The sequence below is a fragment of the Lygodium microphyllum genome, chromosome 10 (genome assembly GCF_053477565.2).
Source record: "Lygodium microphyllum isolate KBCC chromosome 10, Lygodium_microphyllum_v1.1.10, whole genome shotgun sequence".
Taxonomy (NCBI): domain Eukaryota; kingdom Viridiplantae; phylum Streptophyta; class Polypodiopsida; order Schizaeales; family Lygodiaceae; genus Lygodium; species Lygodium microphyllum.
The window spans coordinates 60,692,946-60,765,034 of NC_141144.1; the positions used below are offsets into that span (position 1 = coordinate 60,692,946).

At 40.9% G+C, this 72,089-nt stretch overlaps 1 protein-coding gene across 4 annotated transcripts; it reads right to left on the reverse strand.

Moving 5' to 3' along the window:
* Window positions 1-12,063: 12,063 nt before the first annotated feature.
* LOC148030062 (3'-5' exonuclease domain-containing protein / K homology domain-containing protein / KH domain-containing protein) lies at window positions 12,064-45,102 on the reverse strand. 4 transcript variants are annotated; one of them, XR_015692125.1, is made up of 10 exons: window positions 44,510-44,675; window positions 30,244-30,443; window positions 28,407-28,538; window positions 28,262-28,312; window positions 19,230-19,326; window positions 14,286-14,332; window positions 13,915-14,131; window positions 12,845-12,971; window positions 12,607-12,680; window positions 12,064-12,510 (listed from the first exon to the last, which is right to left on the reverse strand). XR_015692125.1 is itself a non-coding variant. In XM_087686340.1 (10 exons), exons 1-10 carry the CDS (start codon window positions 44,906-44,908, stop codon window positions 12,442-12,444), a joined length of 1,002 nt encoding a protein of 333 aa, XP_087542466.1. In that variant the 5' UTR covers window positions 44,909-45,102; the 3' UTR covers window positions 12,064-12,441. The 4 variants fall into 4 exon arrangements, 3 of the variants coding, with proteins under 3 accessions (XP_087542466.1, XP_087542467.1, XP_087542465.1); XM_087686340.1 differs by lacking the exon at window positions 44,510-44,675 and adding an exon at window positions 44,890-45,102 and having other exon boundaries at window positions 12,607-12,649; XM_087686341.1 differs by lacking the exon at window positions 44,510-44,675 and adding an exon at window positions 44,890-45,100 and having other exon boundaries at window positions 12,607-12,649; window positions 30,244-30,431.
* Between the last annotated feature and the right edge of the window lie 26,987 nt (window positions 45,103-72,089).

A 72,089-nucleotide genomic window follows, 5' to 3' on the forward strand; every position in this document is an offset into this window, starting at 1 on the left:
CACAGGCATATCCTTGGGCCGAGGGCTGTGGCTAGTGTCATGTCCCCCCTCTTGGATATTTGGAAGCCTCGATGGAGATAGAGATTGGGAGTGAGCAGCCGCCATTGACAACCGCTGTTGTGCTTCTTGTGTCCGTTTGGAAAAAGAGGATGTAGGAGATCTAGGACTCTTGGGTGGACTTGGCACTGTGGGGGCTAAATGATTTGCTCGTGGCTGTTAGATGATTTTGCTATTTGCTCTGTTGAGCATTTACCCTTGCCATGAGCAATGTTGTGCCTATGATGCCTGCTATCCTCTTGGGGAATCAAAGGCTCCTTGGGCACTAGTGACTTTTGCATATCCTCAACGGTTACACCTGATATCTGCTTGTCAAGCACGCTAGGCTGAGGATCTACCCTCCAATTGGTCCCGTTGGGTTTCTTGATTTTGACCATGAGGGGCTCGGTCACTCCACTGTTTTTGACTTGAGCCTTGGCTTTTCGTTTAGTTCTCCTCCTACGCTTCTTTGCTCTTGATACGATCTGGCCTTCAGTCAACAAAGGAGGTTTAACAGGGGGTTTTGGTACCCAAATCCATTGGTTACCTGCATAATATCCTTGAGTACGTAGCAACGCTTTGGATATCCATCGCGGTATTGCATTGACTCTCCATTGATGCCTGCGTCTATAAGGCTTGGGCTTCTTTTGGGGTCTTCTACGATATTTGTAAGTCCAAAGCCCATCCTTGGCATTGTCTCTTGACCTTCTTTTTTCAGGCCTGGTCTCACTCACTGGTTCTCATTGTTCGACCTGTGCTTGTATCAGTTTTTCCAACAAGTCCTTGCTCTCGTTAGTAGGCTTGACTATTACGTCAGCACCTTCCCTGCCTTTCCCTTGAGGTTTGATGAGGTCACCCTTGCTAAAGGTTGTGACTATCCTCACACCCGGTAGTGTCAGGTGTATCCTCTGTGCTACATAGTCGGCCTCACACTTATTCACCCTTTTGAAGGGTCTTCCTAGGAGGGTTTCCTTCCCGTAACTAGCACTATTTGGAGAAACATGAAATAGGACATGCAAGCTTTCAGTTTCAATTGTCGCAAGGATTTTGCACTTTCCTATGAGTGCTTGTGGGTGTCCCCCGTAAGGGCTAAGAGTCACACTAGTCGATGTGAGCTCTGGTTGTCCTAGTAGGGTCCATGATTCATAGGACAAGATGTTAAAATCTGCTCCTTCATCAATCAGAGCATCAATAATATGCTCTCTTTTCGCGGTGAGTTTGACCCTAAGATAAGCAGGTGGTACTATGTCTTCATCTTCCGGGTCCTGGCTTGTAAATTTAAGCCTTCTGATAGATGCCCTTGAGTCCCCACTTGCATGACCAAACGTGGATTCTCCACCAATGTCTTGCGTTGTCTGTGTACTGTTGCTCAAGGTACATCTCTCGTCAAGAGTGTCATGTCTAGTCATCTTGGCATTTGTAGCTTGCCGATGTTGCCTTCCGCTCTGACTAGACATGGTCTGAACATAATGTCTTTGTGTTCTTGTGGTGTGGCCTTTTTGCCCTGGATGGCTAGATTGGCCCATTGAGGTTCTAGGGTCTCTGTTTCTCTCTATTCGGGTATGGGCTTTTGGTTGCTCTTTTACAAGTGAGGATCCATGCTCGTGTAGAGCCATTGCTACACTAGGGTCCAATTTGGAGGACCTGTCACAGTGCGCATTTTCCCTCCAACCTACTTGGGGGAGGTGCAGAGGGGGTAGAGCCCCCTCTGCGGGGGTCCGGGGGGGCAGTCCCCCCGGGCTCGCAGGGCCATTACGGTAAACACCATGCGCAATTTGGAGGACCATTTATAGCCAAATTTTGAACTACTTGCTCTAAGTTTCAGCCCAGTGATCGATCTATGATATGGTTTCGGCTCTTATGGTTTCTCGGTTAATTTCACTGTCTTCAGGTTAAAATTTGAGAAAATCTAAATTCGGCCCAACGGGTCCGAATTACAGGGGCCGAATGCCCGATTCGGACCGTCCGAGGGCCGAGTAGGAAGGGCCAAATGTGACTGGTTCGAATGTCAAATTCGGCCAGTCCGAATCTGGATGTCTGAGGGCCGAGTTGGCTGGGCCGAGTGGGTCGCTCGGACGGGCCGAATGAGTTTTTGGGCCGAGTCAGCCGGGCCGAGTGGGTCGCTCGGACGGGCCGAGTCAAGTGGTCCGAGTGGTAGTGGGCCAAGGGCCGATTCTGGGACTCGGCCCAGAATCGCCGTCACTCGGACACGCCGAGCATGGTGCAGTTTTGGCAGACTTGATGAATAATGCTTTGTTTTTAATGATTTTGGTCTTGAGGGGTCACACAAACTTCCAGAATGCAAGAATAGACATGAATGAAGGATTTTATACCCCTGGAATAGCAAATAACCTCCAAAGTACAAATCGGCACAAGCAAATTAAACCCTCTTTTCCTGTTTTGATAGCAGAAACCCTAATGCTGATTTTCTTTATTTTTCTTTGTTTTCTCCTACTCTAATGCATCCAAATCACAAAGTAAATACCTACACCACTCCATCTCACAACATAAATCTCAAACAAAACAAAAAACCTACTTGCCAAGGAGATCAAATACCATCTTCAACCCCCTCACTTCCTACCTATCTCAAGCACCAGTTCGGGGAAACCCTTACTTTGATGCTCGATTCAAAGTGCACAAGCGCTCAAGGCTTGAATCCGTTGGTCTCGGCAACGGAACCAAAATGTGGGAGCCTTCGCTCAACCGCCAAGACCCACGGACCGCTTATTGTTTCAACAGTTCCAAGCCGAGCACTAATGACTACCTCTCACATAACCGACGTGCCATCCATATCTACGGGTATAGTGAGCTTACCTCCGTGCCGTTCGAGTTACCTCCTCTCCCGCGCACTCCGGTAGCTCCACGATCCAAGTGCAAGCTTCAAGCAAGCTCCATCCTCAAGCTCCAAGCTCCAAGCTCTAAGAACAGAGGAGAAGATGGAGAGCTTCTCCTCCTCGGTCCCTCACCCTCACACACTCACTCCCTCACACTCTCACACTCCCTCTCTCAAGCACAAGCTCAAGCAAGTAAGAACAAGAAGAAGAAGAAGAGGAGAGCTACTTTTGGCCACACACAAGAATGAGCTTCTCATTCACTTTTCAACTTTATATACAAAACCCTAAATCCCTTTTGGGCGGCCATCCCCTTTTCCCTTTTTTTACATGGCCGGCCATAGCCGAGGCCCTTTTTCCCATTGTCCTTCTTCTTCCTAGCTTCCTTTCCACCGCCCATCTACATTTACAAATTGCATGGATGAGAACCTGGCGCTCCTTGAATTAAACCATGATGCGCTTGCGCTCTTTTACAAAATTTTTGACTTGCGCTTTTCCTTGTGCGCCTTTCTCACTTATTTAGGACTCTTCTCCTTGTGCGTCTTTGTCTTCCGTTTCTCTTTGTCTTTGTCTTCTGCTTTAGCTTTTTCGGATTTTCCACCTTCGTTCGTTTGAGGATTAACATACACCAACACAACTTGGTGACATGCAAGCTTCGAAGTTGGTTCAAAGGTTTGGAGGTCCATTGAAAGGTTGGTGGCCTATACTATCATATAGTGATTTGGGGCCAGTATGGAGGACTAAGAGCATGCTCAACATCCTCCTAACTAGTCTCTTGGAGGCTACTAGCACGTCCTCTTCTATGATCTATTCAACTTCATTGAAGCTTATCTTGACAACTTCCGGGCCTTGCGTATGACACTATTGAAATAAGCGTGGAAACATGGCAATATTGCTTTTGCAAAAGTGGCACCTAGGGCAAATGGACCTATTTTATTCTACATATGGAAGAATTGGGCCGACGGGGGGGCGGGGCGGGGCGCACACCAATGGATGGACATATCTGTTGGTTGGTGCATCTCTTAGTAATTCACATTAGTAGGATAGTGATTTAAGCATTCATGTATGATAGAGTTAGTTTTCATGTAAATTTAATTTGTTTTCTATTCTATTCCATTTTGCAATATGCTAGCTAGAAGCCCACCAACAATCTCCATGGGTTTTCAACCAACCTATGGAATCTCGAGGTGCTCAACCTGTTAGGGCCCTTTTTGATAATGAGTGGGCAAGCCTAATGCTACTCCAAGATGGCATCGATGAAGGCATGTATTTCTTTTATCACAATGGACTGTTCATTAAATTTTATCACAATCGCATCATCCTATGTATATTGCTTTGTTTTCCATTAAGTTGCAATGTAACAATACAGGTATAGATTCTCTATGAATGACACACCCATTCAAGTATTCCCTACATCAACTAGTCACAAGGAGCCCCCCTCTCTCTCTCTCTCTCTCTCTCCTCTCTCTCTCTCTCTCTCTCTCTCTCTCTCTCTCTCTCATCTTAGGTGCTCCACACATAGATTCTCTCGGTGCTTTGCAACAGTTAGGGCAATTTGGTCTTTAGGCATATTTAAGAACATGTTCCCACCAAGCCTTGGGTGTTGAACCTGGTTCAACAATCCAAAAAGCATTGCGCAATGATTTTGACAAGCTCCTCAAATTATAAATTCAAAATGTTTAAAATAATGAAAAGGTTTATGAGATTGGTTGGTTTGCATGAAATGGTTGATGAAAATTTCAAACTTGGTAAAGCATGAAAAGGTTGTTGAGTTGCTTAGTGACAATTAAGTGTCGAAAAAGTGAAATTTTTTATATTTAATATAGTGATTTGATTAGTAACACTTTGGGCTAGCCCTCTCCCATTGCCCATTGTGGTTTGCAAACCCAAAAGCCATGGGAACAACAAGATAGTGTAAGAGTAATAATCTAGCATAGTGAATTGTACACAAGACTTTATTATGTCAATATACTAATGTCCACAACTATTGTATTAGCCAACTATCACAAGCCTCATGGTAGTGTTAAGATAGGAATCTACTCTCAGTATGAATGTACAAATGATATTTTTTGCTTTACTTTTATCTATAAGATTAAGTCAATCAATCTACTTGTAAGATCTACTATATTCATTCATTTAGATACATGGGAATATCATGTTGTGATTTTAAGGAGAGTAGGCTCATGTAGTTGAAGGGAAGGATTAATAATGAGAATATGGAATGCACATACACAACTAGAATGATGACCTATGCTTTCACATTCATAAGGATAGACACAACTAATAATGTGCCATCATATGGTGAAAATAGGTTTGCTAAAAAGACTGTTAAGCTCCAAATCTTATGAAAGAGTAAAATTATCGATCTATGGATCATCACAAGTAAGAATGTAGGCCATGCATGCCTTCTTGTAATATGAGATTTGCCTTGCAATGCTTAGATAGGTTACAGTACAACATGAGTATAATACATGCATGCTTGCAAAATTCATGTAGGGATACGTGGATTATCTCACCCCATTTTACTCTAACAGTATTCCACACTATCATGCATTAACTTGAAAGCATGATCATTAGAGGAAATATGGACTAAAAAGTGGCCCTTTGGCTCAACAATTAGTGACTCTCCCAATGACAAGAGATTTGAGGGTGGACCAATGGGAGTTTAGGGGTAATGTGCACATTTTACCCACTCCCTTTTTTCCCTTGGTCCCACCACAAATAGGCTTGTCCCTCTATCCCACCCCCAAAACAAATTTTTACCTTTAATAAAACAAGGCCCCTACGCTAGTAGGTGGGCCCCATAGGGAATCAAAAGTGCAAGGCAATTTTTGATTTTTTTCCTTCCTCTCCCAAAAGGTTCTTTTTTCTTTGAAAGAGAATTAGGTCTAGGAGTACATTCGCATATAATGAAAGTATATAAAAGGGTCTAGATAGGGTAATACTAGGGGTGTATAAGTGATTGTGAGTTTGGGTATATAGGTGTGTATAACACACAAATAGCCTTCTAATGTGTGCAATTTTGGAAGATTGTGTTTGTATATAATCTTGTTAATGCTTGTAATTAACTAGGCACGAGGAGATGGTAAGCAAAATTACACTAAAGAGAGTTCAATATGATGGCATAGTCTTAAAAGACCAAAAATTAGTATGTGAATGTGTGTGCATGTGTGTGTATGTAAGTATATGTGTGCTTGTATCTAAGCTAATATAGGTGGGTGAGAGAGTGTATAAACTTACACTTGTGGGTGAAAGAACATGTAAGTTCACTAGTGTTTGTATGAAATTAAAACAAAGAATGACTATGTTAGACTAAGGGCTATTGTATATGTAGAGCAAAATAATGGAGCAAGGACAATTGTATATATAGAACAACCATGTGATTCTATTGTATTCTTGAACATGGTGAGAATGATATGTGTATGTGTGTGTGAGATATGTGAATGTGAGTAGATATATGCAAGTGTATAATCAAAGACTAAGAAAAAGTTGTATGTATACCTATGTGTATGGTATAATAATTGCTATGAAAATAAGATGATTATTTATTTATTTACTTATTGGATTTTCTTTGTCTATGTGCCAAATGATAATGACTTGTTATGCATGGCCATGCGTGTAGCACTGGTCGAATTATGCCTAATAATTAGATGGTTGGGAACTAACATGGTTTGTGTTGTGACGAGCAGATTATTAAATGGATTCTAGGGAATAATTCATTTTTTTGGGCATGCCATTAGCACATAATTGTTATATTTTTGGGTGCTATTTAGTGTGAGTATTGTATGTGCACGTGTGCAATTTATTTACTTGGTTGTAATCTCTATGCAAGACCTAAAGGGCTAGAAAGGTTTATTAGGAGCTAATATTATTGGGCCAAAACCATGGAGTTCATGCAAAGAAACTAATGTCCCAAAAATGTTGTTTTCCAGTGTGTTCTAAGTACAAATAGATAATCTAAATCCTTAAGGGTTAGCAAAGTGAAGAGATAAAATAGAGAGTTAATAATCAGAGGGTATTACATAGAAGAAGGAATTAGAGGAAGAGGGTAAGTTTTAGAATAAGAGGGAATACACACTAACACCCCACCAACATCATTTTCATCTTAAGACACTCATTATTCTTCTTTTGTGAATAGCCTTAGTCTACAAGAATATGAGGAGACATTAGCACTAAAAGATTGTGTGTCCAAGACAAGATACTCAAAGCAACACCTAGTGCTTAGAGATGGTTCCAACACAAACTAGACCAACATCCACCATCTTCAAATATAATTATTGATCGACTCCAAGTCATGGTTCTAGGTGCTATCTAACATGTCATTTTTCATTTAAAAATAAGATACTCTAGCTAGATCATGACAAGCTAACAATGCATTATACCACAAAATTGTTTGGGGGATATAATAGCCAATCAAAGATAGAAACTAGTAGGAGATGCAACTATTCTAGCATTTGGGAACCCTACCTTAAGCCAATATGACCCTTAGAAAAAATTATAAGGTGTGTCCCTTGAGAAAGTAGACCTTGCCAAACGATAAAGTGTAGACTAAGAATTGTTAATATCCAATCATATAGGGACTGAATGATGAGTCTTAAGATTGAGATTTCTTAATTAGATAATGAAAGTTGTGTGCAAGTTAGGAAATTCCCTAACAATCCACTGTAGAGGGGTATATATATAATGGGGATATTGCTTTGGTGATCATCCTTTGATTCTCTCTAAGGCAAAGTCTTGGAGTCATATGTGGTAGCTTCAATACAAGGGGAAGAAACTTAGGATGCTACTTTTTAGTCCCTAGGACATACTTTTAGTTCTTGTAAGTTTGATGCTTTGGAAGCACTTGGAGGTGCCAAGGGAGATAGTCAAGCCTTCAAGTTTTTTACATAGCCTTTTGGGAAAGCCTAAATAGACATCGTGCACAAACAATAATAGCAATCATGCAAAAAACAACCTAAAACTATGGAACATCCACATCTATTGATAATGAGCTACCTACCACTATAATAAGCCTCCAATGTGATTAATATGACTATGGATACTAGAAGCAAAGTCAAAAGTATTTCTAGTATAGAAAATGTGCCAAAGCCCAATCCAATGCAAATGTTAATGTCAACATTTCAGTGTTTTGATGTGAGAAAATCTTTCCAACAGTCCATTGTATGTCATTACAGTCGAAACTTAAAAATGAAATCCCATATCTAACTTGCAAATGAGTAGAAAACTAAATGATGAGATGTTGTCTCCACACATGTAGTACCAAACCCACAATGACCATTGGTGATGTCATATCACCATACCATGGCACAAATAGGTAGAGCTCCAATCATCTCCAAAACTAAAATCTTACAATAATTTACAAAATCTTAGACATCTATGATTCTAACTTTGTATTAGGCCCATCACTACATGACCACTTGATATCATCCAATACCAAAATCTTAGGTGCCACATCCACCCCAATCGAATAACCCAAGTGTCTAAACCATCCCTCTAGGGAACATTCCTACCTTGCCATCCTAAATTATCCCGATTTCTTTCTATGTGGAAAATAAGAAAAAAATTGAGTATTAAGATGTAACTTTAATACCAAATAAAACAAAGCCCAAGTAGTCATTGCTTATTTTTCTTAGTTGTATGGAACATGAAACCGTCAATCAAACCAATCAATGTCTCCCAATGGGAAATGTGAGATGCACATTGTCTCCATCTGAGGCAAGGTTGTAAAATAGAATCAACATGGGATGATTGAATAAAACAAGCAATATAGGGCTAGTAAGAAAATCTTGCTCAAAAAGTAAGAAAGAGCAACCCCACCATTAAGCACAATTTGTGTAAACCCACTTTAAGAAATAGTGCTTATGACATGACTCATCCAAGGGCATATGAGTAAAAAACCACATGCATTATATTATCTAAATTAAAAACCCCTTTTTTTTAATGTTGTGCCACGTAAAGAGCATCCCTATTAATAGTCCACACTTCTAGGATGCTTTCCTTGACTCATCACCATCCATCTAAAAGTGGTCACTTGTCTACCTCATTAGGAGCTCGAGCACCATCAAAATTAGTATTTCTGAACTCTTCATCAACCAATCAATGATCAACCAACACTAGAACAAATGATCCAAAAGCTAGTGGAAGCACACACTAATAAGCTGAAAATTTTACCAACCACATGCATCCAAATGGGACATAGGCTTCTTGAAGCACATCATGGGATTTGGCCAAAGGCATCCATGGCACAAGATGAGTGACTTGACCAATCAATGGCATATATATATATATATATATTGTAAAACCCTATCTCATTTTTGGTATATGGAATAAATTCTCAAAGAAATTAGCCATTCAAGAGCATACTACCTTTTGTAAAACCATGTTGCTTGTGATGTGTGGAATAAAATGTCAAAGGAATGTATAGCCCATTGACCATCTTCGCCAAACATTTTCAATGTATCGACCTTCGTGTGAATCTCCAATTGAGGAATCTTGACCCTCACCAACTCGTAGCTATTGAAAACATGTTCCCATGACATTCTCGACCACAGGCCCCCATGCAATTTAGCCATTAGCATCCAATACTACATCAAAATTGACCAAGGTTGATCATCAATTTAGCTATTAGCTAAAGCTCACTAGCATTCAATCCGCTTTATGCTACAAGCCACTCCCAAGCCTCCTTTGATTATATCAATAGTGATGTACCTCCTATAAGGGTGCCAACTGCCTATCCCTAGACTTCCAAAAAGTTGCATTGCTAAAGGCGATTTGCCTACCTTCACCAAGGCAAACAACATCAAGTGGACAATCACAAGTTTACGACACATAGAGGCACTTTCTCCCTCCCAATATCCTATTCTTCACTTGCGTCAAGAATCACATAAACTTTTGGTTTTTAGTGACTCCTAAGCCCCCTAGGCAACCCAAATATCTTGTGATTTCCCCTTTTTCAATGACCCTAAAGCCATATCCATAAATCCAATCCCAAGGTCCATCATAGTCCACATACAACAATATTGTTTTATTCAATGTTAAAAAGCTCCAACAATGCTTCCAAATACCTCTCTTCAACCTTGATTATGTTGGTGTTACCATCCACAAAGAACTAAGAGCCAAAATTGTTGTCATTAGGCAACTATAATACTAGCAACGACTTTCTAAATGAGATAGTCCATCTTCCTTATTAGTGGGTCTAACACAACGGAAAAGAAAGGCAACCTTGCCTAGTCCATCTTCCTTAATCCTTGATCATTTTATTCAATGTTTAAAAGCTCCAACAATGCTTCCAAATACCTCTCTTCAACTTAGATTATATTGGTGTTATCATTAGCGAAGTATTGAGAGCCTAAATTGTTATCGTTAGGCAATTGTAGTACTTGCAATGACTTTTACAAAATGAGCTAGTCCATTTTCATTAGTAGTGGGTCACAATGACAAGGGAGGCAAACTTGCCTTATTGACCACTTCAAAGGGAAAGGGGTAGAGGGCTCCTATTAATCCACAACTTTGCCAACCCTTTATAGAAAAGAGTAGCCACCATGTAGATGAACTAGGATCAAAGCCCATCAACTACATCACCTACATACTAAATTCATAGGCAATCTTGTCATGTCTTATCAAGATTCATGTTGACCAAAATGCATTTCTACCCACTACCTTTAGCACCCAATCAACTACCAAAGAGGGGTTCAATACTAACTCTTGGATTTTCCTCTTGAAGAAAAACTTGTACTAGCGAGGGTGCAATGCTTTAGCAAGAATGCACTTCATCCTTAATGCAAAGGCCTTCATTAATAGCATGTGAGAAATTGTCAACATTGTAAGAGGCCTCCACCAACTCACCTCAAGTCTTGAGGTAGACTTAGGAATTACCTTTACCACACCTTGAATGAGCTATGGAGGGATCATCGTTTGATTGACACATGCAATCAAAAATTTAGTGCAATCTTGCTTGCAAACTTCCCACATGGGTTTGTACAATCCCATGAGGAGCCCACCCACTCCAAGGGATTTGTCAACCTTCATACACAAGGAAGCATAGGTCCCTTCATCAGTTCACAAGGGGGAGCTAATTCGAGCTCCTATCTCCGCAAGAATGATTTGAGGGAATCCATCAAAGAGATCTTTAAGCCTTCTTTCATACTTGAAAGGGCACTCAAAATTTGTTACCTACAATTGTTGAATGTGAAACACCACCAATACGCCTTCATTGTGTGCAACTTTCTATCCTAGCTCATTGTATCAAATTGAAGAGGGTTAAGTTTGAGCTCCTACCCTAGCTTTCAAATGTAGCTCAAGGCATTTTTCCACAATCATCACAACACTACCAAACCAAGGAGCCAAGCACATGGGAGGGATACCTACAATAGTAAGTTTGTGCTTTTAAAGCAAAACCAATGGACAATGAATCTGGTGAAACAATCATAGCATAGTTCAAAAAGCATATGGTGTTGACTACTTAGGGTTTCGATATATTTAGAAACTCTGGTAGATGTAATGTTTGCATTTCCTGCAGTGGCACTCAAAATAATTTGAAGTTACAATCTAGGAGAACAATGCTTTCTCATATACACCTTTGAGAGCGAGCTCTCTCTCTCTCTCTCTAACATTAGTCATATGTGTTTCTTAACTTCCTCTCATACACATTGGTCATAATCTCAATTCTCGACTTCTTAGGGAAATTTAAGTTCATTGATTTACTCGCTCAAAGAAACAAACATATTGCAAAACATGGTAAGTAAACAAGCTTACTAATATCCCTTGGAGATGAAAAAACCTATGTCACATCAAGCAACTATTGACTACGATAAAACCTACTTAAAACTCATGCTTTAAATACCCTACCCAATCACATCAAGCAACTATTGACTACGATAAAATCAAGCAACTATTGACTACTTAAAACCTACTTAAAACTCATGCTTTAAATACCCTACCCATCCTGCGGCTACAGGCAATATGCCAATCTAGGCTATAATTCTCTGGTTCATGTGAATAATTGCTATGTGATGAAGCGAGTGCCTATCTACCAAATAACTTAAGACTGATTAATCTACCCTACAGCCCCTTAAACATTAAATGTACTCCAGAGAACTAGTACTAGAAATTACACTAACAGAGATGAACCGTCTTCACAATGCTACCAATCTTAGATCACACTTAAAACCACTGGAAAAACATGCAAGATTTGCAGTGACCATAAGAAAAGCCTCAGATTCAAGTGGGATTATAGACAGAATCTGAAGGGATAACTTGTTTGGTGGAAGCTGAGAAAACACCTACCATTCAAATCAAAGACAGCAGACACAAGAAGCCACACAAATAAAGGAGCCAAGCTCTATGCTCAGAAAAGTACTTCAGACGAAGTTTGTGATGCTGATGTCCAAGCATCTCCATGACTGTACAGGAGTTTCCAAATATCTGTCGATTTATAATCACAGAATACTTCTTGACACCAACCACAAAACCAAGCAGGTTACAACACGCAAGTACAGCCTACACACCAGTCCAATTTAACTGGCAGTTTGAACCTTCCACAGATCCATTTTCAGTCAATCAGTCTCATTGTGCCTCAAAGCATTCGCCCTCGGAGAATGGCCTCAGCTTTGCGAACTTCTTTCAAGGTTCCAATAACAAAAACCTGCACACATACTGGACTCTTACTTAAGGATCCAAAAATGGATGCCATCTGCAATAAAAACTTATTGAACTTGTTCAGAAAGCTTAAATTGGGTACCTTGTCTGAGGGCCCTTTGGCACCGCCGATAAATATATTGGCTCTGCGCTCACGATAAGATTTGTTGTTAGCATCTGCACTCCAACAGTAAGACAATGTAGACCATATTGAGCTTCTGCAACCTACTTAGGAAGCAATCTGTACTAAACGCATTGCATATGCAAGCCACAGCTTCCTGCCCAAGCATGCAAGATGCAGCAATACTCTTTAAGTCTGAGTTATCAGTAAAGGCCAATACCTGCACGACTCCTTGATGGGTAAAATGGAGGCACCCTTCCTGCCTATGACACGCCCCATTCTTCCTGGGGGCACATCCACAACAGATAGAACTTCTTGCAACTCGTCAGCCTCTCCTCTTACTTGCTCTGCAGCAAAACCTCAGTATTTCAGAAGCTGCAACTTGCTAGCTCTTCCTCAATAAAAGAGTTGGCATTCAAAACCAGAGCAAATAGAAACAAAACAGAAAACTAACATATTTCCAACTTCTATTTTCTTGGAAAAAGAAAAGTCTTAGATTCTTTTTCTTTGTGTTGATTGTCAGCCACCCAGATAAAACTGCTTACTCAAAAATTCTATAATAAACAAAGCCCTATCTTCTGTATCATTTTCCAAAATGGATATGTTCTCTCAATTAATCTTTTTCCCTTTTTTCTTTGCAACAAATTATAATTGTTTATCTGGAAGACAATTGAATATTTTTGGTCTGAGACCTCCAGAGAAGCTTGTTCAAGCAGTCTTTGAAGGTGTCCATAAAAAAACAAGTCACAAGGTATGTGAATTCTCTTAAACTTTAATTCTAGAAAGGCCACAATATTTGCAGATAAAAAGTATTTTATCCAAGCGTGGGGCCATGAAGTGACTAGAAGTCGACAAGAAAGTGCCACATTTGTGTCTCTTAATCATTCTTGTGGAATAAGAGAAGGCAAACAAAGATGTACAAAAAATATCCACAATCTCAGACAAGGACTCAAATTTAGCCAAAAAAGTACAGCAACAATCTAGGATTTATTACATACATTCCAAATCATTACAAAGTCAAAGGTGAATACTTGAAGGCCAACGCTAAATTAGAAGGCACTTGGTACACTGTTGAATGTTCCCAGAATACATTAAGCTTCAAAGTATACCATTCAATCCGTTGCAAATCTTGTAATATTTGTAAAATGTCAAAGAGATACATCTGATCTCAAGAAATGTCTAGCATACTCCTGAAATAGAAATTTGTAGAGAACTGGCCATTCAATTTACCCACAGTTCAACAAGAAAATCCTGGACATGTACATTTCAACTAATGAGAAAGATGTCAACCTGGAGGAGCTGGAAGAGCTGGCCAATCTTGACAATCCTCACCATCAATGCAAAAACAGCGACAATAAAGAGATCCTCTGACAGCAAGTTGCCATACTGTGATCTCTCCCAGTTTTTCCACCATCATGTGATGTATATGAAGAAGAAACCTTACATCATCTGCAGCAACACGTTTCATTCTCTCTGTCAATGGCCGTTGTGTCCAAAATTCTGGATTCTGCACACACAAGGAGTCAGTTTTCCATACATGACTTTTGAAGTTCATCCAGTAAACCCCCCCCCCCCCCCCCCAAGGGTGAAAAAAGGAAAAATTAAAAATAATATTATTACAACTTGTTGCAGTACAAATATAATCCCCATAATCTGATCACCTTTCTTAGTAGGCTACGAACTTCTTCCTTTTCATTATAAGCCACCCCTGCAATGAAGCATCCACGTTACACTCAGCTATATTGAAACAGTGGAGAGTCCAATTCAACACAGAAAAGTAAAACAAAAAAGACCCTCAATTAGATCTGGTTCTACATGAGGTTAAAAATATTAAAACCCAGGTAGAATCCAAATCTCAATAATTAAAATGTAATGTAATGAACAAACTTACAAGCAATTAAATTGGTTTTTAAATGAATTACGGCTCCAACTCCAATCCCATATAAGAATCACGTTCAACTAACTAGGCACTAGTATAACAAAAAAATGCAACCACAGCACAAGTTGATCAAAGTTGATGCTTCAAGCTCATGCAATTCTGCCGGAGTCCAGGAGCAGATTATGTCTGCCCTGCTTATCAATTGCTGCCAAACAACACAACTATCAAATTCTAAAGGCTAAAAAATAGCAGTGCTCCACAGTGATGTCAGTTGAACATCTATGCTCAATGACCCAATTTTACAAGCATGGTAAGGTAGAAAACACAGGGCTGAACTGCACATCGGAAGATGATCAGAAATGGTGATGCTTAGGACTGGCAGCAATCACAATACACAAGCTGTTCTTACCGGTCTAACCTGTTGAGAAACCCTTCACCCGCGTTTTGCATTTTTGTGTTTCTGCGTTTTGCGTTTAGGGTTTGCAGCCCCAAAAAGGGGCATCATCCTAGACTGACTATGCCTATTTATAGGCCACTCTCTCATTCATTCCTCACGGCTGATTCATTCGGTCCGTCACTTCTTCTCTCCAGCCTCTCCACTACCCTCACACCCCTTCAGGAGGACATTGTGGTTCGTGGTACGTGGCTGTCTTCATCATCTTCCTTGTGCTACGGCACCCTTGTTCCCTTGTATCACATTCACTCCATGATTCAGAACTTCATCATTCCATTTATCAGAGTTTCTTCTCTCTTCTCTTCTCTTCTCCATGTTTGCTGAGTTCACTCCGCGTTCCTCCCCGCCAACCCTACTGTCTTGCTGGTACGTCATCTTTTGACATGGTATCAGAGTTGGATCTGCTCAAACAGCGGCAAAGATCCTCCACTCCAGTGAAGGCAAAGACCGGTGGCGGGTTCGGCATCCACTTATCTTCTTTTTCCGCTGCATCAAAATCTCGTTTTTGCAGGTTTCAAGTGTTTTCAGCCTGCTGCCCACACCCCTTTCGCGGAGAACATCGCAGTCTTAGTTGTCCCTTGCTATCATCTACAGTCTAGCACCTGTTTCCAGCCTTCCACCCGCAGTTTGTAGCTGTTTACAGCAAAGTGACTGTTGTTGATCACTCTCCATTCAGAAAACAATCTCGTTTTTGCATATTTCAGGTATTTCAGCTTGCTGCCCACACCCCGGACATGGAGGACATTGCAGTCCAAGTTGGCCATTGCTGTCTACAACAGTCTGGCGCCTGTTTCCAGCCTACCACGCACTGTTCGGAGCTGATTTCAGCATACTGATTGCTGCTGCTGTTTTTTTCTGCGTTTTTAGTCTTCTCTCTCCTGCAAGCTGTCCTGCCTGCGTTTTTAGTATTTCTCTCACCTACTGCCTACGTTTTTTGTCTTTCTCTCTCCTGCAGGCTGTTTTTCCTGCGTTTTCAGTCTCTCTCCTACAGGCTGTCCTGCCTGCGTTTTTAGTCTTTCTCTCACCTGTTGCCTACGTTTTTAGTCTTTCTCTCTCCTGCAAACTGTCCTGCCTACGTTTTTAGTCTTTCTCTCTCCTCACCTGTGTTTTTCTACTGGTTGCAAACTCTTACTGCTGGTCACATCCTCCTTCCACTGGTAGCTCACTTCCAGCCCTTCCACTGCCCTCCCACCCCTTGAGGTGAACATTGCGGTTCGTGCTTCACACTGCCCTTACACCCCTTGAGGCGGACATTGCAGTTCGTGGTTCATGGTGGCTGACCTCTTCCTTCTTCAACAAGGCATACTGGTACCCATAGCTTCTTTACCAATAGATGACCAGAATATTGGATGCTCCTACTATGGCATCACTGGACACACCACCGATGCTTGCCGACTTCGATCCTTGCTCCCCATCCCCCCGGAGTATATACGTCTTCCACCAGGCACTCCTTGTGCCACCTCTCCTTTCTGGGCCACAAAGATCATTCTACATCGACTATTAGAGTACTATGCTCAAGGCACTAAGACACATCCGATGCGCACTACGTCCTTTTGAGCATATGGAGGATCGATTAGTGCTATGACCTCCTGGAGATTGTCGCAATGTTAACGGCAATCTTCTCCCACTTATTTTTAGGTACAGTGGCTTCCACGACCTATGGATCTGCAGTCCGCTCCATCGAGAGACAGTGATTGTTTGATACCATCTCCTCATCAGTCTACTCCTTCCAGAGACAGTGGCTGCTCGACTCCTTCCTCTTCTTTGGCTACCCAGTTTGCTCCACTGAGAGAGCGACTGTTGCCCACCTCTTGCTCATTCTGAGCCCCACCCTTCCCCACCCTCGACTACCCAGGTTCGAGAGGCTACCTCTGGGAGCTCTTCGGCACCCCAGATACCTTTAGCATGACCAGCGGCACTTCCTTCGTCATCAGACATTTCGGAGTCCGTGATCCATGAGTTTTTGGATTCCCTATCTACTTCAAAGAGAGATTCAGAGGGAGATGTTATTTCTTTGCCCTCAAAGGGGATATCTACTTCTTCTTCGACTTCAACAGGGGCCCCTCCACCTCCCATCTCAAAGGGGAAACCTACTCCACATGAAGTTCTTCACCCATCCTCTACTTTCTTGGGGTGGCTATCTTCGACCGGTCATCTCTTCTACTGATACCCAGGATCTTCAGGTACTACCTATATCGCGAGGCCTTCGTATTCCTTCCAGCATGGATGCACGGAGCTAGTGGCTTCTCTCCCAAGGTTGTATTTCGGATTCTCCAGTTCACTCTGTCTATTGGTCTTTACTGTAGGTTCCCTTTCCGGTGGAAATCTTGGATCTTAGGGATCCTCTACATCTTCTTCCTCCTCTTCTCTTCTTGTCTTGGTCACTTGGTTAGCATGGAGCCACCTCCCAAGATCGAGTACGGGCATATCCTTATGATTCTTAACACCACACAAAGTCTAACATTCCTCCTATACATTGCATGTTTTCATCATCTTTGTACTAGGGCGCTGAGGCAAGTGAACAATTTCCCCACGAGAGACACTGTCCAAGTGGCACCTACTATATGAGCATTCTTCAACATGTAGCATTCCATCTCCATATCTCTTCTCTTGTTCCTCTTTTTGGGCCTGAGAGGGGGTGTTGAGAAACCCTTCACCCGCAGTTTGCGTTTTTGAGTTTCTGCGTTTTGCGTTTAGGGTTTGCAGTCCCTAAAAGGGGCGCCATCCTAGACTAACTATGCCTATTTATAGGCCACTCTCTCATTCATTCCTCACGGCTGATTCATTCAGTCTGTCACTTCTTCTCTCCAGCCTCTCCACTACCCTCACACCCCTTCAGGAGGACATGCGGTTCGTGGTACATGGCTGTCTTCATCATCTTCCTTGTGCTACGGCACCCTTGTTCCCTTGTATCACATTCACTCCATGATTCAGAACTTCATCATTCCATTCATCAAAGTTTCTTCTCTCTTCTCTTCTCTTCTCCATGTTTGCTGAGTTCACTCCGTGTCCCTCCCCGCCAACTCTACTGTCTCGCTAGTACGTCATCTTTTGACACAACCTTGCTGCCAAACCCCAACTGTCCAATCTTATAAGCTGCAAAATAGAACTGCTCCACAATGGTGTCAGTTGAACATATATGCTCAACAACCGGAGTTTACAAGCATGGTAAGGAATAAAACATGGGGCTGTACTGCACATAGGAAGATGATCAGAAATGGTGATGCTTAGGATTGGCAGCAATCCAACACACATGCTGTTCACACAAGCCTAACCTTGTAAGACACAGCGTAAGTGTTGTGCACCATAAGAATGCTTGGGATAATGATAATGCACAATATATGCAAATATGCAGAGCATGAATGAAACTGGATGCACACTCACCTACTTGTACACTCGGGCTTTATGCATCCTTTTGGCTAATGGCTTGACTTTTCCTTTCTATGAGAATGAAATGTTCATACAAAATAGCACAGTCATCGCTGTGTGTGACCGGAGTGCACTTGGTGCATGCAACACAGCCACATTCAAAGCCTTGGACACTGCAATCTGAACAAGCTTGTTTGTATGTCGGAGATCCAATTCACACAGACAAAGGACCATCTAGCCTCCATCCTCATCAACCATGCTCACCCAACTGTTGGCCCCCTACGTTAATAGGTAGAATTCCTGAGCTGGCTAGGAAGCATCACAAATCACAGCCACAGAGCCTGGGTGGATGAAAGATCTGTTGCTTGTAACTCTATATAAACCTAGGTGCAGATGCATTAGCACCAACTTTCCTGAACGACTAAACATGAACAGGACTTGAAACTCGTCCATGGTCCTAGTCACAAACACCTTTGCATGATCACTCAGGGTCCCATGTAATTCAAAGCAACTAACTTATATCCCTATTTCGTCTCACATAATGATGATTACTTCCAGAAGTTCAATAAACTTAAGTTGCTGAAATTTTGAGCCATTAAGGACGCATCACTAAGAACAGCAGATTTCAAAGAGCAAACACCCACAAGCCCCAGATTTTCGATTTCTGTGCATACCCATTGCATTCTAATATCTAGATGTAGACAGTTAAGAAAAATGAAACATTTAAGCCTGTCTAGAACCTTCAGCACATAATCAGCTGCAAATTTGAATTCCTGGGACAGGTAGCGCGTCCATCCAAACATAGCCAATGTTCTCAGCACACCCCTCTCACATGCCCTTACAAGAGGTAAGACATTGATAATTTAGATGAAAGACTGGCTGTCACAAATTATCAAAACTTACCACAGTAGCATGCATCAGCCAAAAGGTCAACAAAAGATATATAGTCATCTGGAATCCACTTCTTGCCTTCTTGCTCCTCAATTAAAGAATAGGCAATCTGCATGTGAACCCACAATCTTTGTAATCAGAATCTCAAAAATAAAAGGATTGTTAACAGAAATCTTCACAAGTGGCATCAACATAAACAATCTAGCCCAGCAAACATCTCAACATAAAGTCCTGAGAGAAAGCACCTATGCACCACACCCAATTAACAAACCTTTAAAGGTAATCAGTTACAATGTGGTGCTACACTTCATTACCTCAGTACACTGAAAAAAAGTTTGCAAAGTAACTTATCTATAAGGTTAAGAATGTAAACATGAAGACCAGATGAGATGACACACTCAAAAATGATGAGGGTTGCATAGGAGCAGCACTGAAACTCAAAGTATAGATAAGTTCTTGACATGTCTTTCGCCTATGCAAATAGAGATAATTCTTGCTACAAGCATTTTGGGTGTAAGCAAAAATCCTTCACAAATCAACCATATTAATCACGGTTACTCAGAGAACACTGTAGGCCGTAAAAGTTCCTTTGAAATCCACATCTTCAGAGTCCTCTTTCTTTCATACCCAAATACAAGAGCACCTTTGCTAAATTCAAAACCGAATGTGGGTAGTGAGAACCATCAGCAAAATAGAACGATGCCTTCAAGTGCAGTATGGCAAAAACCACCAACTTCCCCCTAGGTACAACAAACCTTCATTCTACAGGCAAGACTTCACGCTTCCCACAGATTGTCCACTGTGCATTCAACATGACACAGACCACAAACTCCCCCCTGCGTACAAGCAGGCTGACATGTATGTGTTTGATTCACAAGAATAAGCACATTGTCACTGTGCATTCCAGCCAGAACGAACTGGTAAAAATGACCCTACAGTCAATCTAACTTCTGTACTGGAAGTCTGGACATCCTCCGCATGTCGATGTAACATGGGCAAAATCTTAGACCCCCCACACCCAAGAGTCATTGCAAGTTCAATACCTAAGGGCCAATATGGCCTAAGACTTGCACCAATAACACGAATAACTGACATGGATGGCATTAGCAGAAAAAAAAAATTGCCTCTATCATGGGCAAACATGACCTCGTTGTAATTTTTAATTGTTGGTTATAAAATGTTCAGCAGGATGGAGAGATCCAGGGGTGGGACACCACCAGCCAAGATCAAAGGCAACCAAATACAGACCCCTAGGATGGCCATTGGCCATAAAGGAGAAGACGACACAATACTTGACCAACAACTAAGCGACATGAACAAAGCCACTGAACCTGGCCATGATGTGATTTTAATGCTCTTTTTGAATGGAAACAAAGGCGTCACCTTGTTGGCCTATTCATCACGTCACATATTATAATCTTATTACTTTGTCATATGGTATCCCTTGCTTTCTCAAGGTTCCTTGGTTATAAATGAGGTCTATGAAACCCAACACTCTCATCATTGTTTGAATTTTTATCTTATGACACTAGAAAGCCATAAACAAAGCCTCCGTGTCCTCCTATAACTTGGCCAGTTAAGTCTTATTTTCCCAAGCTTCCTTTGGTTAAAAAGGCATTCACTAAACCTAACAAAAGACTCTATTTTGACTCTTTGCCTTATGAGAAATCTAATAAAAGCCTCAAAATTCTTCTTGTAACAAAAATATGCAGTTGCAAAGATCCCCTATTTCCTAAACCAGGAACTGCTTGATGCTCCTTGGAAATGTCTGTTTAGAGCTGCTTTGATGATCAATAGGTCTAACCATATATATTGGCCAAATGTTGCTTTACAAGGCCTGTTGTCAAGGTGCTTGTACGCTCCTCAAAGAAGGCTCTCTGTGTCAACTTTGGGCCTCTGAAAAATAGATTATAAGGGAAGTTTGAGCACATGCTCCACCAAGGTGAACTGAAGAGTATTGTAACATAATTACCAAATTCATGTACCCCTTGTTTTCCATGTAAAAGGTCTTAAGAGTTTTGGAGCTTGGTATCTGAGCTATGACAAAGTGTCTTGCCAATGAAAACAAAAGTGAAGCTATATTTGTAAGATAATAACCTTCTTTTCATAAAATAAAAACACAATATCATAGAAGTGATCCATCATCATAGAAATATGTCACCAAAATGACAAAAGAACTTAAAGCACTTAATGAGTTATTTAAACTTGCCAAGACTTTTATTTAAAATGAACTTCAATCCTAGAACCCCCAACTCTTGGCATGGTGATCATTGCACCGGCAATGAAGGATTTAATACCAAGCATGCAATAGACAAGTGTACACACTGTGGTATGAGAGTAGCACCAAAGGATCAAGGTGCAATGTGAAACTTTCATTAAACTAGAAATTTGCACCTTAGAGTTGAGTTACTTTTAAGACTCGCCCTTAAGCAACCTTAAGTTACAAAGCGAGCCTTGTGCTTAAGTTTGGTCCAGTCAACAACTCACATATGATTGATGACTCAAGCCTCAATTAGCCTTATAACTAAATTCACAATTTGATTAAAAGTAGCTGGTCACTCATTTAGAAAGTTGAGCTTCGCCATTGGAGTCTCCTCTCTCATTTAAGCGGGCCAAGTGTGAAGCTAACCACTCTACTTTTCTTCGCTGCAAAAATTGTAAGTTTCAGTCATGGAACATGAGTTGGCAACATGTATGTAGTGCGCACAACAACTAATCTTCTCCTCTCGGCATGGGAATCCATTGGGCAGCTCTATAAGTCTGCAGCAAGGTATGATACTATTTTGAATCTAAATATCATAAAAACAAGTTATTACAGCATCAGGGGCTGAGATCCTCTCCTCTAGGTTCAAATGCCGACTTTCATTTTAGGGTTTGGCAAGCTATGTCAGAGTGCAGCGGTGCGAAAGCATAGGACTGAGAGAGAGAGAACGCAGAGAGAGAAGAGAGAGAAAGAGACAGTGGACGATGAAGATCTGCTGTATAGAGAATGCTGAATACAAAGATATGCAGATATATACACGGGCGCAGTGCGCTGGACTGCGTGTCTCCACCTCGACGATGCAACCTGCTGTCCACCTCGAAGTCCGCTGCAGTCTGCACTATCTGCTGTCTGAAATCTGTGAACAGAGACAGAATCTGCGCATCACCGGTCTGTAATCTGCGAGCAGAGAAGTGTGGGAGACTGCTGGGAACGTCGGCTATTTATAGCCAGAATCTGCCAGAAAGTAGGGCGCAAACAGGACAGGTCGGCTGCATTAAATGAAGCCGACTGGGCTGCAGGCAGTCGGACTGCCACGTGGCAGTCCGACTGTGCAGACTGCCTGCCTGCCTGGCTATGATCTCTAACATGTCAGAGTGCAGCGGTGCGGAAGCGTAGGACTGAGAGAGAGAGAACGCAGAGAGAGAGGAGAGAGAAAGAGACAGTGGACGATGAAGATCTGCTGTATAGAGAACGCAGAGAGAGAAGAGAGAGAAAGAGACAGTGGACGATGAAGATCTGCTGTATAGAGAATGCTGAATACAAAGATATGCAGATATATACACGGGCGCAGTGCGCTGGACTGCGTGTCTCCACCTCGACGATGCAACCTGCTGTCCATGGCCTTCCAGTTCGGATCCATAGGAGTAGAGAGGGCCCGACAATCCTCCATCTCAAAAGACACCAAGAGCTCCTGTACATATCTCTGTTGAGAGATAAAGATCCCCCTCTGAGACTCATAAATCTCATGGCCCAAAAAGAAATGGAGTAGACCCAAGTCCGTCATCTCGAACGTCCGATGTAAAGCTGACTTCGTCTCTTGGACCTGCTGTGCAGCATCACCTGTGGCAATCAAATCATCAACATATAATACAAACAGCACACAACCATCCTCGGAAGTGTGAACATACAACTGCGGATCGGCCTTGGACCGCCGTTGATATCCCAACTGAGACTGGAGGAACGAATCAATCTTCTCGTTCCATGCACGCGGAGCCTGCTTGAGGCCATACAAGGCCTTCTTCAACCTGTAGACTTGCCCATCTGAAGAACCAAAGCCAGGAGGCTGCTCAACATAGATCTCCTCCTTCAAATCACCATTGAGGAAGGCCGACTTCACATCCAATTGATAAACAGGCCATCTCCTATGGCCAGCCAAAGCAAGAACAACTCTAATGGTCGCCATACGAGCTGTGGGGGCAAAAGTATCATGACAGTCAATACCTAGGCGCTGTACAAAACCTTTAGCAACAAGGTGAGCCTTGTGCTTATCCAAAGTACCATCGCTTAGGTATTTGGTCTTGAAGACCCACTTGACTCCAATCACCTTCTTCTTCGGGGGGCGTGGCACGAGTAACCAAGTGCCATTCCTCTCAATAGCCTCCAATTCGGCTTCCATAGCTTTCTTCCATGGTGCGGACTGTAAAGCCTCCTTCACGAAGGTGGGCTCTCGATCCTGCATAACACGGGTCAGCAAACAATAGTTGGAGCAAACAAGCTCCATAGAATGTGCCTGGTGCCTCCGTGACCGCCGCGGACCATCCTGCGGTCCCCACTCCTCAGGAACCCCCTCGATCCGTGAATCACGGAGTGTGTCACGGGCCCAGCGAGGAGGAGGCCGAACCTCCCCTCGACGTTCTCCATCAGCAGAAGACTCTGGAATATCCACCAGTGGTAACTCCGCAAAGGTGTCCGGTGGAACAGTAGACTCTGTGTCAGAAACAGAATCATAATCAAAAGGCACGGGCTCCAGTGGAACTGAAGAAGGAGCCCAACTTTCCCCTGGATCTCCAAGAACGGGATGCTCCTCACCCGTTGAAGTAGCCGGAACCTCCACAAACCGCACATCACGGCTAGTGTACACATCCCGCTTGACGGGATCATACAGTCGGTAGCCTTGGGACTGGGAACTGTAGCCAACAAATACCTGTTTTCGGGAAGCCGCTTCAAATTTATCACAGTGAGCCTTGGGAATGTGAACATAGGCATCACACCCAAAGACACGAAAGTAAGAAACATCTGGCTTCGTCCCAAAATAAGCCTCAAATGGGGTCATCCCTTCCACGGCCGAAGTAGGGGATCGATTAAGGATGTGGACTGCAGTAGCCATAGCCTCGGCCCACAGAACCTGAGGGGTCTGTCGGTGCTCCATCATGGTGCGCGCCATCTCGATCACACTGCGGTTCTTCCGTTCAAGAATACCATTTTCTTGAGGAGTATTGGTATTGGCAAACTCCTGGTGAATTCCTCTATCTGCACAAAACCGAGCAAACTCATTAGAAACAAATTCACCTCCCTTGTCGGATCGCAAGGTCTTCAACTTCCGGCCCGATCGGTTCTCCTCAAAGAGAAGCCAATCCTTGAAGTGCGAGAAAGCTTCCGACTTTAATGCCAAAAAGTAGGCCCATGTCATCCTGCTATAGTCATCCACGATCAGCATGAAGTACGAGCTCCCACGCAGGGACTCATTCCTCATAGGGCCACATAGATCCGTAGATACTAGCTCCATCGGTGAAGCAGACCACCGCGAAGCTGTGCAAACAATAGTTGGAGCAAACAAGCTCCGTAGAATGTGCCTGGTGCCTCCGTGACCGCCGCAGACCATCCTGCGGTCCCCACTCCTCAGGAACCCCCTCGATCCCTGAATCACGGAGTGTGTCACGGGCCCAGCGAGGAGGAGGCCGAACCTCCCCTCGACGTTCTCCATCAGCAGAAGACTCTGGAATATCCACCAGTGGTAACTCCGCAAAGGTGTCCGGTGGAACAGTAGACTCTGTGTCAGAAACAGAATCATAATCAAAAGGCACGGGCTCCAGTGGAACTGAAGAAGGAGCTCCCCTGGATCTCCAAGAACGGGATGCTCCTCACCCGTTGAAGTAGCCGGAACCTCCACAAACCGCACATCACGGCTAGTGTACACATCCCGCTTGACGGGATCATACAGTCGGTAGCCTTGGGACTGGGAACTGTAGCCAACAAATACCTGTTTTCGAGAAGCCGCTTCAAATTTATCACGGTGAGCCTTGGGAATGTGAACATAGGCATCACACCCAAAGACACGAAAGTAAGAAACATCTGGCTTCGTCCCAAAATAAGCCTCAAATGGGGTCATCCCTTCCACAGCCGAAGTAGAGGATCGATTAAGGATGTGGACTGCAGTAGCCACAGCCTCGGCCCACAGAACCTGAGGGGTCTGTCGGTGCTCCATCATGGTGCGCGCCATCTCGATCACACTGCGGTTCTTCCGTTCAAGAATACCATTTTCTTGAGGAGTATTGGTATTGGCAAACTCCTGGTGAATTCCTCTATCTGCACAAAACCGAGCAAACTCATTAGAAACAAATTCACCTCCCTTGTCGGATCGCAAGGTCTTCAACTTCCGGCCCGATCGGTTCTCCTCAAAGAGAAGCCAATCCTTGAAGTGCGAGAAAGCTTCTGACTTTAATGCCAAAAAGTAGGCCCATGTCATCCTGCTATAGTCATCCACCATCAGCATGAAGTACGAGCTCCCACGCAGGGACTCATTCCTCATAGGGCCACATAGATCTGTAGATACTAGCTCCATCGATGAAGTAGATATGGATTTTCGAACACATTACAATTTATAAGTTTGAGACTAGTGTTGAAGTTGACAAGGTCATTATGTACCCATGTGTTATGTCCTTGGACATCTAGATAGGCACTAGTAGCATTGGTCATAGTGGTCATGAAGTGACTTAGTGCGAATGTACTGAAAGCACTTTGGGGTTAGGGCATCAGAGTCCTATTTATAGGAGTAAAGGCCCCACTGTGCACATCATTGTGTAATTACCACTCTTGGACTCTTGGCCAATTGGTTGACACATTCATAAGCTAGGATGGTGTAGACTAGTATGGGACACCAACCCTTGGGATGTGGTCATAACCCGGAGTGCTGCTAGCTCCCAACCTTGGGGGTAAGCTTCTTTGGCTCTCGGCTAGGAGATGAGTATGATAACCAATCCCTTTGATTGATGTAACGCATCCAGATGGATGCTAGTAGGATTGGTCACAGTGGTCATGAAGTGACTTAGTGTGAATGCACTAAGGGCGCTTTGGGGTTAGGGCAGCCAAGTCCTATTTATAGGACTCAAGGCTCCATTGTACACATCATTGTGTAATTACCACTCTTGGACACTTGGCCCGTTGGCCAACACAGTCATAAATCCGGATGATGTGGACTAGTCGTATGGGACACCAACTCTCGAGATGTGGTTGTGACCTAGAGCGCTGCTAGTTGCCAAGCTCGAGGGTGAGCCCATAGGTGAAACACACGATGATGTGTACAATGGGGCCTCGAGTCCTATAAATAGGACTAATAGGACTCGCCTGCCCTAACTCTAAAGTGCTTTTAGTGCATTCGCACTATGTCACTTTACATCGTTGCATGATCACACAATGATGTGCACAATGGAGCCTTGAGTCTTATAAATATCCGAAGTGCCCTTAGAGCTTTCACACTAAGTCACTTCATGACCACTATGACCAATCCTACTAGTGCCCATCTGCATGTCCAAGGTCGTAACACCATGGATCAATTGTGCTATGAGAAATCACTAGAATACAAGAAGTTGTGACTAATTTCAAGCATACATTGGTAATCTAAAGAAATACCAAAAGAGGCACCAAGCTTTAGGGTGGCCAACAAGTGTCATGTGTGGTATAGGATCACTCTAGCTCTTGTTGTATGTGAACTTTTATTGCTGAATTTATTGTTATACTAGATTAAAGTGTTTGCCAAAAGGTGATTTACTACCCTTTGGGTTTCCAAGGGCTTGTTTCATGATTCCATTGTCGCACATCGCCATCTTTCTAAAGGAGGTGAGCTTGTGTTCATCTTGGAAAACAAACACATGCATTTTGGCTTACTGTAATTCAATAGTAGCAAGGTTTATACTCACCAAACAATGTACAGCAAGGCACAAACAATAGAAGATGTCACACAATATCGTAGCAAGAGCAGGGAACAAGAATTTCCTCTTCAAAGGCACTCAACACAAGATTTTGAGTCACCGAATGCTGAATTTGCTGTCCATAATGAACAATCCGCACATTATGCCCTAATAGGCGAACATGTTGCCGAACTACAGTTTCCTGTATATTACAGCATTGCAGGTGCCAATAAATGGAATACTTTTAACTAAAAAGATTGCCCATGAACCTCACTTGGCCGTCTAGAATGCAAAGCAACCTTTTTCCCTTCAACATCCAGAATTGATTGCATAAATTCTGAAAACTGAGGTTGCTGAATCAAACTAAGATGTGGAGTTATGATGCTGAAATGGAAGAGGCCTTGGGGTGAATGATGCCATCGTGGTCATGTCAATGCTGATGAGACAATGCATGAGATTGAGAAGTCATGCTGTGGAGAGTTGGACCCAAAAAATTAAAAACCAAATGTTTGCATGTGATATTGAAGCCCGCTTTGTTCATGGCCCTGTGTTAAAATCCCATAGAGAATGTTAGAAGCATTGTCCATATGTGTCTCACAAGTCATCATTTGCAATACAAGCACCACATCATAATCAATTCTATCAAGCATCAAAGAAAAAGAGCTACGGGATGAGCAGCCACACTCATGAAGATTTGAAATGGTGCAGAATAACTCCTGATATTATGAACTCAAAGTTGAATTAGGAACTTTTCATTTTTTCCATTCTTTCATGCCAGGTCCACTCACAACCAAAATGGTCTGCATAATTGAGTACCAGGCAAAGAATGCTGGGGATATTCTTTCCATATTAAGAGAGATCCCTATAACTATGTTGTGACATGCCGATTTAATTTGACCCATTTGGTCATCTGGATGTGTAAATGCCTAATTCTCAAGATTGCAATTACAAGCACAGTTTACGAAGACATCTTCCACATCTGATTCCTGTTACAATATAAATGCACCAAACTCCAAATACATACATGCCTCAAACATAGCAATGCTCAACTGTAGGTCAGTTCCCATTATGATCTCAACCATGCCAATCAAGAAAGTCCATTATTGCAGCAAGTTTGCTTCCATCATATATAACAGAACCTTAGCACCACTTGCCTGGGTATCGAAAACATTATTCAGCTTGATCCCATATTGGAAGTACAAAGCCTGTTCATGTAGAATAAGAAGCATATAAGCTTAAGCATGTATGTCAGCAAGAAACCTCAAACAAAAAAACAAGAAAAGCTTTTGACTTGCTTGCCTCACTATCCCGCTTGCAATCATGCACAACTTTGGTAACATGAGGAGATTCTAATGCAGGCTTGCAAGCCTGCATCAATGTATCTCCACCTTTCAAAGCATCAACAAGATAAACTCCATCTTCAAAGGCAAGCTGCAAGCAATACATGTGTTTCAGATGACTCAGGTGATAGAAACAGTAATATAAATTTGCTTGCTTACATCAGGCAGCTCAATATGAACAGTAATTAGGAAAGCAAGGAGCCTAGATGTTTGGAAGCCAAATGAGCAAATATTCACAATATTGCCTTGAGAAATACACTTTACAAATGTTTCATTGTCCCACAATATATTCTTTAAATGTTTATGTGAAGGAGCCCTGAACCTAAATGGCATTATGCTGTTTAACACAAAAATGAGCAAGAATTTTGTGATTCAGCTTGGAAGGAGTATTTGCAAATTCCATATGTTTTAAAACGTCTGATGCTTAAAGTCAACATGGAGATCCTTACAGTTGCAACAGCTTTTGTGGCTTTCAAAAATCGCCTCTTGAGATAAGTAAACACTCTCAATGAGTATCTGAATACAGAGAGATCTCAATTTCCCTGCTTATGCTTGGAATCTAGCACCTAATTTATTAATCAGGTGTCAACTCACACGATACAGCTCTGCTGAACCAGCTTATTCTGACCTAATCCTATTGCAATATGGATGTGTAAAGTCTTCTCGGTCATAGCATCAACACTAAGACGCTATTGTTTGAGAACAACATGACAGTTACCTCATGCTTCGAGTCGATTAACTATCACAAAGTAATCACTACAATTTACCTTCAGAGACCTCAACAGGCTGTTTAGGTTTTTTCTTCCTAACAATAAAGCTCTCATAAGGGTGTGCATTTATAAGGTGGCTACTGTCTGTTATCATGCACAGGCAATCCACTAATCAAGCCATTGAATCATGACTCCCTGACATCATACCTCCAGTACATTTGGAATAAGTCCAGAAGTTTCTGGCTATAACGCAGTAACATCATCATGGTGTGTCTAGTGCAACAGTGGAATAAGTATAGCTCTCAGCCTGATAATATTTAATGTACACCTATTCCATCCCAACTCTAGTCATACCTCAATTTGGATGACAGCCACTACAGCAAGCACACATACTCGCAAAAGCAGTGGTTGAACCCAGATATGCAGCAAATAGAGACTTTCAAGTGACAGACAGACCAAAAAGCAGTAGTCACACCAAAGGACAGCAGATAGACAAGTTCACACAACAGATAGGCTTTGTAAAGAAAACATGGTGGGTCTTGTTGTAGACAATGAAAATGGCCACAAATGGTCATTTACTACGAAATATGGATGCACAGTATATCAACAGTTTTGAGCCTCACTTTAAAGTACTTCTGAGGGTGATAAGGATGAATGCTATTCCAGGGGTATTTCTTGTATCAAGTGCCTCTCTCAGTCAGTACACAAAAAACACCAAGTTTTCACGTTTCAACTATTCCATTTATGGAAGCCAAGTGGTTATGTCTGGACTCAGCTATGCATGCAATGACATGATTCTGTGATCTGAATATAACACTTTCCACTTCATCTGTCATCCCTTACTGGTTTAAGGGCTAACCATAAACACAGAAAGCAAGATAATATATCTACACTACTGTAAAGACTGCAAACCCTACAAATAACAAGAGTGGATCCCATGTTATTATGATGGCCATTCAGTATTATGATTTACTAGAGCGCTGTGAAAAAACAAAGATACAGCTCAAAACAAAATGCTGTTGCTTCCTTAATGTAAACAACACTGCTTAAAGAAAACAGGAAAGGAAATAGGATATAAAACATCACCTGCATAATACAAAGAGAACCATGCCGGGCAAGATCAACACCTTCACAATCAAAACCTATGGTAAGGTGCTGTTCTGGATCAGGCTCTAAGAAAAGTCGTGGTAATTGTGATGAATCTGTAACAATATGGATAGGCACAGATGCAAGCCATTGTTTGGATTTGGTTGTCTCATCTGAGACTGTCTCACCTGTGTAAAAAGCTGCTTCAGAGTCATGAAAAAATACATTTCCACCATAACACAGTTGAAGCAGCAATGAAAAAGAGTGCCAAACGAATTATCTAGGCCATACAAAGAGAGACTTAGAAAAAGGAATTCGTACACAAACCGAAGCTTATTCACAATACATGGTACAGGTACATTCAACAAGTATGTCACCAATTCACTCGATCCAGAAAGCTCACATGATGCAGGAATCCAGAATGCTCACATCATGGAGGTGAACCATGTGTATAAGTTGAACCTAGTGAAAATTAACTCAATCCAGGAAGCTCGCATCATGCAGGTGAACCATGTGTATAAATTGTACCTGATCCATCTCAGGCTACTCATCTAGTACATACATAAACGATCCTATTAGCAAAAATCTCTACATCCATGGTATAGAGAACAAACAAGCTTGGTCTCTAAACAAAAAGAGGCAAACCAATTCAAGGAGCAAAACAAGAGAATATATGCATCATAACCTAGACTTAGAAGGATGCACACCAATCAAGCTCTGAGGAGGGAAAGATCTACAAAAGGATATTACAACCTCATCTTCAGGTGGACTGAGTCAAAGCACGTCACTTTACCCTATATAAAGTGATACCGTGATCAGGAGCTTTTCTTGTAAATTAGTGCAGAGTGTTACTGTAGGCAAACAATCCTCTCACTATTTCACTAGTATAAACCAGTGTGAATCATAACTTCTATCTGACTATCTGAGGAAAATTTCAAGGTGATTCCCAACATAAAGTAAGACACAGCAGCAGTAGTGTATTTCAAATATATAAAGACAAAGGAATACGAGTTAGTCTAAAGATGTGAATAGTCACTTAGCTCATAAAGATTTCAATGTTTCAAGACGGAATAAACATGGCTGCTTCACTGACAAGAATCATGCCATCATGACATTTGGGTGTTCTTTGAATAGTTCAAAATGTGTGGTCTCTTGAATTTTACCTCTCGCCCTCTCCCTCTCTCCCATCCCATCCACCCTCCCTTCCCCCACCCCCTCATGAGCATCCACCACCTTCATATGGACAATCTCCACGTTCCTTCACCTCACCTCCTATCTCCTCCCTCATTGCCCATCTCCCTTTAGAAGTCATGTATGACATGCACTGTCATCTCCTGCCTGTAAGCCTCAATTTGAATCAGATGAGGACATTAGGAGCTCTGACACTCAATCAGTCGTGTTTCAATGGAGGAGGCAGCCCTGTTCAGCACATGCATTTCTTTTTCAATCAGTTTTATGTATATTCTCACTAGCTGCAACCAGCCTTCCTTTAGTAGATGGGTGGTAAATCCCTGATTACAACTTAATTACAGCAGCAAACAATTAATGCAAATCTGAAAATACAAATTTACCCGCTGATCTTGAACAATGCACACCTGATTGGCCCCAAAATTGGCGCCCCTTTTGGTATTTCTTAAGCTTTATCGAAGAAGAAGTTGATTTACAATGGGATTCTCCCGATCCCCTTTGCAATCCAAACTCCCCTTGCTGTCCAAAGTGACCAGCAAGTCTTCAATCTATTTTGCCCCTTGATTCGAGCACTTAATTGGCCTTCACCCACTTCATAGATGATGGAAATGCCCCACATTCAATGGTTGGCTAGTCCTCCACCTGAATTTAGCTGAAATTCACCTTCAGCCCAATTGAATCCAAGTCTTGGAGCTTCCAATTTTTGGCACGCTTTCCAAGGCTGCTGCTACAGCAGATAAATTTGCAATTTCTCAACCTCCAAGGGTTCAAATGCTGAGATCTTCAGAGCAAGGGTGTGAAATGGCTGGGAGATGAGAGAGAATGTTGTAAAGAGAAAATTCAGAGTTTTGTCGCGAAAAATGACTGAAAATCAATCAAATGCAACTGTTGCCCTACCACAACAACTTGTAGATGCAAAGAACTGAAGAAAATCCGTCATTTACTATTGTTGCCTTGTCTCAACAGCCTGTAGATGCTGTCACCTTCTGTTGATTGGTCTTCTCCTACCCCTGGTTGGCTCAGAAGGTCCTCCAAGGGCTGCAAATCAGACAAACAGCATCTCCTCCCTCTCTCTTGCAAGCTGAATACACTAAAAATGCCTCTCCAGCCTCTAAAGACGTTTTTTAGTCTTACATGGGCATTTTTTGACAAGTGGCAGCCTTTCCAAATGGTTTTTCCACTATTATTCATAATTATATATTAATTTTCAGTCTTTAAATACTTTTAATGCCCTAAAAAATAATCTGACTAGCCAATAATTAAATTGGCTAGGCATCTTTCACTCTCGAGTATCTCTACACCATCTTTGACCATCACATTGGCGTTAGGTAAACGCCACTTCTCTAATGTCACCAACTAACACTTATGGCCAAATGAATGGTCTAAGCCAACTGGCACCAAATACCACCAAGTACCTGTGCGGTATAACTTATAGCAACTTTTGCCTTTGACATCCTGTGATTTCCTCGGATCCCGAGCTCGTAAATTTACTTTAACCCTAGTTGCACCTCACATATGTAACATTTACTTAATCATGTGATTAAAAAATAATCCATATGTTAAGTGAAGTTTCAAAAATACATGTCCTCATGAAACTAGCTAGTTATTTTCCAGCTCCCTACATTTCTTTTTCAATGGCTTTTGATTGCATTCACACCATACAAGATGAGGTGACCAACATTTTGTTAGAGAGATCATAGCCAGGGCTGCACCAGGGCTGCACAGTCGGACTGTGCAGTCGGACTGCCACGTGGCAGTCCGACTGCCTGCAGCCCAGTCGGCTGCATTTAATGCAGCCGACCTGTCCTATTCTTTGAGCAGATTTCGGCTATTTATACCTGAGGACTCCAGCAGTCTTCCCACTTCATTCTCTGTCGCAGATTACAGACCGGTGCCGTGCAGATCTCTGTCTCTGTTCGCAGATTTCAGACAGCAGACAGTGCAGACTGCAGCAGACTTCGAGGTGGACAGCAGGTCGCATCGTCGAGGTGGAGACACGCAGTCCAGCGCACTACGCCCGTGTATATCTTTGTATTCAGCATTCTTTATACAGCAGATCTTCAGTGTACACTGTCTCTTTCTCTCCCTTCTCTCTCTGCGTTCTCTCACTCTCAGTCCTACGCTTCCGCACCGCTGCACTCTGACATGGTATCAGAGCAGTGTTTGAGGGCTGACTGAGCGCAGAATCAACCTGAAGTGGAGTTTCCATCGCGACACAAATTTGCGTTTTTTTTGCGTTTAAGGGCAGACAGGAGGGCTGCGCCTTGGAACAAGGCTGAAACGAGTGTGGGCGCACAGGAAAGGAGTACAGGTGGTGGATTTGCTGCTGTTTACTGCTGTTTGTCGCGGAGAAAGTTTGAGTTTTCAACCTAAAAGTGCAGGTTTTGCTTTTTCATCGCCTCCGGCGGGTGAAGGAGCTTTGGGACGCTGAAGAGCCTTAGCAGGCTGAGTCTACTCGGTCAGAGGGGGCTGCTTTTGCGTTTGAGAAGGCATTGCAGGTGAAGATGTCTACAGAGATGGACTTGGAATTCCAGGCGATTATGGACCGGAAGGTGCCTGTCCTACCGGCTCTTCCTACAGATCAGAAGCTCGACGGCGACAACTACCGCATTTGGCGCGTTATGATGTTGGCCATTCTGGAGTCCTATGATTTGGCGGAGTTGGTACAGGAAGATATTGACCGGCCCTCGGTAAGAGATGAGTCCAAACTCTCTTCCGATGCTCGTGCGGAGTTGGCCAGGGCCCAGTCTCATTGGGACAAACTGAATGCCAGGATTCGATCCTTTCTCTTTCTATCATGCACTACAGCCGTGATCGCTCACATCGAGCACTTGACGGTGGCTCGTGAGATATGGCTGGAGCTTGATCAAATGTACAATCGGATGACCCTGATGAAGAGGGTTTCTTTGGAGGTTCAGATGCGGACCTTGTCCGTCAATAAGTCTTCTTCGCTAAGGGAACACATTAACAAGCTAAGGCAGCTACAGATGCAGGTTCAGAATGCGGGGAAGCCCATCTCCTCCGAAGACATGGCGATTACACTCTTGTCCCAGTTGCCGCCACGATTCGGTACATTTTACTCTGCCCTTATTGCTTCAGGGCGAGAGTCTACTCTTCGTTGGGAGGAGTTGGTTCCTATGGTCTTGGACCAAGAGGAACAGTTAAAGGGACAGAATGCTTCCAAGACGGAGGCGTTGACAGGTCAAGCCTCTCAGAAGAAGGGGAAGGACCAAAAGAAGAAGAAGAAGGGGGATAACAAGTCCAAGAAGGACAAGGAGAAGGACAAGGACAAAGATTCCACATGCCATATTTGTGGAAAGACTGGCCACTGGAAGAAGGATTGCCCTGACAAAGACTCAAAGGACACCAAGAAGAAGGACACCAAGGATTCTGGAGCGGTGGCTGCACCCTCATCAGCTGCATTTCTACATTTAGTTGTCATTGAGGACGCGTCACCGAATGCTTCTGATGCTGCGATGGCGGCTTCCCAATCTCGAGAGTGGATTATTGATAGTGGTGCCTCACGGCACATGACTCCTTCATCGGATGGTGTTGCCCACCTGCGACCTTCGCGTGGGCAGGTTCTCATTGGAGACAGCTCTTCAGTTTCTATTGCAGGTCGGGGTAAGATGCAGCTTATTCCGGATGGACGAGGTGGCACCCATACCTCAGAGGTTTTGCATGTACCAGGATTGGGGTACCATCTTCTTTCAGTCCATAAGATTTGCTCCCTTGGTCTTCTGGTGGAGTTTGACAGTTCTACAGTGCGAGTCCTTGATCGTGAATCGAGGAAGGTTCTATCATCGGGATATGAGGAGAACGGCATTTACAAACTGAAGTCTTCCACTGCCCTCTCTACTCTTCTTCTTACCTCACAGTCACAGTCTGAATTATGGCATGCTAGGTTTGGTCACCTGAACTATGACTATCTTCGGAAGGCGTCACGGGGACAGCTTGTTCGAGGGTTGCCGGATATAGTGGTGAGCCAGCAGCCATGTGTCTCCTGCATAAGGGGGAAGCAGCATCGGGATGCCATTCCCCACACCGCTTCGCGGCGGTCTACTTCACCGATGGAGTTAGTCTCTACGGATCTATGTGGCCCTATGAGGAATGAGTCCCTGCGTGGGAGCTCGTACTTCATGCTGATCGTGGATGACTATAGCAGGATGACATGGGCCTATTTTTTGGCACTAAAATCAGAAGCTTTCTCACACTTCAAGGATTGGCTTCTCTTTGAGGAGAACCGATCAGGCCGGAAGTTGAAGACCTTGCGATCCAACAAGGGAGGTGAATTTGTCTCTAATGAATTTGCTCGGTTTTGTGCAGATAGAGGAATTCACCAGGAGTTTGCCAATACGAATACTCCACAAGAAAATGGTATTCTCGAACGGAAGAACCGCAGTGTGATCGAGATGGCGCGCACCATGATGGAGCACCGACAGACCCCCCAGGTTCTGTGGGCCGAGGCTGTGGCTACTGCAGTCCACATCCTTAACCGATCTCCTACTTCGGCCGTGGAAGGGATGACTCCATTTGAGGCGTATTTTGGGTCGAAGCCAGATGTTTCTTACTTTCGGGTCTTTGGGTGTGATGCCTATGTTCACATTTCCAAAGCTCACCGTGACAAATTCGAAGCGGCTTCCCGCAAACAGGTATTTGTTGGCTACAGCTCCCAGTCCCAAGGCTACCGACTCTATGATCCCGTCAAGCGGGATGTATATACTAGCCGTGATGTGCGGTTTGTGGAGGTTCCGGCTTCGTCAACGGGTGAGGAGCATCCCGTTCTTGGAGATCCAGGGGAGAGTTTGGCTCCTTCTACAGTTCCACTGGAGCCTGTGCCGTTTGATTATGATTCTGTTTCTGACACAGAGTCTACTCTTCCACCGGATCCTTCTGAGGAGTTACCACCGGTGGACATTCCAGAGTCTTCTACTGATGGAGAACGACGAGGGGAGGTTCGGCCTCCTCCTCGCTGGGCCCGTGACACACTCCGTGATTCAGGGATCGAGGGGGTTCCTGAGGAGTGGGAACCGCAGGATGGTCCGCGGCGGTCACGAAGGCACCAGGCGCATTCTTCGGAGCTTGTATGCTCCAATTATTGTTTGATGTCCCGAGTTATGCAGGATCGCGAGCCCACCTCCGTGAAGGAGGCTTTACAGTCCGTCCCATGGAAGAAAGCTATGGAAGCTGAGTTGGAGGCTATTGAGAGGAATGGCACTTGGTCACTTGTGCCACGCCCCCCGAAGAAGAAGGTGATTGGAGTCAAGTGGGTCTTCAAGACCAAATATCTCAGTGATGGTACTTTGGATAAGCACAAGGCTCGCCTTGTTGCTAAGGGTTTTGCGCAGCGCCCAGGGATTGACTGTCATGACACCTTTGCCCCTACAGCTCGTATGGCAACCATTAGAGCTGTTCTTGCTTTGGCTGGCCATAGGAGATGGCCTGTTTATCAGCTGGATGTGAAGTCGGCCTTCCTGAATGGTGATTTGAAGGAGGAGATCTACATTGAGCAGCCTCCTGGCTTTGGTTCTTCAGATGGGAGAGTCTACAGGTTGAAGAAGGCCCTGTATGGTCTCAAGCAGGCCCCGCGAGCTTGGAACGAGAAGATTGATTCGTTCCTCCAATCTCAGTTGGGATATCGGCGGTCCAAGGCCGATCCGCAACTGTATGTTCACACTTCCGAGGATGGTTGTGTGCTGTTTGTATTATATGTTGATGATTTGATTGTCACAGGTGATGATGCACAGCAGGTCCAGGAGACAAAGTCAGCTTTACATCGGACGTTCGAGATGACGGATTTGGGGCTACTCCATTTCTTTTTAGGACATGAGATTTTTCAGGCTCAGAGGGGGATCTTTCTCTCCCAACAGAGATATGTACAGGAGCTCTTGGTGTCTTTTGAGATGGAAGATTGTCGGGCCCTCTCTACTCCTATGGATCCGAACTGGAAGGCCACTTCCCACTCAGCTTCTCCTTTGGCGGATGCTTCCCGCTATCGACAGTTGATAGGGTCTTTGATTTGGCTTCTCAACACGAGGGTTGATCTATGTTTTGCTGTTGGGCTCTTGGCAGGGTTCATGAGTGAACCTAAGACGGTGCATTGGCAGGCTGCTCAGAGGATACTTCGGTATCTCAGGGGGACGTCTGATTTGGGGATTCATTACCCCGCAGGGACAGATGGGTCAGATCTTGTACTTGCAGGTTGGAGCGACTCGGATTGGGCCGGTGACGTGGACCACAGGCGGTCTACAACAGGTTACTGCTTTACTTTGGGTGCAGGAGTTATTTCATGGAGTAGCAAGAAGCAGCCCACGGTAGCCCTTTCGTCTACTGAGGCGGAATATCGGGCCGCATCTTCCACCACATGCGAGGTTGTGTGGCTTCGGAGATTGTTGGAGGAGCTTGGGTGCCCCCAGACTCGTCCTACATTGCTGCGATGTGACAATGAGAGTTGCATTGCCTTGGCAAGGAACCCTGTTTTTCATGCCCGGACGAAGCACATTGAGATCCAGTACCACTTCATCCGAGAAAAGCTTCTGGATGAGACCATCACTGTGGAGTATTGCAAGACGGAGGATAATTTTGCGGATTTGTTTACGAAGGCTCTTCCTCAGGCTCTACTTTGGCAACATTCCAGATCCCTCAGGCTTCTGCCCTGCCCAGGCTCTGAGAGGGGGTGTTAGAGAGATCATAGCCAGGGCTGCACCAGGGCTGCACAGTCGGACTGTGCAGTCAGACTGCCACGTGGCAGTCCGACTGCCTGCAGCCCAGTCGGCTGCATTTAATGCAGCCGACCTGTCCTATTCTTTGGGCAGATTTCGGCTATTTATACCTGAGGACTCCAGCAGTCTTCCCATTTCATTCTCTGTCGCAGATTACAGACCGGTGCCGTGCAGATCTCTGTCTCTATTCGCAGATTTCAGACAGCAGACAGTGCAGACTGCAGCAGACTTCGAGGTGGACAGCAGGTCGCATCGTCGAGGTGGAGACACGCAGTCCAACGCACTGCGCCCGTGTATATCTTTGTATTCAGCATTCTTTATACAGCAGATCTTCAGTGTACACTGTCTCTTTCTCTCCCTTCTCTCTCTGCGTTCTCTCACTCTCAGTCCTACGCTTCCGCACCGCTGCACTCTGACACATTTCTGATGACAATAGCATTTTCCCATTATTTTATTGCAGTTGGCCAACACTTATGGCTCTTCCTAGATTAGTGTGGCCAGTTGGCAATTATTGGCATTTCTAGCTGTTCAACTTGCCTCTCGACTAGCTAATCACACAAGTTTTCTACTCTAGATTCAACATACTCCAACATTCAATGAGTCTTCATCATCTATCACAAGGATGTGAAACTTTGATGCTTTGCTTAGCATTTGATTAAGTGTTAATCAAATGTGCAAACGTGAGATGCACACAATGATGAACCAAGGATCCCCAGATGTCAGTGGGTATCCGAGGCAAAAGTTGTAATAAGTTATCCTTGACAAATACTAGATGGTACCTAGTGTCAAATTTTGGCCAAGAAGATTTTATTGGCCTTTCATGACAATGGTGGCATTAGGAACTAGGCATTAAGTAATTAATTAATGCCAATTCAACGGCTAATGAATGCTTTGTTAGCAGACATGTCAGCTCATGTGAGAGTGTACATGCTTTAGGACTGGGCATTATTTAGGATATTTTAGGCATTTTTTATGGTCTTCATTTTGATAATATTTAGCATTTATTGCTGGCCAACCAACATTAAATGCTGGCTGACCTGATCATATTGAGGACATATTTTTGTCATATTTATTCAAGCTCTTCCTCCTTAGTCATTCAGTCACTCATCATCACACTTGTGGAACTTCTACTAGGAAGAGGAGCCAATGCCAATGCCCACAGCCAATGACTCACCGTTGTATGTGACTGTCTCGTGTTGGATATATGGATTCCATTTCCCGAAGCACATCTAAGTTCTCATCTGTATTGTGTTCTTTAGTGTTCTTTCCTTTCTCTTTTGTCTTGTGTTCAGCAGTTTATTACAGCACATGTTTATGCTTCAATTGTTGCATCCACTTCTAACATGGTATCAGATCTCAGGTTCTATGCTCCTACTGTGTTTTCTTTGTTGATTTCAAGACTATTTTAACCATTGCTGATCAGGCAACTGCTGCTCCAACCAAGCGACCAGTTTTTCTTGCGTTTTGCTAACATCAACATCCATACATCCTGTGTCAGTACCTCTCCTGCATGTGTGTCAGTTCCAACCTGTGTTTAAGTGTCTCTACATCTCCTAACTGGGCAACTGCATCATCCGGCCGTTTTTGTTATTTCGCGCAGTTTCTGGCTGATTTTGACTTTTCGCAGCAGATTTCTTCTTGTTTTGGTCTGATTTTGGTGAATACTGCCTGTGAACTCCCATTTTTGGTAATTTGTGCTTGTGGTTTGGTCATGTTTCCTCTCCAAATACCTTCTTTTCTCTCCTTATCTTCTCCTCTACAAATGGCTCTTCCGTGCACATCCACTAATGATAAGTTACATGGACTTGGCTATCTCACTTGGAGTGCTATGATAAAAGCTTGGTTTGTGCAGAAGCGGTTATGGTACATCGAATGTGGAGCTATTCCTCATCCTCAACATCCTACTCCGACATCGAATGAATTTGATGAAGACAATCATGAGGAAGTGGTGCTTACATGGGATTCGGACGATGCCCGTGCCTATTCGGCCTTGCTTCGGTGTATTTCTAAAGAAGCCCTCCCAATGGTTACCTCTTGCAGAACCTCTTCTAAAGTCTAGTCGAAGTTGCAACTGTTGTATACAGCACCTCCCCCCATGAGAGCAATCACTCTTTACGAACAGGTCCAACAAATTACATTCGAGGCCAAAGATACTATCCAATCTTTTCTACTTCATATGAACCAAATCCAAGCCCACCTTTAGCAAATGCAATCTGCTCTTCTAGAGGCTCATCTTATTGGACTTGTACTCTCCAAACTCCCTCAGATGTTTAATGGAGTGGCAAATGCTTTGAGGGCACAGACATCATTCAATCCTATCAGTTTTACACATCTATATAGATGCACAAGATCCAGAGAGAGACTTACTGACGCATCGATTGAAGTCTGATAGGTTCAAATCCTGGAGCTAGGATTGACATCCAAGTTCATGATGGGTTGTTTGACAAAGACCAAGATTGGTTCCTAGTCATGAGCTCACATGAGGGGACACTTTGACAGTTTGGCTAAAGGCAAGAAATCCATGGTCACGTATGTTCCAAAGGCATTTTTGATAGGCTTTTTATGTATACTACTGAGCGACATTGGAACAAACAAAGATATGCTATGATCCTCTCTATTTTCAAGTGATGGTATGATCGACATCGACATCAGCTTTTCTCCGAGGCACCTTAATGGTGATTTATGCACCCACTACTTGGGTATCCATGGTTCTACTTGGTAATTCTATGTTGTATGGTTTATGATTCATTATCATTGTACCATTGTATTGTATCAGATCACCCATGATTTGAGAGAGGGTGTTAGCAAATATATCAACTCATGTGTGAGTCTGTGCATGCTTTAAGGCAAGGCAACATTTAGAATATTTTAGGCATTCTTTATGATCTTCATTTTGGTCATATTTAGCATTTATTGCTGGCCAATCAGAATTAGATGCTAGCCGACCTAATCATATTAAGGACATATTTCTGTTTTATTTATTCGAGCTCTTTCTCCTCAATCATTCACTCACTCATCATCACACTTGTGGATCTTCTGTTGGGAAGAGAAGCCACTGCTAGTGCCCACAGCCAATGACTCACCATTGTGTGCGATTGTCTCGTATTGGATATATGGATTCCATTTCCCGAGCATACATCTGAGTTCTCATTTGTATTGTGTTCTTCAGTGTTCCTTCTTTCCTTTCTCTTTTGTCTTGTGTTCAGCAGTTTATTACAGCACATGTTTATGCTTCCATTGTTGCATCCACTTCTGACATGCTCAAGATTGCTTGCATAACAAATTGCCCTAGCCAATTTGATTGTTGGTTGGTATAGTTAATTTTTTTAGCAAAAATTAATGATTTAAGTTAATTTTCAAATTTAATAATCTGATAATTAATTTAATAGGCTGAAAATTGTTGAAAAATGCAAATGCAATTAAAAGGTTGTCACTTACCAAACTTGCAAATGCAAGTGAGGGAAAAGCTATAAGAGGCTATTGAAGTTTCATTCCAACGTAGAGGAGGTTGTGAGAGGAAGAGCTGCTATTGCAATTTTCCAACCATTGTTGATTAACCCAACCATTGGAAGCTGTAAATGAGCTGTCCCCCAACTGATCTAGAGGCCATTGGAGGCAAGTGACAACCCCTATAGACTATCTATAGGTAGGTGACAGCAAGTTTGGGGCCCACAAGTGTAGGTGACTGCATGTGGGACTCTTCTTCATGGTGGGTTGCAATAAATCGACCATTCACAACATTAAATTTCAACCAATTTTGAATATGAAACTTTGAAATTTCTCTCTCCAACTTCCTCTTCATTCTTTCAGCCAATTCATAGCTTTCCTCAAGAGATCCCAATCAAATTCAATCCCAAAACGGTACAATCCTAGTATTTGAAATTCAACAACTGAAATTTGGGGATTTCAAAGAATTTCAAGAGGCCAACCAGTCAATATTAAGTTTGGGGTAGAATTTATCTTCCAAGGAGTCTAATTGAAGGCCAATCCTCGAGTAAACCATGAGACAAATTGGTCTAAAGGCTTGCTGGTCAATTACCACAACAAGAAGCAAGTGGAGAGCAAAGGAGGTTTGGGGAATCTCACTGTATTTCATTCAAATAGCAATTCAAGATAAAGAATCACTACAAGGGGTGCCAGTTTGAGGCCAAGAGGTTGTCCATTGTCCAAGGTTAAGTGGTACCATTTGCATTTTCAATTTATGTGGATTTTATGCTTTCTGCAATTGTTCATTAATCAAGTCATTAAACCCTCTCTAAGAAGGAAGGCTGGTTTCACCATCTTTCGATGCTGGCCTTCATCATCAACCTGATCTGATACAATCACCAACACCTTGGGCTGCATTCAAGGACACTCCTCTTTGTATTTAGCATTCTTTTGGAGTTCAATGCAGATTTTCCTCTCATTCTCTTCCCTTCTCTCTTCATGTTCATGTATCCGTTCCATCTTCTTTGGTGTTCAACCACATCCGAGATCTAAGAGAGGTATAGTAATCATCTATGTCATGCACAATCATCTCTTATCTATGAGTCTCAATCTGAGTCAAATGGGGACATCAAGAGCTTTGACACTCAATCTGTCATGTGTTTTGACAAAGAAGGTAATCCTATTTAGCGTGTGCATCTCTTTTTCAATCAATTTAGGTGTGTTCACAATGGTTGGTTACTTTCTAGCTCGGTGTATTTCTTTTCCAATGGCTTCTAATTGCATTTGAACCACACAAGATAAGGCAACTAGCATTTATGATGGTAGCAACACTTTCACATTATATTATTGCAATTGGACAACATTTATGGCTCTACCAAGTTCCCGAACCAAGTCGGCACACACTCAAACATCTAGAGATACTCCTCCATTTTCCAATGCTGCCTTCCATCATCAATCTAATCCACTGTCCTCTCTAATGCCTTAGGCTGCATGTAAAGACTAATTAGTCCTCTTTGTATTCAACATTCTTTTGGAGTTCAATCCAAATTTTCCTCTTGCATTCTCTTCTTTCATTGCAATCTATGTCTTCCCTTCTCTCTCCATGTTCGTGTTTCTCTTCCATTGCGCACTCTCACAAATGCCACATCATTCAAGCAACCATAGAACCAATGCAATTTGAGTTTGCTAGTGGAGTGCCTATTAAGAGCATTGAGACTCATGCCATTAAGTATTTTCCTATGCAAGCTTTTCCACAAACAAAAGGGGCCATCCAAAATTGTGATTTGCTACATTTAAGGAGCTACTATGTCGATGGGCCCTAGGGGTGCCATCTATGAGCTGAAACAATGTCAACCCTTGCAATCCATTGAAAGCACATGATGAAATCCTTGTTGTGCTACTTTGAATGAACAATTAACCATGATTGCAAACATCCTTCAAACTATCTATTGAATCCATGTCCCTTGCCTACTACATTTGCATTCAAACACTCTCAAACCTTGTGTCCACCTGTGCTCTATTGATTTCCTGCAGTTTGCTTCATGTAGCACAATATATGTTTCTTGTGAGCTTATGTTTCCACCTCTACTACAGCAACCATAAAGTTCCCTTCAACGGGATAATTGCCAAAATAACCACATTCTATTAACAATAGCAAACCAACATTTGGCATGCACGTTTTAAATCTTATTGTCCTATATTTGTAGCAAGGATATCATCCCTTTTAGCATCCACTCAAATTATGAGAATTTTTTTTCAAAAGGCCAAACAATAAGACCACACCCTCTATTGTTTTCAATGTATTCTGGCATATTATTGTGGAAAATAACAACTTATGAGAAATCATCACAAAGTGGAGTGATAAAATCGAGATAGCGCATGTTCACTATTAATAATTATTTTGCCTCTATTGTCATGAAATGCTTGTTAAACTGTCTCCTTGCTTGGCTTGGCATTGTACTACAACTAGTGACGCTTCATGCAGTGCAAAAAGATCCACAGTATAGCACACTCTTCAAGCGTCAAACAGATGTACAAAACTCTTTTTCAATGTGCAGCTCGTTAAATGTTGAAAATCACGTGCATCTTGACTTGATCAAGCTGACAGTCTACACATCTAAATCTGGTAGAAAAATAACAGTCAAATGTATAGCTGCATCTCATTTTTTAAAAGCCTATTTAGACATCTCAGTGCACAGACACCATTGAGAAGCACCTAGCAATGATCGAAGGTTTGAGCACTAAGGAATTGCCTTCTCGCAATATTTACAGTAACAGGACTCTGACAGTGCACCATGCATTCGTGCTATGAATCAACGCAAGAAATGCATGCGATGTTCATTCGTAGCATGTAGCATTACATCAGAGTTCGGCACTAGTTCATCTGGACAGAGATCGAAATTAAGAGCATGTCTGCTGCCTCTACTAACCTCGCAATTGTGATCCGTGCAAAATACTTCGGCCAAGGACCCTGCCATATCTTCCAATCGTAGGAATGTGCAATAACAATTGGGCGAGTGGACGAATGAAGCTCACAGTAACAGTCCAGCTTAGGCTCATTCGAATAGAACGAAGTGCATCACAAGGAAGGTATCGAAGAAGCCTAAAGCAGACAAATTCTTTCCGGGAGCATCAGATCAGAAGGCTGCTGGAAACAAGCAAAAATTCTATGCCAATCGAATGGAACAGATCGCGACGCGAATCAAAATCATAGAGAATGCCAAACCACGATCACGGCAACGGAGGAAGACGATCCGACGGAAAGCTGCAAGCAAAGATGAAAGCTTCACTTAGGGTTTGGGAAGCTGACCTGTATCATCGGAAGCCATGGCACATCGTTGCGGGCAAGGAGAGGGAGTGGAGAGGCAAGTCCTTTGTGCTTGTGACGGAATGGAATGGCAAGGGGGCCTGCTTCTCTGACAAAAGCGAATGGCGGAAGGCGAAGACGAAAACCACGCCAATGCGCGGTTCGCCTCCCTGGATCTCCAACCAAGGTTTTTTACCTCCCCCGTCCGCCCTCCCCCCTTTCTCTTCCTTCATGCAAGCAATGGCCCCCGGTCACGCGCTTATCCTCCCCTCCCCCCCCCCCTCCCCCCCCAAAGAGACTAGAAGAACCGGTTCACACATGGGACTTTAGAAAAGCAAGGGAATTTGCCAAGCTAACCCAACTACCCCTCACATCTGGACATATATCTATGCTAGCCCCAAATGCTTTGCACTTTCCCATCAAGTCAATCATAGCACAGCATTGCTCCTATAAAGTCCCTGAACTAGCTCTACTCTAGTGACGAGATGGTGTGATAAATCCAAGGTCAAGCGTTCCATTCTCATGGATAGCACTGAAGGAACCTATTTACAATGTAAAATAGAGACAATGGCTCCACTTGGCTTATTACCAACATTGATGTTGTACTTAGGAACACATGTCATTTTAGTAGTCAAGAATTTGAAAATCCTTGTGCTACAAATCTAGATGCATGCCCTGACATTTAATTAACATGAAATATTATCATTTCTAAAGGTCTAGGTTGTGTGACATGGGTGCTTCTTGTTTGCTGAGGCTAAGGATTAAATCCCTAACCTACCAAAAGAAGAAAGGGGGGTTGCATGTCAATACACAACCCCAAATTTTTACATATGATTCTATTCTACAACATCGAACATCTTCAATCAACCTTTGCAATCTCAATAATGCATTTTCTAGCTTTAGATTCACAATATGCTCCCTCCATATATCCTCTTCGTGTATGACTAATAAGGCCCATGTTAAACTTCTAAAAAACTACCCCCTCAATTTCTAAAAATTATCAACAAACCCCTCTAATTTGGTCAACTTTCCAATAGCATAAAAGTCCCAATAACTTTACAAGGCCTAGATGCATTAAACTTTTCAATCACATCACTTGTCACAAGGGGATTTTGTCATGTCCTTTATGTGATGTGGGTGCTTCTCACTCATTGAGATAGGGGTTTGAAACTGTCAAGTTACTAGTCCTCGATTACAAAAAGGTCAAAGGAAGGCTATTTGTCACTCCACAACCCCATCATTTTTACACTAGATTTTGTTCAACAACATCAATATTCTTGACTCAACCATGACAAGCTCCATAACTTATTTGCTAGCTTCACCTTGATAGTGCTCCCCATGCATTCTCATGTAGTTTCAACTATCAATTTCTCTAAGAACTCACTAAGAATGAACCATCATATGTTACATGTGACAAATATGCCCCCTTGCCCTATACCCCACATCTTTGTCAAAATCCCCAAAATGCATCTCAAATTACAACAACTTGAATTCTATCAAATTTCCTAGGATATTGGCATAATATTACTCAAAGTTTCTTGATCATCGTGTCTTGCAAGTTAAAAGGTCCCCTAAGATAGTGTTAGCTAGGGTTTTACCCTTAAAATTATGAGTAAATGAAACAAACTTTTTAAGCCTTACTCCCTTGGTGTGTTTCAATATTAGGGAGGAAGGGTGACAATGGTGGAGATTATAAGGAAGAGGGAGAGGGAGTGTGGAGGATATAAAGAGCAGAAGAGGGCAATAAGAGGTTTACATTGCTCTAACAAAAGGCAAGGAAAGGATTAATAAGATTGCAAGTATAGGAGTTGCCCAATGTTAGATTAATCGAATATATAAATTGATTTCAAAAGGATTGATTTCTATGCTTTGGAATGAGTTGTATTTTGCTTTCTTGCATGTGGTTTGAAGGGATTTTAATGCCTTTGTTTTGTGCATAAATAGTTAAACAAGGGGATTATACAAATGGTTATCAATTGGATCCTCTTGCAAGTCCAAAGATGTTGCAACTATCAATAAAGATGATGATGACTAATGCAACTTGATACCATATGCACAATTTAATACCATGCCTTGTCCCAATGCATTGATGCTTGATTCTTTATGGCATAGTCAAGGAGCTCATAGGATCTCTTTAGTAATAAATATGTCCCACGACCTAAGAGAAGGATACAACCAAGCATGTGTGTAGCTTGACAAAAGAGCAAGCACACATCGAGACCTTGTGAGGATGCAATGAGAGAGTGGAGACATGATAGAGAGGTATTGTCAATGCATTCACTATAATGTGTTTCTCATTAGTGCTAAATGCCTTTAAATGGGCTTTCATGACCCTAAGGATTAGCATATAGTCACATGCTTACCTCTTAATTGGGTGGATAAACCATTGTTTTAGCACTTCAACCACACACTAGCTAAAACTCTTCCAAGTTTACATCATTGCTTGAATCATTGTTTTAGCACTTCTACCACATGTTATACTAAGGTCTTTTTGAATCATTAATGAACACTTCTAGCCCCTAATCTACTATTGCACATTCTCAACACCCCATCAAGGGTAGGTTGTGTTGATTGGTTACAACTTGCAAACAAACAATTCCCCCCCTCAAAGGTAGGTTGTGTTGATCTAAACGTCAATAAACTCACTACATAATGGTAGTTGTTGAAGCTTCGATGAGATAAGTGCTTGATGGCTTTTCTTGAGGTTCTCATTTAGCTTGCAAAATACAATGTTTCTCCTTGATTTTAGACACAAAAAGATGTATAGACTAAGGTCCAAATCTCAAGTGCTCAATAACAAACAAGCCTAATTCTTATGTAGTTTTGGTTTAGAGCTCCCCTACAAACTAGACCAACATTTTCTCGAGGATGGACTACCTAACCTTTGCAATAAACTTCCACCTTCAAGGCTTCATGGAGACATTGGCTTGCTTCTATTGTTGTCGTCCCTCAGTGGCTTTGAAGAAATTTGCCTATAGAAGTTATGTCATCTATATGACTAAGCACTATGCATGCGTCTAAAATGTTGCACTTGTTTATGAGGGCGAATGGATGCCCTAAGATGCTCATTTAGATTAGATATCAAGCTCAAACAATGGTCATGTTTCTACTCCACTAATTCTACTCAACGCATAGTTAGCTTGCTTCCCCATATGTAGGTCTAGCTAAGCTAAGATTTATAAAGTGATGTGTGACCCAAAACCTAAACCAACTCAATTCTCGAGAACCAAAGCAATGCCTTCTAGTTAAGGAAAAAAACATTGTTTTATTTCAATGAAGTGCCAAATTAGTTGTCGTTATGGAAACACCCATTATGTTGCAAAAGGTAATGTGATTTATGGAGCCTATAAAACCTTAATGCAATAAGACATTAGCAATCATCATATCAATCCAATGGTAGAGGCCATAATTACAACTTTGCTACTCCATGAGATAGAGTAACCACCTGATAGGCTAAGTTTGTGTATCATAGAAGGTCTAGATGGTATCGTTTGCAAAATGGTATTTGTTTATGTACCAAATATTACTGTCATTGGCCTATTTAAGGGGGTGGTACCTTACAATGACCTAGTCCTCATACAATTATCTCCTCATTATCTTGAGTGATCACTCATAAAATACGTGAAGATAGCACGTGAGTTCATAAAAGTTTTTGAAATCCAAAATTTATAGAAAAAATTTACACATGGAATAGTCCATACAAAGGGCGTTTTCTCAAATTGAATAGAGACAAAGTGCACTTTATCAATGATAAATGTATTAATAATTAGGCTTTAAAAATAAGCAAAATTAAGACATGTGGTATATAGAACATATACACATTGACCCCCTTGAGGTGACTATGTCCCTATCAACATTGTTTGCCCTATATCCAAGCACAATATTGGATATCAATAAGAGCAACCAACAAAAGTGGTCCTCATATCCTGAGACACCTTATGAGGCAATCTATATACAAATTCAATAATTGGCTTTAGAATACTATGTTGAGCTAAAGTTGTTGTTATGCACACAATTTTGCAAATATTTTGCACAAGAAAATGAATGGTTACTACACTAGATGCCATAGCAAGATTTGACCCCTTTCATTAGACCTCACTTAATTCACTATCCAATCAACTGAAAGCATTTCGTACTCCAAATTGCCGATTTTAGTTCATGTGCACTTATTCTATTTTCACATTTTGAAAGCAAAGAACCTAGCTTTTCATGACATCCAAATGCCCAAAAATTGGTTGAGAAACTTTCTTCTCAATCAAATAGCACCTAGCTTCTCATAACATTCAAATGCACAAAAACTGGTTGGGAAACTTTCTTCTCAATCAAATTGAGAGGCCTTTACTATCTTAGTTGGTATGTTTTGTTGTAGGAATGCATGACTAGGCATACATCAAAATTAAGACTTGCTTGCCACTAGGTGTGATAATATGTGAAATAATCATTTTTGCTAGAAGGGATCAATTGTCCACACTACTTTGGATTGGCCTTCAGACTATGTCTTTTAACACGAGGCTAAGTAAAGTGGAGTTTATCATATATATTTATTTCTATTTTTCTTCTACTTTTTCATAGCCTTAAGAACATGTGGAACATGAATAACTTTGAGATGTTGCTAACCTTGGATGACTAACATTCCCTTACTATAGCACCTTTAACTTACAAGGACTAAATTGTCACTTCCTTATAAACTCATTTGTTGATAGTCAATCTCTCCTCTTGTGCTTCCCTCACATGGCATCACTTTGCAGCTATTTAGGAAGAAAAACCATTTTCACATATTGTCCCTCTTCATGTTGTTTGGTCAAGGAACTAATAGACTTCTCATGTATTCAACAAGGGAATGCTATTGAGATAGTTGTTTTAAACATGTTAATGAATTGACCGGATTGGCGTGCACATCCTTCTAACTTCACTCCAAGTGTCATGTGGCTTATCAATCACATTCACCTTTTAGGAGCACTCTTTAGCATGTAGAAAGACATAACTAATGACTTCTTCCAACCTATCGTAGACAACCTTCTACCTATGCTTGGGACTCAAATTTCTCAATGTTTAATGGGCATCGATTGTATTCTAATTTGGGCCTCAAGTACATGAATATGATCCTAGCTAAATTGAAACATGTTAATCTTTGAAATTATCTTTCAAAATTTCAGCAATATAACAATGAGGCTTACATATAATATTTTCCTTTTGATTAGGAATACTTGCATTTTGAATGCATGCCCTTTAGAATCATTAATGTGTCATAATTTTGAGCTTTAACAACACAATGAGGCAAAACACCTTGCATATCATGCTCAAAAGTAAAAGAACATCAAGGATAAGAGGGACTCAAAGAGAGCAACTATAACTTGTTTCTATTCCCCTCTTTGAAACTTTTGACAATACATTATATGTTTGTTGCACAAAAGTTGAACAATGTTATCCATGATGTAAAGTTATTGGATAAGAAATCTAAGTAATGGAGATGGAAACTAATAGATAGGCCCAATGACAAAACAACATCACACTAAACAAAAGCAAGGGAGTTTTCTTTTATGTTATGAGACAAACACACAGTATTTTATTTCAAAGACCGGTTTCTTTAACTTGGATTAGTAGCACCTAGTTTTACACACGTCAATAAGATGATATCATATGACTTTGGTTGTTATTAACAAAATTTCTTCATTTAATGTGATCCAACCTTTATATTCAACTCTTGAAATATTACTGTAGAAGTGAGTTAGGTGTCTATCTTGTAACATGAGCTTTAAACTCTGTAAGGGGAATAGTACAAATCCTTAGAGCAAAAGCTACATAGCCAACAAAGTAACATCGAACATGACTTGGCAGTGTGAGATATATAGGCATGTGACCGATTATGATTAGCTTGCATAATGGAACTTGTACTCAAGGGCATGGAGATCCATTTTGACTTGTGGCCAATTGTGATCAATTTACATGGTGTAAGATGTGTTAAAGAATATATTTCAAGAGCACCCACTACCAAGGTTTACGAAGAGTCACATCCAACAAAAGAAATACAATAGAAAGTCCCATGTCCTTACAACTAAAAGGATATTTCATGGCAATACTTTGTACTATTTGAACTTTCCATTCCATGCATGACTACAAATTTTTAAAATTATGTGCTTCTTGAATATTGGAAGCACTCCTTTTTATGTGAGTGATACAAGTTGAACAACGAGTTGCATTTAAGTTCCCATATAAAGCTAGCCCCTCCTTACTTTCAACTTAAATAAGATCAAACAAACCTTTATCCAAACAAATCCATTGTTTTGGCTCTCTATGATAAAACTTCAAGTGTTTGCACGCTGCTTGTTTTTTATAGGATGTGAAGTTCTTTCTTAATGGGTCATAAGAGGCTTCAATAGCTAATGCTCCCATAAGGTTTTTATAATAGAATGAGGAGCAAGGAATGATCATATATTGTTTGAACCTCTATGGAAGACACCCGATAGCTAGTTTTTGTACACTTGCTAGTTGTACTTCTACACTAGAGTCCACCTCATTGATGCTTCTAAAATAAGAGAGAAGTTAGAGAAGAATTGAAGTAGGAGAAGAGAAGAGTTGAATGCCAACAAGATTATGTTTGCAATCGTGTAGTTCCAAATGCACTTTGCATCAAAATTTTCCTCATGTAGACATTGTGCTTGTTTGCTTGACAATATTAATCTTTCTACTAAGAAAGAGGCATGTTGTGATATTTGAGAGATTATAGATGCAAACACAAGAGGCCACAAAAGCAATGAAAGGTCAAAACCTCCAATATATTTAGCCATTACTAAGTGAAAAACATTGCTATATAATATGGTAATTTTACAAATTTACAACTATGGAACAATGGAAGATTAAGGATCACAATATAAAGAGTCATGAAAGTGAAATGATAGTATTGTGATAATAATAAAAGGTCAAGGGTATTGATAACAAAAGGCCATTGTTGTAGTGAATATAAACAAATTTAATATTTTAAAGGAAAACGTTGACAAATATACAATGACTAGCCTTGCTAGGTAAACAATATTTAGATAGATTTGCATTAAGAAATATGACTTTTTGAAGCCCATTCAAGGCATTCTAAAAACAAATATAATTCAATTCAAGTTTTTCATACATATATCCCTAAAAGTTTGTTATGCACACACCACAATGGGTACTAAAAAACATGGATATGTATGCAATGGACAATGTAGATCCTATCAAAACCACAATCAATTGCTTAAGAACTTGATGTTAGATATGCAATATCTATCTACTCCACAAGGCGCTTTGGAACATGGACAATATGAGATTCAATTGCCAAACTAGGTCCTTATATGGCTAATAGAGACCTTGAAGGACAACAAGTAGCCCCTTCCTTTGGTTTCCCACATACATGCTAAATATCATCAAGAATAAGAACATCATGCGCATTGGTAGTTAAATCAACAAAGAAGTAGCCTTTGTATCCCAAAGATGCACTTATTGATTATCAATGGGAGGTGGATACTATGTGCAAATCTCCTCTTCTTATAAGTTGGGAATTTTGACAATATAGAATTGGTTATAACCCAAGTTGGGTAAAAGAATCATGATAGCTATCTCAAATATTAGTTAGTGGAGACAAAGATGGTTAATTATGGTAAGATTAATGACCCCTCAATCTCTATTGTATGAAAATTGAAAACAATAAACATGGAAATCTCAAACTTATAATGTCTAAATTTTAAAATCGTTGAGTTACAATGTGTTTAAGGGACTAAGTTATTAGTACATGACCAACAAGTGGTGGCTTGGTTGGTAGGATGGGTGTGTTAGTAGTGAATGGTCAAGAGTTCAAAACCTATGGTTGAGGGACTCTATGGTGCTTGACCCTCCAGGTTGAAGAGATTGGAATGAAGCCCATGCCAAAATTTCAAAAGGCATTCATAGTAGAAAAAACACAATTGTGTAAAATACTAATGACATACATATTTGTCTACAAGCATGCATATCATGTCATTGAAGTGTCATCTTAGTAAGATTTAGTGATTTAGTAGTTAGAGAAAGTCAATACCTATGGAAGCCATTGCATCCTCAAGAAAAGTTGAGTAAATAGCCATACAATTCCCTACTTCAACTTGTACGGGGCATGACAACTTCAATAAATATTGGAAATTTGCCATTGGATGCCATGAGAAAATAAGCACCAATGGTTTATCAAAGAAAAGGTATTGCTTATTGAGGAAGGAGATCCTGCGTTCAAGTAGAAAGAAGCACAACCTCATAGAATCCACAAGGACCAACAAAGATCTCCTCCACACAATTAATCAAAAGGATAGATGTTAACCATTGATAGATCTTGGCAAGCATGGGAAATTTTCGGGGTGAAGAGAGAATAACACCTCACTCATGAAAAGCAAAAGCGAAGAACCTCTTGAGTATGTACTTCAGTATCCAAAATCTCCTCCTTCGTGTAAGCAGGAATAGCTTAGTGCTTATGCTCAATATATTCCTCCAAAAGAGTATTCATAAACTTGAGCAATTGTTTGCTATTTACCTAAGCATAAAAGCGAGATGGAAAATCACCCAAGTCAAGGGCTTTAGGAGCAGTAGTAAATTCATCATGGAGATGCTTGCATTATTTAACATATGGCTGAACATTAGGGGGGAGTGAAGCTATTCAGTCAATGCAAGGCACCATATCTTCTTCTGCTACATCTTCTTCCATGTTCATATTCAGACCCAATGTATATCCATATTCATGCCCCTCCATAAAGGTAAGGGGGTTGTTAGTAGTATAGGACACCTGTGGTAGGGGAGCATGAGGCTTGCTGGGCATTGATAGGCCTCCAATCCCTGAAAAGGCTATGGCAAAGACAAGACAATGAACTATGCGATAGATGCCAAAGTAGACGAGTAGTGCAGGAGGGGTGACAAGCACGCACATGCATACACACACACACACACACACACACACACACACACACACTCTCTCTCTCTCTCTCTCTCTCTCTCTCTCTCTCTCTCTCTCTCTCTCTCTCTCTATAATGGACTTGCACTCAATTACTCACTCGACACAACACAAAAAGGTAACACGATATGTGAGAGCAAGGTATACTCTTATATTATTCAATAAAAGAAATGGTACAACATAGGTACATCCTAGGACTATACCCTCCTGATACCGCACATGTGAGGGTTTACCACTAGATATAGGGAATCACACATAGAGTGGAAATCAAGTAGGGCTCAGAGTCACTACTACTCTCTATATAGGTGTTTCTTCTAGCAATGCTATGGTATAGCTACAAAACCCTTACACTTACCCCCACACAATGGATTTCTGTCCTCAACAATCTAAGAGTACTGCTTATTGATTCATTATGAGTTCTTAACACAGCTCCTTGTGAAAGATCAGAGTTATAGCAAGAAAAAGTGTGCACAAGAGGGAGATAGAAGCTCAAAGTACAAGAACAAAATCTTATTTACTAAGTTGCTCAACGTACAACTTGGGTACACTTTATCTCACACTTGATAGTCACCCATAGGCTATTTATATAGCCTTTACCTAGCTAGGGTTAGGGTTTCTCTTGCCCCTTAAGTCCATTTACATCCATCAACCTTCATATACCCTTACTTAAGGTGAATTCCCATGCCTATATTGTAACACCCCCCCTCAATGCTAGGGTGGCATTGCATCACAAGACATGTTACAGTTCCCCCCCCCCCCCCCCCCCCACCCCCCCAATCAGCAGGGTTGCCTTTAAAGGCTACAAGGATATTCATAGGTAGAGGATGTTCACAAGACTCAAAAAAGTCAATCATTTGTGGATTGGGAGGCAAAGTTGGCCTTCAATTCCTTAGATATTGGTGAAACACTGAGACACTTATTGGTGATATGCCCGGTCTTTTTGCATTTGTTGCACTTCATTTTGTCAGGGTATTTTTTCTAGCAATTGCTTACAATATGCCATTTTTTGTGACAAAAAGAGCACTTAGTAGAAGCTGTATGAACTAACACTTGCTCACGGGAAGTGACTGCTGACGTTCCTTCGGTATGGTTTCTATTCTCTTCATCCAAACAAGACTAGATGGTACTTGCCAAAGTTGGGTTTGGGATATTAGTTAGGGTAGTCACAAAGTTTGGAAAAACTTTCTTCACAGCTTTTAGGAGAATAGCAATAGCCTCCTCTTCATGGATTGGAGCTTGTATATTGAGGCAAGCTGTGCCATGAGACCTTCATGTGAGAAATGAATTTTCCCAACTCTTCTCTTGACTTATATTCCAAGTTAAAGAATTAAAATTTAAGGAAGATTTTAGTGTTTTTATCTGTGGTTCCATAGAGCTTTTCAAGCTCATCCCATTTTTCTTTAGTAGTATTTAGTTGATCAACATGATGAATCAAGGACTCATATAAGTGTAACATGATGATTGCTTGGGCACGTTGGTGTTGAGATATCGAGCTCCACTCGTGATACGCCAGGGTGACCGTTGTGTATTTATGTCACCGACTTGTCAGTTGACGCGGTTGGTACACCGCCCATGAATAATAGCTACATGATAGCTATCCTTATCTACTCTAGTTCGTGGCTCAGTTAGTATGCCACCTTAGTTAGTTGAGTTTGGTTTGAGACCCATATATAGGGTTCTTCTATTTCTTTGTACTTGAGTTCTTTTGGCTTACACAACTAAGAAGAGGAAAACTGTTTTCAGCCTCCACCTCTGTGTGTATTCCCCCATTGTGCAAGCAAGAAAGCTACAAGTGAGACTCCTTCCTTCTCTCCCACAATCTTGACATGGTATCAGAGCCTTGTTCGTGGTAAGGAGCTCAAGAAAGCAAGCCAAGCTCGCGGCGTTTTGGTAAGAGGAGCAGTGTTGCTTTCATTTTCTGTTTTGGGAGCAGATCTCTGCAGATAGCACAGCCGGAAATTGCAAAAGTGCATTGTCTCAGGTTGAGACGCCCTTCATGGTGAAGCAAGAGGGCAGTATATGCTGCGGGACAGGGCTTTAGTCCTTGGCGACCCTGTTCTTTTGATTTGAGGCCATTTCGGGGCCTGTTTTGGAGGCAGAAGTTTTCTGCACGCACTCAGGAAAAGACCCTATTTTATGCTGTGCGACCACTGTTCTACAGGTCGGTGAAAAGTTACTGTAGAAATTGCATCGTATGCTTGTGCGCAGAGACATTGGGAGTTTCAGAATCATCCTTGGTTCCTGTTTATGCAAAATCGTCACTAGGAAGTGACTGTATGGTCAAATATCACTTTCGCCAGTTTTGCAAATTTGCCCTTGTGAGGGTGAAGCTGTGTTTTTTGCAATGACAAATTTTTTTGCAGTATTCTGTAATGGCGTCTGATTCTCTTTCACAGATTGTCACTGAAAAGCTTGACAAGAACAACTTCCAGGCATGGAAGTTTAGAATGACGAATTTCCTTATGGGAAAAGGATATTGGGAATTTGTTGCAGGAAATGAAGAAGAACCAGTTCTTCCTGATGTTCCCAATCAGCAGCAAATGCAGGCATTCAAAGCATGGCATGAGAGAGCCAGGAAAGTTATGTATTGGCTGTCTATCAGTATTTCAGACTCTATGATTGTGCATATTCAGGATGCAAGTACGCCAAAGGAGGCATGGGATACTTTGTCAAAAATGTATAGCACAAATACGCAAGCCAAGAAAATGCAGCTCAAGCAAGAGTTGCATAATGTGCAAAGAGAAAATATGAGCATCAATGACTACCACATGAAGGTGAAGAAGATTGCAGATGCACTTGCTTCCATTGGGTTGCCAATGGAAGATTATGATTTAGTTTCCGTGACCTTGAATGGTCTAGGAAAGGATTATGCACAGTTTCGAACATCCATTTTAGTTCGTGAAAGATTTCCTGATTTTGAGGAGTTGATTGCTCTTCTAATTTCTGAGGAGCATAGAAATTGTGGTGCATCTTCTTCAGGAGGAACTTCAAAAGAAGCTGTCTTCTACTCAAATGCTGGAAGAGGTAGAGGCAGAGGTAGAGGAGGCCGATTTGGAGGCCGTGGTAGAAATCAGAATATGCAGCAAACTCAAGAAAACCAGTCCTATGGAGGAGGACGTGGTAACTCTAGAGGCAGGGGGAGCCAAAGAGGTCGTGGTGGATGGCAAAGAGGCCAAAATGCAAACATCAATGTTGAATGCTACTACTATGGTAAAATGGGTCATATGACTAAGGACTGCTATAAAAAGCAGAATGACATCATGAATGGAAAGCTGCAACAAGGAAATTATGCATCTTCTAGTAGACAGGGTGATGACAGAAATGAGCACTTGTTTATGGTGCAGCACATGAACAATTCTGTGACAAGTGCAGAAGAAAGCAACGATGTATGGTATGTTGACTCAGGTGCATCAAACCACATGACAGGTCATGCAGAATGGATGGAGGATGCAAGGAAAATGGAAAAACCAGGATTTGTGGAGACTGGTGATGATACTGCACATCCTATTGTGCAGATTGAAAAATTTCCCTTGTCTATGCAGGATGGGAAAAAGAAATACCTGTCGGATGTATTTCATGTTCCGAATATCACCAAGAATCTGGTTTCTGTTGGTCAAATGGTTGAGCAGGGCTTGCAGGTCAGATTTAATCCTCATGGATGCTTTGTTGAGGATATGGAAAATAAAGGTCGCTTGATAGCAAAAGGAAAGAAGAAGGGAAGAATGTTTACGTTGGATGCAGACATGTCTAAATTGAGTGCAGCAATGTTTGCTCATGGGACTGGTGTAGTTGCAGATATTGATATCTGGCATAAACGCATTGGTCATGTTAATGTACAACGACTTAAATCAATGCAGGCCCAAAATATTATTGCAGGATTGCCCAAATTCAAGGTTGCAGAAATGCATAAGGTATGTGAAGCCTGTCAGTTTGGAAAACAGGCAAGGAAACCATTTCCTAGACATGTTCAAGAGAGTGAGAAGCCATTGGAATTAATCCACTCTGATGTGTGGACTACTAAAGTTGCATCTCTTGGAGGCTGTCATTATTTTGTCACTTTTATTGATGACTATAGCAGAAAAGTTTGGGTGTATTTTATGAAAAAGAAAAGTGAAGTTTTTGGGCATTTCAAAACTCTTAAAGCTATGGCTGAAAAAGAAACAGGTCTGTAAATAAAATGCCTAAGGTCAGATGGAGGGGGAGAGTACCTCTCAAATGAGTTTGCAAGATTCCTACAGGAGCATGGCATAAAGCAGCAATATTCATGCAGTCATACCCCACAACAAAATGGAATTGCAGAAAGGAAAAATAGGCATATTGGAGAGGTATCTCGTGCCATGCTCAATGAAAAAGACCTGCCAGATTTTTATTGGGCTGAAGCAGTTGCTACAGCAGTCTATATAATGAACAGGACTCCCACTGCAGCAATACATGGGATGACTCCAGAGGAGAGGTATACTGGTAGGAAACCAGATATTTCTCATTTGAAAATTTTTGGTTGCATTGCCTATGTACATGTGCCAGATGAGTTGAGATCCAAGTTGGATCCAAAAGCTGAGAAGTGCATCTTTATTGGTTACTCTCTGCAGCAAAAAGGGTATAGATGCTATAACCCTTCTACTCGTAAGTTTACAGTGAGCAGAGATATTGTTTTTGATGAGATGAGTAGCTGGTATAAACCAGTAAATGTGATTGATGATGTAGATGCACAAAATGGTAATGGTGCACAGAATTCACAGTAGCAGTCACAAAATATTAGTGGACCTGGAGCCTCCTCTAGCAGTGGTTCACATTCTTCGCCATGGACAGGCAGATTGAGATCAGGAGAATCTTCTCAAAGCAATGCAGATAGTGGTATGCAGGTATCACGAAAAGAAAAAGAAAAGGTTGATCAGTCCATGTTTGATGTGAATGCAGGTCACTCTTATGTGGATGGTGAATCCAGTGGCTTAGAACAGAGCATTGATGATGAGTTAGGTATTCATTCTATTGTTACACCTGGAGTAAGGAAGACCATGGATATTTTGAGAGCATCTGGGAGTGAACCTACTTTGCGCAGGTCTACGAGAGCTAGGTATCCTGTGGATAGGCTGAAATATGATGGATTTACAGCCATTCACTATGCATATATGGTCAAAGTGATACAGGAACTAGAACCCACTTCTTTTGAGCAAGCCATGGGAAAAGAAAAATGGGAGAAAGCCATGGATGAAGAAATGGATGCCTTGGAAGCAAATGCTACATGGGAATTGGTACCTTTGCCTAAAGGTAAAAATGCAATTGGCTGTAAGTGGGTTTATAAGGTGAAGCACAATGCAGATGGTTCTGTGAACAGATACAAGGCAAGATTAGTAGTCAAGGGGTATGCACAAACATATGGCATTGACTATGAAGAAACATTCAGTTCGGTTGCAAGGATGGCAACCGTAAGAGCAATCATTGCTATGGCTGCATCAAAGGGATGGTCTTTATATCAGATGGATGTAAAGAATGCCTTCTTGCATGGTGATTTGCAAGAAGAGGTCTATATGGAGCAGCCACCAGGTTATGTGCATGCTGTTCATCCTGAGTTTGTTTGCAGGTTGAAGAAAGCCTTGTATGGCTTGAAGCAAGCACCTAGAGCATGGTCTGACAAGATAGGACAATATCTTGTCACTATTGGCTTTCAGATTTCCAAGGCAGATTTCTCACTTTATGTGAGAAAAACAGAGAAAGGTATTATGCTACTTGTCATTTATGTTGATGATTTGATTATGACAGGTGACAGTGATGAAGATATCCTTCATGTGAAAATGCTATTGAAGCAGAAGTTTGAGATGAAGGATTTGGGAGAGCTGCGTTATTTCTTGGGCATTGAGGTGATTAGATCACCAAGTGGGATACAACTCTTGCAGAGGCAGTATGGATTGGACATGCTGTCCAAATATGGGATGACAGGCTGTAAGCCTATTTCAGTTCCTTTGGAGCAGAATGTGAAGCTGAGCACAGATGCAGGTGAGCTTCTGGAAGACGCTACTATGTACAAACGCATAGTAGGAAGCTTGATTTATATGACTATTACCAGGCTAGATTTGAGCTATGCTGTTGGATTGGTAAGTCAGTTTATGCAGGCTCTAAGGAAACCACATTTGGATGTGGCTAGATGCATACTCAGGTATGTGAAGTCCACATTGCAGTATGGACTATTTTATGAGACTGGGATTCAGATACAGTTGCATGGATACACTGATGCTGATTGGGCTGGTAGTATTTCTGATAGATGATCTACCAGTGGATATGTGTTCTCTTTTGGGAGTGCTGCAGTCACTTGGAGCAGCAAGAAACAGCCTACAGTTGCCTTATCGAGCACAGAGGCTGAGTACAGGGGTGCAGCAATGGCTGCATGTGAGGTAGCTTGGTTGCATAAGCTACTTTATGATATGCATCAGTCTACAGATGGGCCAGTTGTCATTTATTGTGACAACATGAGTAGTATACACTTGGCAAATAACCCAGTCTATCATGCTAGAACAAAGCACATTGAGGTGCATTATCACTATGTGCGAGAGAGGGTTTTACTAGGTCTTATTGATCTAGTTTATGTCAGCACAGAGGATCAGGTAGTTGACATATTCATGAAGGCATTGGGCGCAGAGAAGCTGCGCAAGATCAGAGACCTGCTTGGTGTGCAGGAATTGGGATTGAACTCGAGGGGGAGTGTTGAGATATCGAGCTCCACTCGTGATATGCCAGGGTGACCGTTGTGTATTTATGTCACTGACTTGTCAGTTGACGCGGTTGGTACACCGCCCATGAATAATAGCTACATGATAGCTATCCTTATCTACTCTAGTTCGTGGCTCAGTTAGTATGCCACCTTAGTTAGTTGAGTTTGGTTTGAGACCCATATATAGGGTTCTTCTATTTCTTTGTACTTGAGTTCTTTTGGCTTACACAACTAAGAAGAGGAAAACTGTTTTCAGCCTCCACCTCTGTGTGTATTCCCCCATTGTGCAAGCAAGAAAGCTACAAGTGAGACTCCTTCCTTCTCTCCCACAATCTTGACAGTTGGTCATCCTCTACATCAACCAGATTTGCAGAGTTTACAACTCTAGTGCCGAATGAGAGGCCGATACCTTCTCTCCATCGTCTTGTACTTGATAAGTACCTACCATGAGTGGAAATCTTTGCCATCAAATTTACGAATTTGAGGGCAGACATCAGCATATGTTGTGGCCATTGGGAAGGTCTTACCACTTGCTAAGACAAGGGCAATGTCTAGTCCCTTACAAACTTGCCAATGAATGTGGAAGTAAATCAAGGATACCCTTACAAACAATTGATATTCAAAATTGCAATGAAGAGAAAGATTGAAAATCATACATATGTAGTACTTCAAAAACAATATTCTTCCGAGATTTAATGGCCTTTTTAGGCTTCAACGATGTGAACTTGGACTGGACTTCTGGCTCCTCCTTGTGGTATGGTTTGGTAGATGAACCTTGTGTTGGACAAGGACTGTCTATGATTTCAACGCTTGTTGTTGATGACTCCGAGGAGAGTACAATGACACTCATCTCTCTGATTTCATTACCAAGATATTTGAAAGAAACCACACATGATAGCAAGCAACACAAGTTTAGGATAGGATGGTCTATGTGTTTATAGTTGTACACATAGCCTTACAAAATGAAGTAGAGCACTTAATGGTTTTAATTTTCTGATGAAATACTCAGATTGAGTAAATACCAGCAACAAAATGATTGAGCAACGTGCTTTAATGCTTACAAGCACTCATCTCAAGTTTTATGCCACTTGAGATGTAAGATGTGAAGTGTTTGCTAGATTAAAAGGACCCACCGAGTGTAAGAGTATTGAAATGAAGCTTTTAGACCTTCAGCTAACTTTGGAGAGGATTATTCAGTGATTAGAATCACTGTTAGTGCTTAAACATTCAAAATTTTGAAGGATGAAAAAGCTCGAAGCTTCCTAGCTATGGCTGCCAGGAAAGTGATAGTTAGGGTTTGGTTGATTGCAGCTAATACAATAAGAATTTTAGCAAACCCTCTTAGAGAGAGATACCCCACTAAGGGGGCTTTGTAAGCCCTATGATTGTTGGAGGGATTGCTATGTCTTCAGGCCGCACTAATCTCTGAAAGTCAACATCTATAGATCTACGCCATTTTCACGATTTCTTCAATGTCGTCTTCCATGCTGCCCAATGTTGCCCTTTGATGTGCCAAGACTGGTCGACTTGTGTCACGGAAGAAGTTCTTAGTTGAAGCCAGGAACTGAAATGCTCTCCTTTGGCTTCCCCAGGTCCTCCAAGGTTAGGGGTCAAGCTGGCTATGGAGTTTGAAGGTCCAAGATGAGAGAAATGAATATTTTCTTGTGCACTTAGTGAGGTTAAGGTTTGAGGAAGTTGAAAGGATCAGAGGAGGCTCTGATACCATGTGAAAGATTAGAGTTGCAACAAGAAAAAGTGTGTACAAGAGGGAGATAGGAGCTCAAAGTACAAGAACAAAATCTTGTTTACTAAGTTGCTCAAGGTACAATTTGGGTACACTTTATCTCACACTTGATAGTGACCCATAGGCTGTTTATATAGCCTCTGCCTAGCTAGGGTTAGGGTTTCTCTTGCCCCTTAAGTCCATTTACATCCATCAACCCTCATATACCCTTGCTTAAGGTGAATTCCCATGCCTATATTGTAACACTTCTATCAAGCTAGTTAGTATCTACATATCTAGGACTTGACACATTAGTAGGATCTTAACATGGCCTTTTCTATCAAGCTAGTTAGTGCTTACTGCATTACAACTTGGGGATCTTAACACAAATTTTCCTCTCAAGTTGGCCAGTGTCTACCCATCTAGACTTAGTTTTTATTGTTGTTGTCATGCTAGTCCACCCTTGAACTACGTGTGAGGAGTGGAGTCTTTGCGAGACTTATGGTAAGCTAAGCGGTGACTCAAGGTACATTAGAAGTATTGTTGGGGTTCTCCTTAAGCTATGCAGTGAAGGCCTCTTTGTCGCGTTCATGGGCCTTTGCTTCCAAAATCCAAGTGGCTTCTTTGAGAGGGTGCCCCTTCCACTTGATGAGGTACTCAGGGTAACCTTTGTGTTCCCGACATCTAAGGATTGCTTTTGTCTTGAAGGGGCCGTGGGAATGAAGCAATGGAACGTGCTGCCCCCATTAGGTGTTGGGATAGAATCTACGCAGAAGGCATGCGTGGAAGGCATTCTAGATGCAAATGCTTTCTAGTAGGTCTAGCTTGTAGGTAGCCTCATTTAGGACTTGGGTGATGAGGTAATGTCCATAGTATCGATGGTTGAACTTGGGGCTCATATTCTTTGGAAGGGATTTATGCTTGGAGCTGACGAGGACAATGTCTCCTTTGGTGAAGAGGACTGCCTTGCATTTCTTGTTGGTTTGTTCGGTCATGGTCATTTTGCTCCTTTCCAAACTCTACTTGGCTGTTGCATTTCTCTCTCTCCACTTTTTCAAGAAGTCTTTTGCATCCTGATCTTCGACTTTGGTAGCTCATGAGGCTAAGGCTAAGGGTGATATGACTTCTTTCCTTGTGGCTAACTCAAAGGCTATGTAACCTATTTTGATAAATGGATTGAACTGTTGTAGTGGAACTTGAGCACATCAAGATACAAGGCCCAATCTTTTTGTTCCACCCTAGCATAGCTTTCGAGATAGTCTTCAATTCCTTGCTTCTCTCTTTTCGTTTGCCCATTCGTCTCAAGGTGGAAGGATGATGAGAATCTTAGTTGTGTTTCCAAAGTCTTAAAGAGTTCCTTCCACATGTTACTCATGAAGCAACCATCTCAATTTGTTACAATGCTAGTGGTAGTCCATGTAACTTGAAGACATGCATGAAGAAGAGACGGGCTACCTCCTTGGCATTCAATGGTTGCTTGGTGGATATAAAGTGGGCTTGTTTGGAAAAATAGTCTACCACTAAAAATATGATGGTATAGCCATATATGTAGACATTAGCAAAATCACTTAGGCTTACAAATTCCTCTCCCTCTTTCTCTTGCTCTCTCTCATCCTCGTTAGATTAGGCTAATGTATGGATTAAAGTTATGTATTCATTTACAATAACCCTTGCAATTGCTTCATAGTCTCTATAAAATGTAGTACTGCCATATTGCCTTGTTACATGCATTAGCTATTTCTTATAAGATCATTTAACACTCCAAACTTGAATAATCAAATATTTTGATATACTAATACATTTCATAGTATACTATATGAACATGCTATAAAAAAGTATACTAAATCCACAACTACATTTGCAAGATGAACATGCTATAAAAAAGTATACTAATACATTTCATAGTAATCAAATATTTTGATATACTAATACATTTCATAGTATATGTATGAACATGCTATAAAAAAGTATACTAAATCCACAACTACATTTGCAAGATGGTGAATTGTTGTGCACAAAGCAAATGTCTAAATTTATTGCAAAGATCAAATATCAATCTAGATCCATTGCTAGAGGATGGAATGGGTGATCACTAACAAACTCCTAAAGTCCCCTATGAAAACTTTCTAGCTTAGTCAAATGGAGAAGCATTTGTTCCAAGAGAATGGTATCCATGGGATTCCCCTCAAATGTAGGTGGGTATATAAAGGAGGTAGGTGGGTCTCTTATGCATCTTCTCTATGCTATCATCCACAATTGGTATTGTTGTAGGGCAAAAGTGTGGCCAATAAATATCATCAAAACATTTCAAGAAGCATTGATGATGCAAGGTCACCGTACTTTGCGTTGTAATCTAAGTGCCATGTCCTCTACCATTGCAGCTTCATGCTCTAGAATTTTTTCCTCCTTTGTACAAGACAAAACATTGTTATTGATATTACAAAGAGGAAGAAGGTTCATCACATTATATGATCACAACACATAACGTTCATTAGTCATGTTTATTTATCTATATGTGTGAATGTCATGTCCTCTATCATTGTAAATTCATGCTCTGCACAATACAAATTATTATTATTATTATTGTAAAGAGGAAGATAGCTCAAAATCTTTAGCATCATATGATTGTGATACATAAAATTCATGAGTTGTGTTTGTCTACATGTATGTGAAAGTGCCACATCCTCTAGCATTGCATGTTCTACTCTTGAATTCTTTCCTCTTTGGCCCAAAAAAACAATAATAATTAATGTGGTAAAGAGGAAGAGGATTCAAAAGCTTTTACATCATATTATTACGACACCTAAAATTCATGAGTCATGTTTGTCTACGTGTATGTGTATGTGCCACATCCTCTGGCATTGTAGGTTATTTCTCTTGAATTCTTTCCTCCTCTATATAAGACAAAATATTGTTATTAATATTGTAAAGATGAAGAAGGTTCAAAAGATTTTACATCATACGACTACAACACTTAAAATTCAAGAGTCATGTTTGCTTACATGCATGTGTAAGTGCCATGTCCTTTGGCTTTACAAGTTTGCTCTTGAATTCCTTCCTCCTATGCACAATACAAAACATTATTATTGACCTTGTAAGTAGGAAGAAGATTTAAAAGCTTTAATATCATATGATCACAATACACTTAACCTTACTAGCTCAGTGCTCTAGATTTTGCATATGAGTGGGGTGTGATCTTATGTCCTCAGTACTCCCCCCTGTGCTTTCCACTGTTGCTATTGTGCCTCTTCATGCAATAGTATGGAAGGTAAGCATCTCCAAGGCAAGATTTGGGAGAGCTTCCTCCATTATTTACCCATACCAATGACATGGACTTCCTTGGTTGTTATCTCCATCGCAATAAATTTCCATTTAAAACAAATCTAGGTATGAAACAATAGAGAACCTTTATCACAACTTGGATGAATATGCAATACATGGCCAACTTTCAATTTGAAATATTCTCCATACATCTGTTGCTCTCTTGTGCTATTTCTTACATTAGTGGAATTAAGATTTGCTCTTCAATAGTCTCAATCTATGGAAATGTAGTCATGAGTCATGTTTTGTTAACATATTTCCACTACATTACACTAGATGTGTTGGCTACCAATTATAACCATCCACTCGGCCTTTTCTGGTAGTCAATAATAGGAGTTTACTTGCTCTTATGTTTCCTTTTCCAACAACCACACTGATAGTATCCCTTTCTCGTTGCGACCATCCAGAGTCTCTTTACAAGGAGACCATGAAATGTGATATATTCCAAAGAATACATGTCAATTTGCTTACGAGGGCTCTAGATCCTTATGTCTCTTGAAATTGTTTTTTCTTTGAGTATTTTTTATATAATGCTTTCCATTGGAGGTGAATTCACCTTCATGGTAGTTGAGGCAGACATGACATCTCCAATACACGTCCCATTGTTGCTCGATCTAGTAATTCTCATATATGCACTACTCCTTCTCCAAGTTCACATAGTTCTCACATTTTCCTTACAGAATTTGCAGTACCCCCTCTCTAACTTCCCATACATGGGCCTATCATACAAAATCACTATTATGTATGGAGAACACAATGACAAGATAACATCATAAACATACTATTATAGAAGAATAATATGTTACTCCTATAGAGAAGCCTCCATACTGCTAACTTGCTTGAGTTCTGAGACTCAATCCTATCATTTGGCTTGAAATCATGGAAGATAGCATGAAACATTTATTCTCTATATTTTTTCTTTATCTTCCATGTGAATCAGAAAGACACATTGTTATCCACTCAAATGTTGTAGTAGTCCTCCCAACTTGAGAGTAGTCTCTTTTCACCATCCTATGGCATGGCCCAAAAAGTCTATTATCTGACCTCATTTTGAAATGGTGTGTTTTCATTTGTTCAAATCATAGTTTTCTCATTTAATAATAATGTGTTTGAATCCTAATGCATTAGATCTAAATCAAATAGAGGAACCTATATTTGAGCATGGCCATCAATGCTTAAATTTTCATATCAACTTTCCATGGCCTTTAATATCTTAATACGGTCTTGCTCGTTTAACGTCAGGGATACCAATGCATATATTCTCTCCTTATTTAGAACATCTCTAGTATTCAAGCCCCACTCCAAGCACGAGACTATTCAACAATGGTAAAAACACTAATTTTTTCTATCTCAATGTGGTTTGAATACACATGAATGGCAACTATTGAGAGGTAGAAACTTATTGGTATCACTTTTCTCTAAGACTTGGATCCACAATTCTCAGCAAATGTCATGTTTTCTTTACAAGTTTTTCATTAATGTTGTAGTACACCTCGTTGCACTTGGATATGGATTTGGAGTTAGAGAGTTGTGCTTGTTTTTGTTTGATCGGCCACACAACCATATCATACTTGTCCTACACTTGGTAAAATACAATTATATTAATGTTACTGCATTGAGATTTAGGGCCTTGTAGTAAAAAAGAATCATAAACTAAGCTTGAAGGAACTACCTTTCACATGACGTGGGTGAGAGCAATCAATGATGCCAAGGCAATGTCGGAATGGGTGATGGCTTCTTGTATGCTTACACCCATGTCTTTGCATCCTCGTTCAACTTGTCAAATATAGACGTATGGTCAGCATGCCCTAGTATTGTCACTTTGCACATGAGGTTTGGATACAAGGTCTGGACGACCCCCTTTTCTGCCAACATGTATAGATTTCAATTCATGATTTCAAGCATGTTCATTCCATGACTTCAATCTAGCATATAAAAGCTGTCACTTTCACTGAGAAATTCTCGTTTATCCAACCGATGGTTGCCATCCCAAATGTAAAATATACAATCTGATAGGAAGGTCCACTTGGTGCCGATGATTTCTATCTCAAACTCCTCGTGCTTCTTTAGCCAATGGGGTTCCCATTTCTTTGTAATTGACTCATCAACCAATTTATACTAGTTTCTAAGAGTCTCCAATGATACTATGGATATACCTATTTTTCTAATGTAACCATCGTGGAAAAAGGTCTCTAAGTGTTCCTTGTAGCTCATGGTCACTTGTCATATCATGGGTATAGCGAACAAATGGCAAAATGGGAAGGGAGGCAAAGGGATGGATGTCTACATCTACATGTCAAAACATAGTAAAACTACATACAATAACACATCACCATCTCTTGCAAATACTCAGTTAATGTTTCAAACTGGTCATTGCAAGCTTGCATAATACGCTTGTCATAGGTGACATTGAGAGTCCTTTCACGTTCTTTGCCTTTGTGTCCTTTTTCTCTATGCAAGGCCATGTTGTGCACTAAATGATTTGATGCTTTGTTGTTCACTACTCTCCTTAGTTGTAGCCTCTTTGGTTTTTCTCTCAAATACTATGAGCTTTCTCTTTCCCTTCTTAATTTGGATCATTGAAGCATGTCCACCCTCCCTTGAGATCACTTCTCCCCCACATGCAAGCACAATGACTACTTCCACTTCTGTGGATGTTAGGGATCGTGCTTGTGTTACTCTCCCCCTCTCTCTTGAAGGGCATTTCCCTTTTGTGGTTGTGTGATGCTAGTAACTATAGAATGCCTAGCTCTAGGTCCAGCCCGTGCGGGGGGGGGGGGGGGGGGGGGGGGTGGGAGGGACAAGTTTAAGCCCTCCTCCAAAGACTGTCAATTTGTTGCTCTCTTTCATGAAACCATCCAAAAAAAAGTAAAAAGGGGAGGTAAAGCATAATTATTTTAATTCAAGAGAGGAGCTACTTATTGTAAATACAATTGGCTACTACACAATTGCATTTTCATAGAAGTTAATCTCATTGTTATCAAAGACCAATGGCTTTATACCTCTGCAATGCCCTATGTTGATATCAGACCAAGCCTTCTCTTATGCATTCATAACTCTTGAAAAAGTGATATGATCTTGTCCCTTGAAATTCATTATTGACATGATGGTGGGGTGTTGATAAATACTGGTTAGTGAGATATTGCTTACTAGATTACTTGCCATAAATAACTAGTTACGAATACCAATTATGAATTAAGTAAACACAACGATTGGGCAAGAACAAAGCTAAGGGGAGAGAGAGAGAGAGAGAGAGAGAGAGAGAGAGAGAGAGAGAGAGAGAGAGAGAGAGAGAGAGAGAGAGAGAGAGAGAGAGAGAGAGAGAGAGAGAGAGTGTGTGTGTGTGTGTGTGTCTGTGTGTGTGTGTGAGTGAGCGAGCGAGTGGAATCACATAATCACAAAGACAATTATAAAGACACTTGCATATGTGTGTGTGCGTGTGCGTGTGCGTACATGTGCGCTTATATAGAACCACATACCGGGGGTAGATGAGGGTGGGGACTTGTGAACCTTTTTTTTGCAAGACAAGGCATTGCTAGCAACAACCCCTTCTTAGAGAGAAAAGAAAAATCATACATCCCCTCCTTCATCTCTTTGAGGGGACTTGTGAAAATTTTTGCCTTCGATAAGAGGTTGATGACAACTCCCTCTCTAGTAGAAAAAAAACCACAATTCAAAGCAAGTCATCTTATAAAAATGAAGGTGGGGACCTGTAAACTTTTTTTCATCAAATAAGGAGCTATTGGTAACCCTTTCTTAGTGAAAAAAATTTCAGAAATCCCCTTCTTCATCTCTCGAAGGGGACTTATGAATTTTTAATTTCTAAGAAAAGGGGTTATCCACAACCCTCTCTTCTATGGAAAAAAAATTCACAATTCAAAGCAAGTCATCTTAGAGAGATAAAGTTGGGGACTTGTGAAATTTTTTTCTATCGACAGACAAGGGGTTGTGGGCAATCCCTTCTTGGTTTTAAAAAAAGTTTACAAGTCCCCTTCTTCATCCCTTCTTGGCAACCCCTTTGAAGAGATAATGGAGAGGACTTGTGAATTTTTCTTCCGTCTCAAGAAAGGGTTATCGACACATCTCTCTCTCTCTCTCTCTCTCTCTCTCTCTCTCCATTACCAACCAATACTATTTAGTCAATAACTAACTAATCTTAATATTGATTACAATATATTAACTACTCATTATTATTTATATAACTAATAATATTAAATAATACTTATCATTATTTACTCAATATTAATAAACTATTAATATTAATATTAAAACTAAGAAAAATCATTAATAAACATAACAATATAGTTAATTAATCTTATTATTTATTTGATACTAATAGCTATTGATAATTTACTAATATTAGTATTAACACCAAGTGAAAGTTAATTAATAATTAATACTATTTATTTACAAATTATTGACAAATACTCATATCAATACATTTTTTGACCCATAGAAGATAGTGATGGCGCCCTCTTGTGGGGGTCAAAAAATTTTGACCCCCCACCCCCCAATTGTAAATTAAGGCCTCTCTCTCTCTCTCTCTCTCTCTCTCTCTCTCTCCTTTATAAATGATGAGTATTTTGGCTTTTTGCTTTTTAACTATTACTCATCATTAATTATTATTAGATAATAATTATTAAATATTAGTATTATTATTTAAATTTTAATTAGCTAAAATTAGTATTGTTACTAATGCTACTAATTAAAATATTTATTATTATTATTATCCATATTAGTAACTATTACTCATTTTTAATTATGACTGGATAATTATTAATAATAACATTAGTGTTAGCACGATCTTTAATTATTAGTTATTATAGATGTTAATTATGTAATTATTACTATTGTTAATTATAAACTAGTCACATAATTTTTATCTATTTATCAATTAAATATTAGTAATGTTAATTATAATTATGTATAGTGTTATTAATTATTACTCATCAATAATATTTATTAGATATCAATTAATAATAAATTTAATATTAGCATGGTTTTTAATGATTCATTATTATAAATGTTAATTATGTAACTATTAATAGTGTCAATGACAAATTAATCATCTAGTTTTTATTTAATTATTAATTAATGATTCGTATTGCTATTAATATTCTTAACAAAAATGTTAGTTATCTATTTATTAACATTATTGACGCATTTTAATGATTAATTCTTATAATTATTACTAATTTTTTCTTATTATTAAATAATTATTAATCATACCATTCATATTTTCTAATTAATTAAATAATTATTAAAATGTTACTTATGTAATTATTAATATAAGGAGTAGTTTAATATTATCAATTACTAGTTTAATGTTATTAGTATCTAATCAATAGTAATGTTATGTAGCTTTTAATATTTTTAATTAATTATTAATATAATAGGTACTATTGAGTATTGATATTATTTTTTGATTAATAATATTATTATGTACTAATCTAATATTCTATAAGAATTATTGTCTAAATGTTAATAATATTAAATATGAGTCATAAATTTTTAATATTAATGTTATTAAGTAATGGTTTGATATTGTTAATATCTAATTAGTAGTGATGTTATGTAAATTTTAATGTTATTTTCTAATCATTTTTATTGATAAAATAATATTTATTATTTCCCAATTATTAAGTTATCGGAGTGTTGTATAATTATTGATGAAATAATTGAGTAATTAGTAGTTATCTCATTATTACATAATTATTGATATTAGTAATCGTGTTCCAATTAAATAAGAAACATCATACACATGCTAGATATTGATAATGTTTCTAGTTATCTTAGTTTTAATAATTTATTTCATAACTAACAAGTTATGTATTATCTAATTATCAATAACTTATTCAATTATTAGTAGCTTATATACCTAATAATAATAATAATCATTTAATTATCAATAGTAAGTACCTATAAATAATAAGCATCTAATTAATATTAATAAATAATAAGTGTATTAGATGATAAGGCAAAGAGAGAGATAGGGAGAAAGAGAATAACTCCTTTTTGCAGAGAGAGAGAGAGAGAGAGAGAGAGAGATGGATGGAGAGAACATAGGTGATGCATAGATATTTGATTTACTTAGAGAGGGAAGGAGAGAGAGAGTGTGTATGTGTGCTGGGATTATTTTGTCATTGAAAAAGGGGTTGCCAATGCACTCACATTTGGTTAACAAATAATATATGCAACACCACACTCCCCCTTGCTCTATCCCTCCCTCTCCCTTTCACACACACACACACACACACACACACACACATCTCTCTCTCTCTCTCTCTCTCTCTCTCTCTCTCTCTCTCTCTCTCTCTCTCTCTCTCTCTCTCTCTCTCTCTCTCTCTCTCTCTCTCTCTCTCTCTCTTTGTGACATGCATGTTGCTCCACTATCTCAAAGTGGTTATATAAGGCCACCCCCTCCTATGAGCCCCCCTAGTTGTGGACTAGTTACATCCACACTTAAGATCCCTCTTCCTGACCGCTCAATTGTTCTTGTAAGTATGTCTAGA

Coding starts and splice junctions, on each gene's coding strand:
- LOC148030062 (XM_087686339.1), bottom strand. CDS start 44,639: ATGAGCCTAAGCTGGACTGTTACTGTGAGCTTCATTCGTCCACTCGCC. Junction 30,444..44,509: donor GCACGGATCACAATTGCGAG/GTTAGTAGAGGC, acceptor ACTCTGAAGCAG/CTTTTTACACAGGTGAGACA. Junction 19,327..28,261: donor ATAATGTTTTCGATACCCAG/GCAAGTGGTGCT, acceptor GTTCACATGCAG/ATTGCCTATTCTTTAATTGA.